At 40.5% G+C, this 72,089-nt stretch overlaps 1 protein-coding gene, 1 long non-coding RNA gene and 1 pseudogene across 3 annotated transcripts; 1 reads left to right on the plus strand and 2 right to left on the minus strand.

Moving 5' to 3' along the window:
* Window positions 1-22,983: 22,983 nt before the first annotated feature.
* Window positions 22,984-33,297, minus strand: LOC118549254 (glyceraldehyde-3-phosphate dehydrogenase pseudogene; annotated as a pseudogene). The gene is made up of 2 exons (XR_013444257.1): window positions 28,760-33,297; window positions 22,984-27,612 (listed from the first exon to the last, which is right to left on the minus strand). The product of XR_013444257.1 is annotated as a glyceraldehyde-3-phosphate dehydrogenase pseudogene (transcript).
* Window positions 33,298-33,435: 138 nt separating this feature from the next.
* UQCRFS1 (ubiquinol-cytochrome c reductase, Rieske iron-sulfur polypeptide 1) lies at window positions 33,436-38,910 on the minus strand. Its single transcript, XM_036113518.2, has 2 exons — window positions 38,628-38,910; window positions 33,436-34,256 (listed from the first exon to the last, which is right to left on the minus strand). The coding sequence occupies exons 1-2, from the start codon at window positions 38,839-38,841 to the stop codon at window positions 33,646-33,648; spliced, it is 825 nt and encodes a 274-aa protein (XP_035969411.2). The 5' UTR covers window positions 38,842-38,910; the 3' UTR covers window positions 33,436-33,645.
* Window positions 38,911-39,037: 127 nt separating this feature from the next.
* Window positions 39,038-46,048, plus strand: LOC118549255 (uncharacterized). Its single transcript, XR_004924008.2, has 3 exons — window positions 39,038-39,151; window positions 40,237-40,410; window positions 45,706-46,048. It is a non-coding gene; the product is annotated as an uncharacterized LOC118549255 (long non-coding RNA).
* Window positions 46,049-72,089: the final 26,041 nt, after the last annotated feature.

The raw sequence follows: 72,089 nt of genomic DNA on the forward strand, positions 1-72,089 counted from the left end.
TACCTATTCTTCTGAAACTGTTCCAAAAAATAGAAATGGAAGGAAAAGTTCCAAACTCATTTTATGAGGCCACCATTACCTTGATCCCAAAATCAAACAAAGACCCCATCAAAAAGGAGAATTACAGACCAATATCCCTGATAAGCATGGATGCAAGAATTCTCACCAAAATACTAGCCAATAGGATCCAACAGTACATTAAAAGGATTATTCACCACGACCAAGTGGGATTTATCCCTGGGCTGCAAGGTTGATTCAACATCCGCAAATCAATGAATGTGATATAATACATCAATAAAAGAAAGAACAAGAACCATATGATCCTCTCAATAGATGCAGAAAAAGCATTTGACAAAGTACAGCATTATTTCTTGATCAACTCTCTTCAGAGTATAGGGTTAGAGGGTACATACCTCAATACCATAAAAGCCATCTATGAAATACCCACAGCGAATATCATTCTCAATGGGGAAAAACTGAGAGCTTTCCCCCTAAGGTCAGGAACACGGCAGGGATATCCATTATCACCACTGCTATTCAACATAATACTAGAAGTCCTAGCCACAGCAATCAGACAGCCAAAAATAAATAAATAAATAAATAAATAAATAAGGGATCTGAATCGGCAAAGAAGAAGTCAAACTCTCATTCTTTGCAGATGATAGGATACTTTATGTGGAAAACCCAAAAGACTCCACCCCAAAACTGCTAGAACTCATACAGGAATTCAGTAAAGTGGCAGGATATAAAATCAATGCACAGAAATCAGTGGCATTTCTATACACCAACAACAAGACAGAAGAAAGAGAAATTAAGGAGTCCATCCCATTTACAATTGCACCCGAAACCATAAGATACCTAGGACTAAATCTAACCAAGAGGCAAAGAATCTGTACTCAGAAAACTATAAAGTACTCATGAAAGAAACTGAGGAAGACACAAAGAAATGGAAAAACAGTCCATGCTCATGGACTGGAAGAAAATTATTGTGAAGATGTCAATGCTACCTAGAACAATCTACACATTCAATGCAATCCCTATCCAAATACCATCCAATTTTTTCAAAGAAATGGAACAAATAATCCTAAAATTTGTACGGAACCAGAAAAGACCCCAGATAGCCAGAGGAATGTTGAAAAAGAAAAGCAAACCTGGCGGCATCACAATTCCGGACTTCCAGCTCTACTACAAAGCTGTCATCATCAAGACAGTATGGTACTGGCACAAAAACAGGCACATAGATCAATGGAACAGAATAGAAAGCCCAGAAATGGACCCTCAACTCTATGGTCAACTCATCTTTGACAAAGCAGGAAAGAATGTCCAATGGAAAAAAGACAGTCTCTTCAACAAATGGTGTTGGGAAAATTGGACAGCCACATGCAGAAGAATGAAACTGGACCATTTCCTTACACCACACACAAAAATAGAGTCAAAATGGTTGAAAGACCTCAATGTGAGACAGGAGTCCATCAAAATCCTAAAGGAGAACACAGGCAGCAACCTCTTCGGCCTCAGCTGCAGCAACCTCTCCTAGAAACATCACCAAAGGCAAGGGAAGCAAGGGCAAAAATGAACTATTGGGACTTCATCAAGATAAAAAGCTTTTGTACAGCAAAGGTAACAGTCAATAAAGCCAAGGGACAAATGACAGTATGGGAGAAGATATTTGCAAATGACATATCAGATAAAGGGCTAATATCCAAAATCTATAAAGAACTTATCAAACTGAACACCCAAACAACAAATAATCCCATCAAGAAATGGGCAGAAGACATGAACAGACATTTTTCTGAAGAAGACATCCAAATGGGCAACAGACACATGAAAAAGTGCTCAACATCACTCGGCATCAGGGAAATCCAAATCAAAACCTCAATGAGATACCACCTCACACAAGTCAGAAAGGCTGAAAATTAACAAGTCAGGAAATGACAGATGTTGGCGAGGTTGCGAAAAATGGGAACAATCCTACACTGTTGGTGGGAATGCAAGCTGGTGCAGCCACTCTGGAAAACAGTATGGAGGTTCCTCAAAAAGTTGAAAATAGAGCTACTGTATGACCCAGCAATTGCACTACTGGGTATTTACCCCAAAGATACAAATGTAGGGATCCGAAGGGGTATGTGCACCCCAGTGTTTATAGCAGTAATGTCCACAATAGCCAAACTTGGAAAGAGCCTAGATGTCCATCAACAGATGAATGATAAAGAAGATGCAGTATATATACACAATGGAATATTATGCAGCCACCAAAACCCCTGAAATCTTGCCATTTGCAACAACGTGAATGGAACTAGAGGGTATTATGCTAAGCGAAATAAGTCATTCAGAGAAAGACATGAATCATATGATCTCACTGATATGAGGAATTCTTAATCTCAGGAAACAAAATGAGGGTTGCTGGAGTGGTGGGGAGTGGGAGGGATGGGGTGGCTGGGTGATAGACATTGGGGAGGGTATTTGCTATGGTGAGCACTGTGAATTGTGTAAGACTGTTGAATCACAGACCTGTACCTCTGTAACAAATAATACATGACATGTTAAAAAAAAAAAAAAAAGAAGATAGTAGTAAGGGAAAAATGAAGGGGTGGGGAATCGGAGGGAGAGACGAACCATGAGAGACTATGGATTCTGAGAAACAAACTGAAGGTTCTAGAGGGTAAGGTGGTGGGGGCATGGGTTAGCCTGGTGATGGGTATTAAACAGGGCACGTTTTGAATGGAGGACTGGGTGTTATACGCAAACAATGAATCATGGAACACTTCATCAAAAACTAATGATGTAATGTATGGTGATTAACATAACAATAAAATAATAAAATAAATAAATAAAATCTTATAAAAAAACTCAAAAGATAAGTGTTGGCAAGAATGTGCAGAAAAAGAACCTTGTGCACTGTTTGTGGGAATGTAAATTGGTTCAGCCATTATGGAAAATATTATGAAGTTCCTTAAAAAATTAAAAATAAAACCACCATGTGATTCAGCAATCCCACTCTGATATATATCCAAAAGGGATAAATTACTGTCTCAAAGAGATATCTGTATGCCCCAGTTCAGAATTGCAGCATGATTCAAATAGCCAATATATGGAAAAAACATATTACATGTGACTTGTTTTTGTCTAATGATGAATGATGGATAAAAAAATGTATTATATACACATATATTATATTTTATAATTGAATATCATTCAGTCTTTAAAATGAATGCTATCCTACCATTTGTGATATAGTGGATGGACCTGGAGCATATTACGCTGAGTGAAAATAACCCGATAAACAAAAGCAAATATTGCATGATCTCATTTAAATGTGGAATCTAAAAAAATTAAAGTTATAAAAGCAGAGAATAGAATGGTGGTTGCCAACGACTGGGGAGTAGGGGGAATGGGGAGATGTTGATCAAAAGGTGCAGAGTTTCAGTCATGAGAGATGAATGCATTCTGGAGATCTAATGTACAGCATGGTGACTGTAGCTAATAATACTATATCGTATACTTGAAACTTGCTAACAGAGTAGATGTTAAGTGTTCTCATCACAAAAAAAAAAAAAAGGCAACTATGTAAAATGATAGATATGTTAGTTAGCTTGATTGTGGTAATCATTTCAGGATATACACATATATCAAAACATCACACTGTAATCCTAAATATATACAATTTGTAATTGTTGATTATACCTCAATAAAGCTGGGGAAAAAATGCTAGTGGGCACTATGAGTCTGTATGGGAGAGGTCCAGTTTGCAGTATTTTCTTGTCTTATTAACACAGAAAGTCATTTGGGGACCATCTCTTCAGATGGCACTTCACCAAATACCCTACAAGAAACACAGTCATAGATCATTATAATACAGGATCCTAGTGCACCAATTACAGAAGAGGCTCAGAGGGGGGGAAAGCTGACTGTAGAGTGACTTTGGAGAAGAGTTCTTACCAAAAGGGTGTCCAAATGGGGTGTGGAAAAATATGATTTGAAGCAAGAAGTGAAAAGTATCCAGACACATGTAACAACTTGCACAAAAGCTTGAAGATGTGAACCACTGTTGTGGTGCTAGAGAAATGCCAGTTATTCTATATTATATATATAATTATATAATTATATATATATTAAGTATATATTAAGTATAAAGTCTTAGAGGTAAGGGAGATGAAACTAAACAGGCCAGCAGAGGACAGATCAGAAAGAACCTTACATCAGATAGGGGGTTTGAGTTTAATTGTTGCTTTGTTGCATTGACTTCCTTAATAGTTAATCAGATTCATTCATCTATTCTTCTTTTTAAGATTTATCTACCTATCATCTATCTATCATCTATCTATCGTCTGTCTATCATCTATCTATCTATCTATCTATCTATCTATCTATCTATCTATCTATCTATCTATCATCATCTACCTATTTATTTATTTATAGAGCATGAGCAGGAGAGGGGCAAAGGGAGAGAGAGAGAGAATCTCAAGCAGACTCCCCACTGAGCATGGAGCCCAACCCAGGGCTGATCTCAGGACTCTGAGATCATGACCTGAGCTGAAACCAAGAGTCATGTGTTTAACCAACTGTACCACCCAGGCTCCCCTCATTCATGAATTTATCCGTTTACTCAACCTATATTTAGTGAGCATCTGCAAGGTGCCCAGCTCCAGAGAAGGGAGGAGTTGGGGATAATTTGGGGGAGGCTAGAGACTGGTCACTGGCAGGAAGCTCCCTGTCTAACAAGAATGCAGAGCCATCTGCAAGCTCTACAGAGCCACACAGCTCCTTTGAAGCCTAGCCTGATCTACCAACATCCCTGCCATGTCAGTTTTGCTCCTGCTGTCCTTGGGTGGGAGGGAAATGACCCAGCATCTTCAATCATTCTTGAGTCTGGGATGGCCAGATGAGGCCACCATAGTGTGTCACATCAGCTAGAACAAAATTAATGAAATGGATCATTGTCACTGAGGGGATGACCTATTGAAATAATTGAAAGGAGACTTGCCTGAGAGAAAAGAGGCCTGGGAAGGCAGAAGAGAAAACAAAGCTTGAAGATAAATAGTACTGGTAGCAACAACCTTTAATGACCTCAGTCCAGCAATGTGGAGATGACAAGGAATTCACAGCAAAAAAATCTAGTGATTTATGGAGCACATGGGAGGAGGGTCCAAGTTGATGGCAGAAATGCTAATCATAAACCAAGGCAGATTATCTATCAAGGCAGGTTGCTATCTTTAAAAAACAAATGTTGGCAAAGGGTGATTGGCAGCAAGCAAAAGGGCTCCTTCCAGTCTCTGAGGTGAGTGCCAACAGACTCCTCTCAACTGTTAATCATGGCATCTCCATTAGATCCCTAATGAGCCTTTGGGTCAGACAACTGAGGATGGCAGGACCAAAGTAAGAGGAGAAGCCCCTATAAGGTTAATCAGCACATGGAGCCAAAATGGTGATTGTGTGATAGCAGGCAGCCACCAGGTTTATTTCTGTTAATTCTGCAATCTCCAGAGGGAAGAGCACAATGAATTCTGGTTTCTTTCTGCCTTCACATCTGTGCTTGTGAAATGAGAGGCTAGGCCCTCACTTCACCTCACTCTCCACTCATCTAGCTCACCTCCATTCCTCCCATACCAGCAGAGCACATGTTCACTCTGAGAAGAAGAAAAATTCAGATAATGCAGCTCACTGAGCCTTACTAGGAGTTCACAGTCAGGTTTTGCCCAGCTAGATTGCTGGTCAGAACTAACAGTTTGTAGTCCAAAGAGTGATAGGTTTCTTATACTACTAGTTTTGCTCATGTGATGTCTCAGACTAGAATTAACTCTCTCAGCCGATTTGTATAAAGGCTGTTCCTGTCACCTACACTTGACCTATGATCCTACCTGGACGTGAAAGAACAAGGCTCTGATCTTGAATGAGAGCATCTCCTCTCCACCTGTCACCAAAAGATGGCCTTGGCAGTCACTTGGGAAATGTCTCTTTGGACTTGGGAGCAATGACCTCCAATAGCATTTTGGAATCTCACCCATCAATAACTAGAGGAAATTCTGTATTGTTTTTCCTCATAAGCAAATTATTGGTGGCTTTGGAATAGTATAACAGGGTTAAAATTGTAGTTTGGCCACAACTGTCTGAGTGTCCCTGGGCAAGTTAATCTCCAAGACCCAGTTTTCTGATTTACACAATATGGCTGTAGCTGGAGCTGTTCCTGTTCTAGTGCTCTGTGGTCAACAAAACTCATATACCTCCTTCTCTATCCTGTCTCTCTCTGTTTAACATTTTTGTTCCAGCATCCAATTAATAACTGGCCATCACATATTGACTCCAAAGAGATAACATATTTGGAAGATAGGTACTGTTGACCTTATCTGGCAAGGCTTTACAACAATCCCCACATAGACTGAAGGTCTTGCCCCCTCCCCAGGTCACTGGAATAAAATGTGGTCACTCACACATAATACACTGGGCTTTGTGTGTGGCAGGCATAGTGGACCATGGCCTAGGCAGTCCCTTTGATGGTTGGCTAAACCACTTAGGGTTTGGGTAGTTTTCCTTTGCAGGACAGCTGGGGTAGATCATGGATTCCAAACCTTCCCACACAGATTTCATTCCAAAACATTTGCTTTCCAAGCAAGGCCTTAACATTCAAGATGACCACCCTCAGCTCAAAGTTGGCTCTCAGCCTGGATTTTGTCTCTCTCATTGTAAGTTTTCTGAAATCCATAGCAATTATTCTCAAAAAACCTGAAGTTGTTCATTCTTCTTTCCACTGAAGTACTGTGGTTATAAAAAGGTTTTAGAATTGGCAGCACTGTGATACACCAACTCCTGATAGCCAAACTAAGTCACCTGCTAGGTTTGATCAGAGGAATATTGCCGCCCCAATCCCCAGGCCCCTGAGGATCTAGAAGGCTCTTCACAGCATTCTTGTATCCTTCTGTTGTAACCCACTTTCTCTCTTGGAAATCTCCCCTCAATAACCCAGGCCTAAGCCAATCTGTATATCCTATTTTTGGTCACAGAAATTTGCTCAGCAGTGAGCATACCACCCAAATGGAGCCAGTGTGATATAATGGCCCTGTATAGGTAAATACAATGATATTTTGTTTAATAAAGGACAATAGTTACTTCTTCCTACCTTTAGAGTATCTCCTTAAAAACATAATAGGTAGGCCAGATCTTATAGTCATAAGCTAAATAAACCCAGTCTCTAGACTATAGTACAATGTCACAGGCCTTCTGACTCTACAAACTATAAACACATACCTCCATAATTGACTCAGAAGTCTCCCATAAAGTGTACAGAACGCTATCACAAGGTACATCCATTTGTCTCTCAAGGAGATTTTTAAAAAGTGTTCATTTTTCTTATTTCCACTTTACTATGTAAACTGTGAAATTCTGCCCAGATGTGTAGTCTTGTACTACCTAAATGCATGTAAGCTCATGCATACTCAAGGAAAAAATCAGGTTTAATCAAAACAGTATGGTCCTGGCACAAAAACAGACACATATATGAATAGAACAGAATAGAAAGCCCAGGAATAAACATATACTTATATGGTCAGTTAATCTATGACAAAGGAGGCAAGAATATACAATGAGGAAAAGACCATCTCTTCAATGAATTGTGCTAGGAAAGCTGGACAGCTACATGCAAAAGAATGAAACTGGACCACTTTCTTAACCGTACACAAAAATAAATTAAAAATGGATTAATGACCTAAATGTGAGACCTCAAACCATAAAACTCCTAGAAGAAAACATAGGCAGTAATTTCTTTGACATCAGCCATATAATAGTTTTCTAGATATGTCTCCTGAGGCAAGGGAAACAAAAGCAAAAATTCAACTATTGGGACTACACCAAAATAAAAAGCTTTTGCACAGTGAATGAAACCATCAACAAAACAAAAATGCAACCTACCAAATGAGAGAAGATATTTTTAAATAATATATTTAATGAGTTAATATTCAAAATATATAACAAACTTATACAACTGAACTCCAAAAAAATGAATAATCCAATTAAAAAATAGGCAGAAGACCTGAATAGACATTTTTCCAAAGAAGACATACAGATGTCCAACAGGCACATGTAAAGATGCTCAGATAATTGTTATGGAAATGCAAATCAAAACCACAATGAGATATCTATCTCCTTACACCTGTCAGAATGGCTAAAATCACGACACAAGAGAAAAGTGTTAGCGAGGATGTGGGGAAAAGGGAATCCTTGTGCACTGTTGGTGGGAATGCAAATTGGTGTGGCCACTGAAGAAAACAGTATGGAGATTCCTCAAAAATTTTAAAGGAGTATTACCATATAATCCAGTAATTCCACTACTAGGTATTTACCCAAAGAAAACAAAAACATTTATTTGAAAAGATATATGCACTCCAATATTTATTGCAGCATTATTTACAATAGCCAAGATATGAAAGCAACCCAAATTTCCATCAATAGATGAATAGATAAGGAAGATGTGGTATATATACACAATGGAATATTAGCCACAAAAAGGAATGAAATCTTACTATTTGCAACAACATGTATACCTAGACGGTATAATGCTAAGTGAAATAAGTCAGTTAGAGAAAGACAAATACCATATGATTTCATTCATTGTGGAATTTAAGAAACAAAACAAATGAATAAAGAAAAAAAAAGACAAACCAAAAATAGACTCTTTAAAAAAAATTTTTTTTATTAACATATAATGTATTATTTGTTTCAGGGGTACAGGTATGTGGTTCATCAGTCTTACACAATTCACAGTGCTCACCATAGTACATACTCTCCCCAATGTCCATCACCCAGCCACCCCATCCCTCCCACCTCCCTCCACTCCAGCAACCCTCAGTTTGTTTCCTAAGATTAAGAGTCTCTTATGGTTTGTCTCCCTCTCTGGTTTCATCTTGTTTCATTTTTTCCCTCCCTTCCCCTATGATCTTCTGTCTTGTTTCTCAAATTCTTCGTATCAGTGAGATCATATGATACTTATCTTTCTCGGATTGCCTTATTTCACTTAGCATAATACCCTCTAGTTCCATCCACGTCATTGCAAATGGCAAGATTTTGGGGTTTTTTTCTGTTTTTTTGGGGTTTTTTTGATGGCTGCATAATATTCCATTGTGTATGTATACACCGCATCTTCTTTATCCATTCATCTGTTGATGGACATCTAGGCTCTTTCCAAGTTTGGCTATTATGGACATTGCTGCTATAAACCTCGGGGTGCACATACCCCTTCGGATCACTACATTTGTATCTTTTGGGTAAGTACCCAGTAGTGCAATTTCTGGGTCATACAGTAGCTCTATTTTCAACTTTTTGAGGAAACTCCATACTGTTTTCCAGAGTGGCTGCACCACCTTGCATTCCCACCAACAGTGTAGGAGGGTTCCCCTTTTTCTGCATCCTCGCCAACATCTGTCGTTTCCTGACTTGTTAATTTTAGCCATTCTGACTGGTGTGAGGTGATATCTCATTGAGGTTTTGATTTGGATTTCCCTGATGCTGAGCGATGTTGAGCACTTTTTCATGTGTCTGTTGGCCACAAAAATAGCAGACTCTTAAACACAGGGAACAAACTGGTGGTTGCTGGAGGGGAGTTGGGTGGAGGAATAGGTGAAACAGATAAAGGGGATTAAGAGTACACTTACCCTGATGAGCACTGAATAATTTATAGAATTGTTGAATCATTCTATTGTACACCTGAAAATAATATACACCATGTTAAATTATACTTTAATAAAAAAGGGAAAAAAAAGACTAAACGAGGTTTGTTTTCTCTTCTCTATTGGCAGAGAGTGGGGAGGGGGTTCTTTCTGTTAGAAGGATTTTTAAATTCCCCAATAGTCCTTTTGCTGGAAGTACTGGCACAAAGACTCTCACTCCTCTCCAGATTTGACTCTGGAAGCATGAGCTGCAGCCATTTCCACACCCTGAGGGGAGAAGCTGCCTGAGAATGAGCCAGCACCTAGGAACCAGAGCCAAGAATCTGGGAGGAAAAGGTAGGATCATGATTTCACCTGAATCCCTGGGTCCAGCCATGTCTGACAGTCCCTGAATTTTGCTATTTTGTAAACCAAAATGTTCACTTTTTCCTTAAGTAAATTTGGTACAGTTTTCTATCTCTTGCTAGAGAAAGCATCCTAGCTAATATAATGCCCAATTATAAGCATTTTAAGTGTTTTTCCAAATCTTGAAATATAGCTGTGTTATAATAAACACCCGAGTCTCTGAGTAAGGAGGGCTATCAAGGCAAAACATTCACCTCCTCCTTAAATACCTTATACGATGCTTACAGCCAGTGTGGGGTCTTGTTACCTGTAACACAGCTCTCTCCATCCTCATGCAGCCCTATCTACCCATAATCCCTTCCTTGTGTCTCCTCCATCTTCCCCCATCAAGCCAAACATTGGACCACAGATAACACATGCATGCTTCTTTTCCTCAAGGGCTCTCTAAATCAAAGTCAGATCTCATGTTTCTTTAAATCAATATGCTCTTCTCCAGGCTAAATTTCATTATTTATGCACCTGGTAGACAATCATTCTTTATTTAAAACCAAATCAATAAATGAGTAGTGCCTCATTTAATGAAGGCTAATGAAATCTAGTTTTGCCTTATTGTGGTGCTGATGGTCTCAGCATCCTACAAGTGGCATCCTACAGGTACATCAGACCTGTAGCCTAGGTTTGTGGTAGGCAATTACCTGAAACACCAGATTCAAGGATGGAGCAGAAGACTTTGGAAGATTGTGCTTTGTTTAGGAGGCTAGAAGTCACTGGTCTCTGTCATAGTCCAAGGCACAGAGAAGCTCCTGGGGGCCTGTTAATGAACAAAAGATGCACCAGGGACTGTGCAGAAGTAGAGCAGCTTGGGTCCAGGTTCTCTGTGCCTCTTCCCATTAAGGAAAAAGAAAAATCAAAAAGGTTTTTTTTTTTTTTTTTTAAGATTTTATTTATTTGTGAGAGAGACAATGAGAGACAGAGAGCATGAGAGGGAGGAGGGTCAGAGGGAGAAGCAGACTCCCTGCTGAGCAGGGAGCCTGATGTGGGACTCGATCCCGGGACTCCAGGATCATGACCTGAGCCGAAGGCAGTCGCTTAACCAACTGAGCCACCCAGGCGCCCAAAAAGGTTTTTAATTAATGAAGAACACAAGCTTCAGAGTCAGGCTGTCTTACTGTTTGAGCTTGAGCAAGAACTTAATCTCTCTATATCCCCTTCCTCATCAGGGGAAATTACCACCTGCTTCAGGTATATGGATATTTAAGCCCTTAGACCATTATCTGGCACACCATGTTGGAAAAAAAATACTAGTATTAGTTGTTACAATAATATAATTTATTACTATGATTACTTCTGGCTTCTTGTGGCTTCTGGCCCAGCAAGTGCCCCTCTCAGGGCATGAGTTTAATGGCTCACCCTTGGAAGAAGAAGAAAACACTGCCAACAATTCCAAATGACATGTCTGATAATGTTCTTGAGGTTGTGTTTTATTTCTTTTTCCTCCAAAGTTGTGTGACAATCTTATTATACAAAACCAGTTATTACAAAGGAAAGCAGAAGTGCAGCCATTCACAAAACAAAGGCAAACAAGCAGCCAGCCCCCAAATTTTCATTCATTGGATTGAAGGTTCTCATAACAGGCTTCTTTACTTTGGAGTACACCTGTGTAGGTGCCCAGTAAATGTTCTACCCAGAATGGTAGAAACTCTTAATTAGTAGCTAGCTGGGACGTGAGGCATTTGGACCACAGGAATAGTTCTGGCTCTTCCTGCCTAGGGGTCCACAAATCTTGAGCTAATTCTGGAGTGGGGTCAAGAACACTAATATCAAGCCTTTCCTAACTTGGGAAATCCAAAGGAGATCAGGAATACCCGAAAGTGAGGTCAGAACTCAGGACATCATCTAGGTCAGAGAAAGACAGAGGCCTCGAGGAAACTGTCGAATGCTATACCCCTGTGACCCATTAAAGGGCACTAAGTGACAGTAGTCCTGTAAGAGTCCTCATTCACAGATCTTGCCATTTGCAACGACGTGGATGGAACTGGAGGGTATTATGCTGAGCGAAATAAGTCAAAAAGAGAAAGACATGTATCATATGACCTCACTGATATGAGGAATTCTTAATCTCAGGAAACAAACAGGGTTGCTGGAGTGGGGGGTGGGGTGGGAGGGATGGGGTGACTGGGTGATAGACACTGGGGAGGGTATGTGCTCTGGTAAGCGCTGTGAGTTGGGCAAGACTGCTGAATCTCAGATCTGTACCTCTGAAACAAATAATGCAATATATATTAAGAAAAAAAAAAAAGAAGAAGATAGCAGGAGGGGAAGAATGAAGGGGGGGAAATCAGAGGGGGAGACGAACCATGAGAGACGATGGACTCTGAAAAACAAATTGAGGGTTCTAGAGGGGAGGGGGGTGGGAGGATGGGTTAGCCTGATGATGGGTATTAAAGAGGGCACATTCTGCATGGAGCACTGGGTGTTATGCACAAACAGTGAATCATGGAAAACTACATCTAAAACTAATGATGTAATGTATGGTGATTAACATAACAATAAAAAATTAAAAAAAAAAAGAGTCCTCATTCACGTAGAGTGTCTTCTCTGAGGTTGTCCCAAGGTGGGAGGGGTGGTGGAAAGAGCAGAGTCCCAGTTCAACTGCTAATTAACCATGAGACCCTGGGCAAATCACAGCATAGCTTCCTGGACTTAAGCCTATTGATGGAGAATTGTTTGTATTCTGTGGTGTCCAGTTTGCAATCACTGTCAAGAAAGACTCTGTGAACATGTAGCACCTGTCTGTACTGGAGGAGAAATCTCTTAGCAGCAAAAGACTCCAAAGTCACCTCTAACAGAGTTAACCCAAGTTTTTGGTTTCTCTGTTGGGTCCTCAGAGCATTCCACCACAACAACTTAGGCCTATGAATGGACAGGTGAAAACTAGTATCTGAAGAAGACTACATCATTTTGTGGGTTCCTTTACTTTGAAGTGGTCAAAATAGCCTAGAAAACTTAAGCAGAATTATTGATAGTTCTGTTTTGAGAAGTGTCACCAAAAGTGAGATTTCTGGGACTAAAAAAGAGCTTTCCAATGCCAATTGATAGACTGTTGGGTATAATGTCATAACTGTTGCTAGAGTGGTCATTAAAATAACATAATTATGCTAAATAGTTTGTAAAAAAGAGAGAGAGAGAGAAAGAGAGAGAGAGGTGGAACACACTTGTGACATGAACTAGTGGGTAATTGTGCTGAGATAATTTATGCCAATAACTCCTTGCAAGCCAAGTCAAATTAGTGTCTGCTAAGGGTCTTGCCCATAAGCTAATTTGACAGCTAGCTAAAAAAGAAGTGATAGGACAGAAGAGTGTCCAGACTAAATATAAGAGGGCGAGGGAACAAAATACAAAATGGCAATCAGCCATATTACATCCCCGTTTCACATGAGGTCTGGCTAAAGACAAATTTTGAAACTTTTAGAACCTGAATCTGGCCCTGTGGTTTTCTAGAACCAAACATGGGCATTTTCTGCTGGTCACCTCAAGTTAATTCCTTTAAAATTATATGCATCAAAAACTAATGATGTATGGTGACTAACAAAACATAATAAAAAAAATTATATGCCTTAAAGGTACCACAAGGGCTGATGAGTTGAGTACGCCTGTGATAATTTATGCAGGCTGTTTTGCGCACAGCTTTAGTATATCAAGAATATTCTTATGCTAAATTACTTTGTACAGAGGATATAATTTGTATTAAGAAAAGCACATAGATTCATTTGTGTGAAAAAAATGCTTAGAAAAAACAGTATTTAAATAAAATGCAGTCTAATATATAAGAATGCAGGTAATATATAAGAATGTTTTGACTGCCTTTTTCCCATAAAGACTTTTATTGTCAATAAAAGAATATATTAGATCTTAAATGATCTTCCTGTTTCACCCTCAAGTCAACCAAAGATCAATTTCCCAGTTTCTTCTCCATGAATTCAATAAATGAAAGGAAACTGCCCAGAGGTAGTACCCACAATCTGCATCTATAGCATTTACTGTTAGGATTTTTCATCTGCTTAGTAATCCACCCTCTTTATTGCTTCCCCTTCCTCCCCTAGAAAGCATTAACTCCTGGGCAGAGCTGTTCAGCTTCCTCATCTCAATATGCTAGGAAAGCCACACTCCATTTCTTACTGATGTTGCATCTTATTCACTTACTCAGCTCAGCAGTGAGCTATCTTTTCTAGAAACAACCATTTCATTCAAGTAAAGTAAATGGTGAGGGCAAGTGACAAATATACCCTTTCCTTAAATAATATGATCTATACTGGCCTTTGCACTGAGTATCAACCACTCCTGGAATTCAGAAGCAATGCAGTGGCTAGAAAAACGGCACTTGTCTTTGGCCCTCTGTCTCCTCATTCCCGTACACTATAATCTTCCCTGTGTCCATCAAACAACCTGAAATCCTTTTCTTATAACCCCAAAGTGACTTCTGGCCTTTTGAAAGGTCAGAGCCTAAAACCCTGATGCAAGAGAGAGTCCCCACTGACCAATGGATGGAATTGTGTGTCCAGGTGTTTTGAATTGGATATACTGGCACTGACTAGAGGCAAAAAGTGTCCTGGAGATTGCTCTATTTTGTTTTTTTGTGCACCTATTCCTCAATTATATGGCCACTCTAGACTGAACCGAACACATAAAAGTCAGAAATAGAGCTCTACTTATTAAGGAGGGCACGTGTTGTGATGAGCACTGGGTGTTATACGCAACTAATGAATCATTGAACACTACATCAAAAACTAATGATGTACTATATGTTGGCTAACTGAACATAATAATAAAAAAAATAGAGCTCTAAATTCATTGAGTTTCTTGATCTAATTCTTTCCTGTAAACATAGGCCCTTAGGCCAGAGATTCACAAATTTAGCCCTGCATTAGAAGTGGTTGGGGGCTTTAAAATATCCCAATCCCAAGTTGCTTCTTTATCACTTATTATTTTTTAATGAATCAAAACAAAGTGTTTTTAGCATATATAAATATGCATATATATATAATGCCAATATTTTGAAAATGATTCAAAATGTCTATGTCTATTTTACATTAACTGCATTTTTTTTCATTTTACCTTTTGGCTTTCTGATCTTTTCACCGATTTCTCCCATCTCCCCACCCCCACCTCTGGCAACCACCAATCTGTTCTCTGTATCTATGAGTCCCTTTTGTTTTTGTTTTTGTTTTGTTTTAGATTCCAAATATAACAGAGATCATACAGTATTTGTCTTTGTCTGACTTATTTCACATAGCACAATGCCCTTGAGGTCCATCCATGATGTCACACGGCAAGATTTCATTCCTGTGTACAGTTGTGTACAATTTCTATATCCATTCATCCATTGACGGACCCTTGGTTTGTTTCTAGAACTTGGCTATTGTAAATAATGCCACAAGAAACATGAGGGTGCATATATCTTTTTTAATTGGTGTTTTCCTTTTCTTCAGGTACATACCCAGAAGTGGATGGATCATATGGTACTTCTATTTTAAATTTTTTGAGGACACTCCATACTGTTTTCCAACATGGCTACACCATTTACATTCCCACAACAATGCACAAGAGTTCCTTTTCCTCCACATCCTTGCCAACTCTTGTTATTTCTTGTCTTTTGGTAATAGCCATTCTAACAGCAGTGAGGTGATATCACATTGTGGTTTTGCTTTGCATTTTTCTTATGATTAATGTTGTTGAGCATCTTTTCATGTAGCTGTTGGCTATCTGTATGTCTTCTTTGGGAAAATGTCTATTGAGAGCTTGTGCCCATTTTTAATTGAATTATTTGTTTGGCTATTGAGTTGTATGAGTTCTTTATATATTTTAGTTATTAGCCCCTCATCAAATATACAATTTGTAAATATTTTCTCCCATTCAGTAAGTTGCCTTTTCATTTTGCTATGGTCTCCTTTGCTGTGCAGATTTTCCATCTCCCATTCACTCATTTTTGCTTCTGTTGCTTTTACTTTGGTTTCAAATTCAAAAAATCATCTCCAAGACTGATACTGAGTTGCTGACTGCCTATGAAGAGTTTTATTGTTCAGGTCTTTAGTTCAAGTCTTTAACCCATTTTTTTTTTATTAGCTTCAGAGGTAGAATTTAGTGATTCATCAGTTACATGTAACTCCCAGCACTCATTACATCATTAATGCCCATCATTATTGCCCATGGCCCAATTATCCCTTCCCCCCACCAACCTCCCCTCCAGCCACCCTCAGTTTGTTTCCTAGAGTTCAGTGTCTCTTATGCTTTGTCTCCCTCTCAATTTTCATCTTATTTTATTTTTCCTTCTCTTCCCCTATGTTCATCTGTTTTGTTTCTTAAATTCTATATATGAGTGAAATCATATGGTACTTATCTTTCTCTGACTGACTTGTTTCACTTAGCATAATACCCTCTAGTTTCATCCATGTTGTTGCAAATGGCAAGATTTCATCCTTTTTGATGGCTGAGTAATAACTCATTGTGTGTGTGTGTGTGTGTGTAGATATAGATATAGATGATATAGATATAGATATAGATATAGATATAGATATGTATATACACACCACATCTTCTTTATCCATTCATCTGTCAATGAACATCTGGGCTCTTTCCATATATTGGCTATTGTGGATATTGCTGCTATAAACTTTGGGGTGCATGTGCCCCTTTGAATCACTGTATTTGTATCCTTTGGACAAATACCTAGTAGTGCAATTGCTGGGTTGTAGGGTAGCTCTATTTTTAACTTTTTGAGGAACCTCTATCCTGTTTTCCAGAGTGGCTGCACCAGTTTGCATTCCCACCAACAGTGTAAGAGGGTTTCCCTTTCTCCACATCCTTGCCAACATCTGTGGTTTCCTGTCTAGTTCATTTTAGCCATTCTGACCCATGTGAGATGATATCTCATTGGGATTTTGATTTGTATTTCTCTGATGCTGAGTGATATTGAGCATTTTTTTGTGTGTCTGTTGGCCATTTCTATGTCTTTTTTGGAGAAATGTCTGTTCATGTCTTCTGACCATTCCTTGACTGGATTTTTGTTTTTTGAGTGTTGAGTTTGATAAGTTCTTTATAGATGTTAGATACTAGCCCTGTATCTGATAAGACATTTGCAAATATCTTCTTCCATTCTGTAGGTTGCCTTTGGTTTTGTCGACTGTTTCCTTTGCTGTGCAAAAGCTTTTTATCTTGATGAAGTCCCAATGGTTCATTTTTGCCTTTGTTTCCTTTGGCTTTGGAGATGCATCTAACAAGAACTTGCTGCAGCCAAGGTCACAGAGGTTGCTGCCTGTGTTTTCCTCTAGGATTTTGATGGGTTCCTGTCTCACACTGAGGTCTTTCATCCATTTTGAGTTTATTTTTGTGTATAAGAAAGTGGTCCAGTTTCATTCTTCTGCATGTGGCTGTCCAGTTTTTCCAACACCATTTGTTGAAGAGACTGCCTTTTTTTTTCCCCCATTGGATATTCTTTCCTGATTTGTCAAAGATTAGTTGACCATAGAGTTGAGGCTCCACTTCGGGGTTCTCTATGCTGTTCCATTGATCTATGTGTCCGTTTTTGTGCCAGTACCATACTGTCCTGATGATTACAGCTTTGTAATACAGCTTGAAGTCAGGAATTGTGATGCCTCCAGCTTTGGTTTTCTTCTTCAACATTCCTTTGGCTATTCAGGGTCTTTTCTGGTTCCATACAAATTTGAGGATTGTTTGTTCCAGCTCTATGAAATATGCTGATGGTATTTTGATAGGGATTGTTTTGAATGTGTAGATTGCTTTGGTCTTTAATCCAGTCTGAGTTCATTTCTGTGTATGGTGTAAGATATTGATCGAGTTTCATTTTTTTGCATATGGCTGTCCAGTTTCCTCAATACCATTTATTAAAAGAGACTGTCCTTTCCCCATTGTATATTCTTGGCTCCTTTGTCATAAATTAATTGACCATATATGCATGGGTTTATTTCTGAAATCTCTTTTCACTTCCATTGATTTATATGTCTACTTTTATGCCAATACCATAGTATTTTAACTACTATAGCTTTGTAATTTAGTTTGAAATCAGGGAGCATGATAGCACCAACTTTGTTCTGTCTCGAGATTGCTGTGATATTGGATATCTTTTTGTGGTACCATACAAATTTTAGAATTATTTATTTATACTAGTTCTGTGTAAAATGCCATTGGAAATCCAATAGGGATTTCACTGAATCTGTATATTGCTTTGGGTAGTATGGACATTTTAACAGTATTGATTCTTCTAACCCATGAACATGGAATATCTTTCCATTTGTTTGTGTCTTCTTTACTTTCTTTCATTAATGTCTCATAGTTTGCTATATATAGGTTTTTCACCTCACTGGTTACATTTATTTCTGGGTATTTTATTCTTTTTGATGCATAGTAAATGGAATTGTTTTCTTCCCTGATAGTTTGTTATTAGTGTATAGAAACACAACAGACTTTTGTACATTAATTTTATATCCTGTAACTTTACTGAATTTATTAGTTCTAAGAGTGTTTTGATGGAATCTTTGGGCTTTTCTATAAATAATAGCATGTCATCTGCAAATAGTGACAGTTTTACTTCTTTCTTTCTAACTTGGATGCCTTTTATTTCTTTTTCTTGACCAATTGCTCTGGCTGGGACTTCCAAATACTTTCAACATTGAATAGAAGTGGCAAGAATGGACATCCTTGTCTCGTTCCAGATCAGATCTTTGAGAAAAGGCTTTCAGCTTTTAACTATGGAGTATGGTGTTAGCTGTAGGCTTGCCATATATGGTCTTAAATACGTCAAGGTACATTTCCTCTACACCCACTTTGTTGACAATTTTTATCATAGATGGATATTGAATTTTGTCAAATGCTTTTTCTGTATCTATTGAGATAAATCATGATTTTTATCTTTCATTTTGTTAATGTGGTGTATCATGTTGACTGCTTTGTGAATGTTGGAACATCTTTGCATCCCTGAAATAAATCCCACTTGATCATGGTGTATTATCCTTTTAATGTATTGTTGAATTTGGCTTGTTAAGATTTTGTTGAGGATTTTTGCATCTATATTTATCAGGAATATTTTCGTTTCTTGTGGCGTCCTTGTCTGGTTTTGGTAGGAGGGTAACGCTGGCCTCATAAAATGAGTTTGGAAGAGTTCCCTCCTCTTCTAATTTTTGGAAGAGTTTGAGAAAGATTGGTACTTTTTTTTTTTTTTTTTTTTTGAATGTTTGATAGAACTCACCAATGAAGCCATCTGATCTTGGGCTTTTGTTTGTTGGGAGGTATTTAATTACTAATTCCTTAGTAGTAATTTTTCTGTTCAGATTTTATATTTCATTATAATTCAGACTTGGTAGGTAGGTTGTATGTTTCTACGAATTTATCCATTTCTTCTAGGTTGTTCAATTTGTTTTCTTCAGTTGTTCATAGTAGTCTCTTATGATCCTTTGTAGTTCTATAGTGTCAGATGGAATGTTTCCTCTTTCATTTCTGGTTTTATTTATTTGAATTTCCTCTCCCTCTCCCTCTCTTGGTGGCTTCCATACCATTTAAATCAGTTTAAAAACCATTAATGCCTGGAGGTAAGCCCAGGCAGTTTTTAAAGCTCAGCAGGTGATTCTAGTGGCTACCAAGTTTGAAAGATTGGTCTGGGGCTATAGTTCTCAGTTGTGGCTGCATATTGTAATCGCCCAGAGATCATTTAAAAATTCTGACTCACAGGAGAACCTGAAACCAATCAAGTCATAATCTCTGGGAGTGGGTTGGGAATCAGTGGTTTTTGAAGCTCCCAGATGAGTCTAATGAGCACAAATTTGAGAACCACTTCCCTAGGCAAATCCCTTCATGAAAAAGATAGAGAAAACCTCATGGTGATGCTCCTCAATTGCTAACTTTAGGAAAATACCTTTCCTACCTATTGGCAAATGTCCATTCTTATAAAGTCCACTGAACTTAAATCTTCCCTAATAATTCTTTTTTTAAGCCTTATTGAGGAGTAATTGATAAATATAATTGTATATATTTAAGGCACACAACATGATGATTTGATATACATATACATTGCCAAATTATTACTAAGATCAAGATAATTAACACATCCATCACCTCACATAGTCAACATAGTTAGCTCTTTTGTGTGGTGAGAGTGATTAAGATCTATTCCCAGTAAATTTTAAGTATACAATATCTTATTAACTACAGTCACTGTGCTGTGCATAAGATTCTCAGAACTTGTTCTTATAACTGAAAATATGTACACTTCAGCCTACATCACCCCATTTCCTCCTTACCCCAGTATCAGGTAACCACTGTTCTACTCTCTATTTCTCTATGAAATTGGCTTTTTTTTTTTTTTTTTTAAGATTCCACATATAAGTAATACCATACGGTATTTGTTGTCTTTTTCTATCTGGCTTATTTTACTTAGCATAATGCACTCCAGATTCATTCGTGTTGACACAGATGGCAGGATATTCTTTTCTATGGCTGAATAATATTCCATCACATACATATACCACATTTTATTTATCCATTCACCTGTCGATGAACACTTAGGTTGTTTCCATATCTTAGCTATTGTGAATAATGTTGCAATAAACATGAAAGTGCAGATATCTCTTTAAGATACTGATTTCAGTTCCTTCAGATACATAACCAGGAGTGGGATTGTTGGATAATATGTAGTTCAATTTTTAGGAACTAAAATTTTTAGGAACTTTGAGGGACTACCATACTGTTTTCCATAACAGCTGTACCAATTTACATTTCCACCAACAGATACAAGGATTTCCTATTTTCCACATCCTTGCCATCACTTGCTATCTCTTATCTTTTCAATAACAGATATCCTAACAGGTGTGAAATGATATCTTATTGTGGTTTGATTCCCATCTCTCTGAAAATGAGTGATGTTGAGCACCTTTTCATACATCTATTGGCCATTTGTTTGTCTTCTTTGGAAAAATATCTATTCAGGCCCTTTGCCCATTTTAAAATTGGATTATTTGCTTTTTTGCTATCAAGCTGTATAATTATTATTTAACATCATCCACTCTCACTTTCTGGGGTAGATAACCCCTCATCCAGGTTGCTCAGCTTCTCTCTATGGCTCTGAAATTCCTCCAATCTTTCTTGGATTATTTCTTGGCAAACATGCAGAGACAACACAAACAGATACACACATAACTTAGAGAGAATGTTACACTCTGATGAAGACACTTGTTTTTGTCCACCTTGAAAGCATGAGGTGAATATCTGAGACCAATGGACAGGAAGGATACATGCCTAATATATATATCCTTACATGGACAGGATGTGGAGAAGGGAGGGAAAGAAAATAATTGTGAAGGGGGCTTCCACTAGATATGTAATATTTTATTTTTAAAAATCTGAAGCAAAATTTAATGAAATGCTAGCATTTGTTAAATCTGAATGGTGGGTTCATGAGGGTTTATTCACATTTTTGTGTTTAAAATATTTTATTAAAATTTAGGGATCATCATCATGTTTTTAAAAAGGTGTTACAGCATTATACACAGAAAATATTATCTACACACTAGTTATTAGACAAAAGAGGCAAATTTGCTATTTCAATCAACAGGTTTGACATTTGTTTTGTTTTTAGTGAGGAAAGTGGTTCTAGATCTGCACTGTCCACATGTGGCTATTTAAATCAAAACTAAAATAAAATTTGAAATTCAATTCTTCAGATACACTAGTCACATTTCAAGTGCTGAATAATCACATGTGGCTAGTGGCTTCAGTTTTGGACAGCACAGTACAGATTATAGAACATTTCCTACATTGCAGAAAGTTCTATTAGACAGTTCTGGTCTAGATAATAATATATAATTATATGGCAAAATGCAAATGACTTTTCTGCAATGAACCTCCATCCTTCTTCCCTTCATATTTGAATAAACTAAAGCAATCTATGATTTAGGATGGACCTGCAAATGAGTGATGCAAATAAATAAGTGGTAAATCTATTGTTTTTAATCTTCCTAGAAAACAAAGTTCAAAAATTACTCTACCCATATATCGAGAACTGTACTTTTATATGGCTTTTGTGTATAAGTTTATGTCTAATGGCTAGTAGGCAAAAAATTGACAACTGACAAATATTAATCAATGTCTAATATTAATTAATAGAAGGGACAAACTGATATTCCAAGTGAGGTAATAAGTCAGGAAAAATGTCTGCCCAGAGAGTCAGGACAGTATAATTTCAAGTTTTTCAAATTACAAAGCAAAACAGGTTTGTTTTAGCAGGTAAAATAATACTAAAAACTGTAAAGAAAAAACCTAATCATCATGCTCCCCTCAACTCTACACTTATGACCCCTTCTAACAGCATGGAAGTGCTTATCTATACCTTCCTCTTTACTCATGCAAACATATCAAAGCAACAGTATACATATAGAGGATGTTTTTTTTTTTACCAAAGGGAGCCATATTATACATTTTACTTCGTAATTTTCTTTTTTTTCACTTAGCAATATGTCACAGACATCCTTATATGTCTGCAGGTATTTGTATAAACTCATTTTTCCTCAATCTCTTTCTGCATATACACAGATGCGTATACACATATATTCATACATGTATATATGTATACATATATATACATATGTATGTGGGTGCACATATATAATTTTGCAAAATGAGCTATCATTCGTGCTGGGCAGGGGCAGGCAGCTAGTAGTATTTTCTTGCTTTTTCCTTGTTAACTTGTTTCTGTGCACCCCCCCACCCCCACTTCTCCCAGACTTTTTTCTCCCCATATCCACCTCAATCCCAGATAATTCATGTTAACAGAACCTGGTATTCGTCCACATTTTTTCCACACTCATAAAACACATTCAAAAACTTTTATACATTCTTTTGTTTTTTTGTCATTGTCATTTTGTTTCTAGTTTGGGCCCACTATAAATTCACCCAAACAAATATTCTTATACCTTCATTTTTCAATAGTTGTGTTTTTATTTCTTTGGGGAGTGTCTCAGAAGAATGGGTATGTGTATTTTTGGTTTTGGAAAGCAGTCTGGAGAAATATATTAAAACTATCTCCTGTTTCTGCCAGCAATGTGTAAGTACCCCTTTCTCACACATATTCAACAGCAAAGGATGTTTCTCCTTAAAGTTTTGCCCATCTGATGGATGTAAAGTGATATCTCATTACCATTGTGCTTAATCTGACAACTAAGATATTTAATACCTTCTCATTTATTAGTCTCTCACATTTATTTTTTTTCTGTATGTGCTTATACATTTCTTTTTCCTACTTTTTTTCTGGAGTTTTGTCCCTTTTTTTGTCAGTTTACAAAATCTCTATAGATATTGCCTAATTCTTTCATTTTCATTGCTTTTTGGGGTTTTTTACAAATCTATTGTCATTTGATTTGGCTAATATCTTTTGTTATTCAAGATTCTATTTTGGGGGGTGCCTGGGTGGCTCAGTCCTTAAGCATCTGCCTTTGGCTCAGGTCATGATCCCAGGGTCCTGGGATCCAGCCCTGCATCACATTGGGCTCCCTGCTCAGCAGGAAGCCTGCTTCTCCCTCTCACACTCCCCCTGCTTATGTTTCCTCTCTCGCTGTCTCCCTGTCAAATAAATAAAAATAAAATCTAAAAAAAAAAAAAGATTTTGTTTTTGTATACAAACAGGCCTCTATTTTCTGATATAGATCCTGTCATGATTAAGGTCTTCTCCATCCTCAGATTATATAGTTTGAGATTTTCTTAAAATTTGTCTTACATGCATCTTTAATCTCCCTAGAATTTGTTTTTATGCATAATGAGAGCCAGGATTCAACTCTGTTTTCTTCCAGAGGGATAGTAGGTTTTGCCAGCACCGTTTATTAAACAACCCATTCTTTTCACCACTGAATTGATTCCTGCTTTTCTTATATTAAATTCTCATATACCCTAAGATCTAGTTCTTGATAGTCTATTTTGTTCCACTAACATGTCTGTTCCCATGCCAATGCCATATAAATCTAACTACAGTGATTTTATAGTGGGTTCTTGCTTCTAAAGCCAACTTCCATTCTTCTTTTTCATACTTTTCTTGGCTCTTCTTGGATATTTTTTATTCTATATAAATTTCATGCCCATTTTATCCTAAATAAAACAAGGTAAATATACAATCAAACAAAAACCACTATAGAGATCCTAAATACATGCTAATTTGGAAAAAATTTTTTTGATGAAACTAAGTTATGCCATTAAGAATATGTTCTTTCCATTTGCTTAGATCTTGATTTAGACTTTTTTCATAGATCCTGTACTTATTTTTCATAAAGTCCTGTTGCTGCAGTCAAATTAATTGCCATACCAGGAAATAAGCTTGACAAAGCAGTCACTGAGGGCATTACAAGTCCCCGCATCAAAGGTGCAAGAGTGGATGTCACTGTAAAAGTCGCAGGAGACAACCTGGTCCCATTGTAGCCTAGGATGCCCTTAGGGGTTCTTCTGATGCCTGCTTCAACACCTTCTTGATGTCATATTTGACAGCTTTTTCTAGATGGTAGGTCAGATCCTTAACCAACACATTGGAGGTGGGGACATGAAAGGCCATGCCATAGCTTCCCATTCAGCTCAGGGATGACCTTGTCTACAGCCTTGGCAGCACCAGGAGAAACAGGAATGATATTCTAGGTAGCCCCTCAGCCATTATGCCACAGCTTCCCAGAGGAGCCATCTGCAGTATTCTGGGTGGCAGTGATGGCATGGACTGTGCTCATGAGTCCATCCACAATGCCAAAGTTGTCAAGGATGACCTTGGTTGGGGCGGGGCAGGGGGGTTGGAAACTGTTGGCAGTTCAGGAGGCATTGATGGCAATCTTAAGGGAGTTGTCATACTTACGGTTCATGCTCATCATAAACTTGGGGGCATTAACAGAAGGGGCAGAAATGATTACCTTTCTGGCTCTGCCCTTCATGTTAGCCCCAGCCTTTTCCAAAGTAATGAAGACACCAGTAGACTCTACAACATATTCAGCACTGGGATCTCACCCCTGGAAGATGGACATAGGCTTTTCCTTGATAAGCTTCCCATTCTCAGCCTTAACTGTGCTTTTGAGCTTGTCATGGGTGGAATTATACTGGAACTTGTAGACCATGCAGTTGAGATCAACAAAGGGGTTATTGTTAGCAACAATATCCATTTTGCCAGAATTAAAAGCAGCCTTGGTAACCAGGTATCCAATGACAGCCAAATCCATTCATTCCAACCTTCACCATCATATCTCAAGGATGATGCAAGTGTCTATCCAACAGGGAGGAGCAGAGAGCCTTGATTTCTTTTACTAGCATTTTATTTAGAAATTTTTATTTATTCAGTAAATGAGAATGATGTGCTATTTTTTGTATATTTAATGTCTAGTTTTAATATTAATTTTATGTTGAATTCATAAAATGAATTGTAGAGCTTCCATATCCCACCTTACCCTACATCCCCATGGTATAGAATTTTGCTAATCCAAAGAATGCTTCATGGGCTAGCAGCATGGACATCAATTGGACGTCAAGCTCATTTCCTGGAACTTGTTAGAAATGCAAAATCTCAGGCCATAACCCAGGCCTATGGAATTAGGATATGCATCATAAACAAGATCCCCAGGTGAATTGTATGCATAGTAAGATTGGAGATTTGATCTAGAATAGCTTAAGCAGGAATGGAATTATCTTCTCTTTAAAGTGTCATATAGAACTCAGATATGAAGCCAACCAGTCATGTTAACTTTTTATACTTAATTGGATCTACGCTAATTGGTATATTTAAGGTTTCTACTTCTTGAGTAAATTTTGGCATTTTATATTTTGTTAATAAATCATCTGTATCCCCTGAGCTTTACAACTTTGCTGCATAGAGTTGCATTCTTATATTACTTTATTACTATTTAGTATCTTCCATCAAGTGATAATGGCTCATTCTCTTCTCATCTTATATATTTTTGCCTTGTGTTGTTTCTTTTTATCAAGCTTACAAAAGCTGTATCTATTTTCTTGTTCTTTTCAGAGAACTAGCTTTTGGATTCAATTAGTAATAATCCTTTAGTTAAAACCTGGCAGGGGAAGAGGGTCCTACAATGTGAACCATTACTGTGGATGAGTTCAGCTTTGCTATTAGCATCAAACCCATGTCCACATGCAAATCTGAATTTCCAGGGACTAAAGCATCATGAGAATACAGGATTAATACCTATCTTCAACTGCTGAATCACAGTCTGGATAGGAACATACCTCCACCTTGAAATTGCCTTTCTGCATACCTAATCATATTCTAAATGTCATATATGGTCTCACTGGTATAGTTCACTAAATAACGTTTTGAGCATTTGTATTTTGCTTTACAGTTTATAATGCCTTTCATACCCTTTATCTCATTTGAAATTTATGTTTAAAAGGTTCTAATAGATAATCTTGACTAAGGGGAATACAATCCCTTAGTCCCTTACAATTTTCATATACTGAGATCAGCTGGGGCCCTCAGAATGCTCTGTTTCTCTAAAGGGCCAAACAGGGGCCACAGAAGAGTTTGTATTGTGGTGAGAGCTAAGAAAGCAAGTATTCACTCAGATAAAGGAAGAGGCATTAGTTGAAATTTTAACCATGAATAGATAAAAGAAAATGGCAAATTTCAGATAATCATCTTAAACCAGACAATTATGTGAAATGCATTAGCTTTTCTTCAATTAAGGAGTCAAGGTTTTGTTTGCCCTTTTAAAACTGTATGAAAAACTATTACTTATGGACTCTCATTTCTTACCTTTGCAAATATTCTAATCAGAGGATTTCAGCAGCTAGATGACTGTAAGCTTTTGCACTCAAATTGGCCCAAGTTTAGTACAATAGCTGCGAAGTATAAAGTGTAGTTTCTTGAATTTGGGATTTTTAGTTCACTGATATACCAATCTTATGTTGATCATTATGGAGGACTTATTACAAAGATACTGCTGAAGCCCTTCACAAAATTTTAAATCTTGTACCACTGACCAGAGATCTAAGATCTATAATAATCTTTTTATAAGAATTCGCATAGGCAAATACTTGAACAGTCTTTCTGTGTAGTGTATTTAGGTGTCCTTTAAGTACCTACAGTAGAAACCATTTTAACCTCCTATTCCTGGCAGTACTATGCTTAGGACATTTTTAACTTCCAATAAGTAGTGCTGAGTATTGAAAAAGAGAAAATAATCCTCCATCATTCCTACCTCAGAGAAAAATTGATCAATTCACCTACTTGATAATATTTTTCCCCTCTAAGCAAAATGTTCCCTTCCTAAATTCTAGGGTAGAAAGTGAATAAGAGAGATGAAATGGTGTAAGTAATGACCTGATGTCCATTGCATTTTAATGCTGGAAATAAAATACTGAAGGACGAACCTTTTGACATTGAAATCTTACTCGGGGAGAAGAATGTTCATTATGAACAAATGGAAAAAAGTAAAATAATCCATTTTTTAAAAAAAGATTTTGAATTATTTATACCTTTTGAATTCCTTTGAATTTTTTCTTCTGGGAGGAGTGTAAACTTAAATCCAAAATATCCTGTAATACTAGTTCATTTCTCCTCTGACCTGAAGTCCTAGAAAAATAAGATACACAGACATTACATGATTGTTCAATTTTTAAAGATGTTGTACAAAGTATCTGGAAATCTTTTCTTTCAAACAATGCCTCTCAGAAATTCAACCCCCTCCCCCCACCCCCCTCCCCATTCAGCACTCAATACCATGGCTAAGGACTTGCCAGGTCCCCAGCCCCCCTCAGTCTAGTGGTGGGGAGACAGACCAGGAGAGTGAACTTCAAAATAGAGGAAAACATAGATATCTAAATGGATATGCCCTGATTTTGGGGAAACTTGCTAGAAAAGTGAATGTAATTCAAGTGCAGAATACCACACCTAAAGAATCTTGAAGCAGGGCACCTGGGTGGCTGTTGGCTTAGTGTCTGGCTCTTAATTTCAGTTCAGGTCATAATCTCAGGGTCCTGAGATAGAGCCCCACACTGAGCTCTACAATCAGCAGGGAGTCTGCTTGAGATTCTCTTTCCCTCTCTCTCTGCCCCTCCCCACAGTGCTCACGCTCTCAAATAAATAAATCTTAAAAAAAAAAAAATCTTGAAGGTCAGGCTGAGGACAAACCAGATAAAACAAAAGAAAGGAAGGGGAACAAGGCAGAGGGGACAGTGTGGGAAGAGACTGAGAGAAAACAAGAAGGCAGGTAACATCCAAGTTCTGTTACTGGAGCAAAGGCTTTACTGATGGGATGCAGGTAGAGGTTCCCGTTCAGTTTTGAAGTCATCTTTTGACCTACATTAATGCATTAATTCCTAAAGAAATCCTGAGGCAGTGTCTTTTTCATATAAGGGAGAGGTACAAAGAGATTAAGTGATTTATGTCAGATCACATGTCTAGGAAATGACAGAGCCAGGATTAGAACCCAAGAACCAAGCCCATACTCTTTACCTCTACACCACTTGGCAACCCATATGGAGGATGGGTTTTAAGGGGAGAAGACTGGAGGAAAGAAAAAAGACCTTGCTGCAATAGACCAGGCAAGAATTGACAAGGCCTCAATTAATGCATATGCATATATGTATTATATACATTTATGTATACAGACACACACAGGTATATACACATAAATACATATACAGGATTGTGATCGGGACTATACATGCTGCACTCAGAGTCCTTGGGTTAAACTAAAATTTTGGTTCCACCAACTTACCAGCTATATGATTATGGACAAGGCACTCCATGGGTCTCAATTTCTCTACCTGTAAACTAAGAATAGCAACATTACCCAGCTGACAGGATTTTTTGAGGATTGAATGAGATCGTACACAAAAGTACACTTAGTCTATGGACTAGGAGTTGGTGCTCAAAGTTTGCCCCTATTAGAATGTTACAAATTGCAGAGACAGTAATGGACCTGTTCTTTAAGTAGGTACAATTAGCAGGGTTTGGGGATTTAGAACCAGGGGAAGGGGTAATGGAAAAGGAGGCAGAGGAGACTAGAGGTTCTTACTGCCAGGTAGATTACTGGGTAGATGGGAAGGTCACCAACTGCAATGAAGAAGATGGCTTATGGGAAACAGAGATGACTTCCTTTCCTTTTGGACAGTTTAAGGTGTTAATGGAACGTCTGTGTACAGATGCCCAGTTTAAGTGGCTGAACATGACTGTGAAGTTCAGGGAAGTAATCTAGGGGAATCATTAGCAATAGGTGATAATGCAAGTGTATTAGAACAGTGGGCCAGGAATATCACTCTGAAAAATATGCACATTTATTTTGGGTCAATATACAAAAGGCAGTATTTATTTATTTTTAAATTTTATTTATTTATTTGACAGAGACACAGCGAGAGAGGGAACACAAGCAGGGGGAGTGGGAGAGGGAGAAGCAGGCTTCCCGTGGAGCAGGGAGCCCGACGCGGGGCTCGATCCCAGGACCCTGGGATCATGACCCGAGCTGAAGGCAGACGCTTAACGACTGAGTCACCCAGGCGCCCCAAGGCAGTATTTAAATGACATGAAAATACAGAAAATGCCATTTCAGCACAATGAGAATGAAGAGTGACTTCTGACAAATAGTACATTCCCACTGTTCAGAAAACAGGGCACTAATAGCACATTCTGATCCTAAACCATATATATCAAATAAGGACAAATGCCCTCTGCACACTTAGATTGAGTCAAACAGATTTTATGAAGATATGCTCAGAAAGACAAAAGTAAATGTGACCTTAACAAACAATGCTAGGGTTTTTGGAAAGGTCATTTTCTATAACCACTCTGTTTAACGCATAATAAAAAGGGAATCTCAAGATTGTCCCAATCTTTACTCCCAGTAAAAAAGTACATGCTAATCATCTTATGTCAGGATGCCAACTGGTCAAATTTATTTCCTTACATTTCCCCCTAATATCTAGGATTTTGTTCCACTGAGATAATCAAACCTAAGTCTGCTCTAACCATTTAGCATAGTATCAATTAATTTTACTTGTCTTGGTCACTTGTGGAACAAAGCCTTCTTTTAAAAACTAAATGGGATATTTAAGTTTAACATCATTAGTCAAAATATCACAGAAGACATAAGCAGCCCACCAAATCCAATTCCAGCACAGAACACCTGTGATACATCTAGGAACGTGCAAACTTCCTGTTTTTGGCCTTCCCAGGCAGGGAGTCACAGTGCAGTTGTTTGGCATTTCAAACATGAAAAGATGAAGGTAGCACTTCAGCGTGGGAGGGGGTAATAATGGGGTATGGGCATTTCTCTTCAGGAAAGTGGTGCTGCTACTGGGTATTTACCCCAAAGATACAAATGTAGGGATCCGAAGGGGTACGTGCACCCCGATGTTTATAGCAGCAATGTCCACAATAGCCAAACTATGGAAAGAGCCAAGATGTCCATCGACAGATGAATGGATAAAGATGTAGTGTATATATATATATATATATATATATATACAATGGAATATTATGCAGCCATCAAAAGGAATGAAAGCTTGCCATTTGCAACAACGTGGACGGAACTAGAGGGTATTATGCTGAGTGAAATAAGTCAATCAGAGAAAGACATGGATCATATGACCTCACTGATATGAGGAATTCTTAATCTCAGGAGACAAACTGAAGGCTGCTGGAGTGGTGGGGGGTGGGAGGGATGGGGTGGCTGGGTGATGGACATTGGGGAGGGTATGTGCTATGGTGAGCGCTGTGAATTGTGTAAGACTGTTGAATCACTGACCTGTACCTCTGAAACAAATAATACATTATATGTTTAGAAAAAAAAAAAAAGACCATAGCAGGAGGGGGAAGAATGAAGGGTGGGGAATCAGAGGGGGAGACGAACCATGACAGACTATGGACTCTGAGAAACAAACTGAGGGTTCTAGAGGGGAGGGGGTGGGGGGATGGGTATTAGGGCACATTCTGCATGGAGCACTGGGTGTTATACACAAACAATGAATCATGGAACACTACCTCAAAAACTAATGATGTAATGTATGGTGATTAACATAACAATAAAAAATTATATTAAAAAAAAAAGGTAAAGTGGTGCTGATGGTTTGGGCAGCAGTTTTTAGTTTGTGGACCTGTGTTCCCCTCACAACTGAGTGTTGTGTTCCCACTCCCCGATCCCTCCATCCCAATACCAGCAGCATCCTCCAGCCATTGTGACAATCAAATAATGGCCACAAACACCCCCCTTGAGTAGGAAGGCTGCCCTGTTTGAACACTACTATTGTAAAAGATTGGTTCAGTTGATTAAAATGCTTTGGATGTGTTTATTGAAGTATCAAATACTGCAAACACATCAAATATTTATCTAAGAAAACTATTTCCATTATTGGGGCAGGGGGGTTGAAGAGGCTCAGAGAATCTTAAAGGCAGAAGGCCTCTTAGAAACCATCCCAAATTTACAGATGGGGGAAAAAAGTGTCCAAAAGAGGTTAAGGAACAGGCCCATGGTTTGATGGCTAGGAAATGGCAAAGCCAGAATTAAAACCCTAAATTCTAGTCCAGTACTTCCACTACGCCATGCTCCCAACTCACTCAATCCACACATGGATATATTAAAAGCTCAGCAGTTTCAGCTATGCCCAAAGGAACAAAATTCCTATAAACTTACACACAGGAAAAATCAAACCCCCCCAAAAAAGTCACTCAGATTTGTTGGGGTCTAAGAATTCATTTAATGCTTTGAGGCCTCTACTCCAGGCTTAATAATTTATCTTAAAATTAAAAATTGGAATTTTTATTTATCATCCCATAAGTTCTTCCAAGTAAGAATTTTATGACTGTAAAAATATTTATGAGCTCCTACATTAGCATATCCTGAGGAAGTGATGAATAGTTCCTGCTGCCATTTTTTAAAAAGAAAGTAGGAACTCAATTCAACTTCAAATTTTGTCAGTTTATAATAAATATATTGGTATAGTTTTAAAAAATAAATTGTGGACAACTGGCACCATAAAAAGGTAGCATAAGAAAGTGTAAAATGATCTTCCTCATAAATATTAGGAAAAAAGGAATCTTACTACAATGATAAAATATCCAACAAATACCTACATTTCATGGCCTCATGATGGGGGGGGGTGGCCATGTTTCATGTGAGATGCTCCAAATATTAATGAATACTACATACCCAATGCGCTTATACACAATGATGTAATTTCACTACTTTTAGTAAACTAGCAATGTTTGGCACCTTTTGTCTTATATTTTTACCCCAAATACCGGAACATAAAATACTATTATGATAAGCCCCATTTAGCACACCTTTCTTTCTAGAATGGTACAGATGAACCAAATATCTGCTCATAAGCATAAAAACTTGGACATTTTCTTTTCTTGGACATCTTCTTTAGCTACCATTTTAAAGACTGGAACCCTGGACGGCCAGTTCCCTTTGGAAGACCTAACCACTTAATCTAGTTTACTTTCTTACAAATGCACATGTGATCAAAGATGGACCCAGTGGTGTATTACTGGCCCATGGCCAAACAGCAAAGATAAGGCAAACTTATCAAAGTAGCTGTTGACTCTCAACGAAGGGCACAGCCCACTCCCAGTTCCCAGGGAGAGTATCAGATCTGTCTTGTTTCACTTGTGTAACTGAAGGTAGAAGGCAGAAAGCAAGAAGAGGGTGTGGATTCTGATGTCTCCCTGTGCCCACCTTCACTTCACGGTGAAAACTGGTGACTGCAAATACAACTGAAATACCTCAAAATGTAATCACTGCAGAAACAAAACCAGCAGGATCATTTTCACACTAACACAGTGTAAGTCAGATACTTTGGCCTCTTGATAGGGTGGATGCAGGAGCAATGGGAACATGAATATCCACACCTGATGAAGAAAATAACAGCAGCACTGCCATTCTGGAAAGCTTTTCTCAGGTAATATCCCACCACTGCCTCTTAAAACTGAAAAATTCTAAATACTAACTTACTCCCATATGTGAAAAATAAAATTTCCTGACCTGTCACATAAGCAGGAAATTGGCTACCTAGAAGTGGGGCTAAACCCTCCGAACTGCTAACACCTCATTTAGGACTCTCCCATAGAGTATATTCAACATCACCACACAGACTTGAGGTGGGGGGGGGGCGCGGAGGGGTGGAGACGGGGCAGGACACACATAGCCAGGACTCACGTGCAAGAGACAAGACGGGAAACCTGGATACTACTATTTCTGCCAATGCCATAAATATCTTCCAGGACTTGGAAATGACCAGTTGTACCTCAGTCTAACCATTAGCACTGTAGAATCTGTGTCCCTGACACAAAGAAGGAAGATGGAGAAAGCTGATTATAGATTTCACAAATATCTTGTACACCGGCCTGTAATTTTTAAATAGAATTAACTATCAAAGAAACTGCACTTTTTAAGTCTTTGAGGTTAACAATGTTTAACAGTGGCTTTATTAGGTGAATGCTTGAAAGCATTCAACATTAAATTCAATTTACTTCACATTAATGTTTGCAAATACATTATTAGCAATTCTTAAATATTTCAAATCAACTTAAGTATAGAAGGCTTGCTTATAAGTCTTCTGAGGTGACAAGAAGACCAAAAGGAGCCTAGAACTTGAGTCCAGGTCTCTAACCAACAATCACCATGTCCTCACCGGTGAACTCATATGAGGGAACTTCAAGGTTGAGAGGGGCAGGCCCCTTCCTGATCCTGCCAGAAGCATCATAGTGTGACCCATGGCAAGGGCAGTAATAACCACCAAAATCTCCTGCATTTGCAATGGGTACACAACCAAGATGAGTGCAAACACCTATGAGGATAACCCATTCAGGTTTCTTTACTCGATCTAAATCATGCTGTGGGTCCCTCAACTGGGACATTTCAACTGCAGCCTCCTGCTCAATTTCCTTCTTGGTTCTATGGCGCACAAACAGTGGTTTTCCTCTCCATTTGAAAGCCATGTTCTTGCCTTCTGGAATATCGGATAGCTTGATTTCGATTTTCGACATGGCCAACACATCAGCAGAAGCACTCATGCTGGAAACAAACTGGGAGACGACATTCTTGGCAGCATATGCAACACCTATACTAGTCGTTGCAGTTATCAAATAGGAGAAAGCTTTTCTAGCCTCACTGCTCTCTTTTGAAGACTTCGTAGCATCTAACACCTCGGTGCGTCGATAGTCAGAGAAGTCAGGCACTCTGATGTCTGTGTGGGAATAACGAATGGAAGCTGGGACTGCAAAATAAACAAAGTTAAAAAACACAATTAGATGAGTACCGTGAAAGGGACATACATCAGGAAATAACCTTTGTGAATTCATAAGCAAAAATCAAGTTATAAAAATGTGAAATATGGCACTCATTGATCTCAGAAATTGTCAAGTTGGCAGTGCCAGCATATAAAATACTGAAAAAGAACTGAGGTCAATCACTACCTATCATACTGGTAAGAAATCACAAGATTATATGTGTAAACTGAGTTTCTCATGATTGAACACTACTGATTCAGAATTCTTAACAATTTAGTGCATCAAATCTAAAAAGTTAAACAGTACTGTAAACAGCAATATTTTAAAATCCCTGAAAATTCAACCTGCCAAGACATACAATTATGGTAACTACCTCTCGCATTCTCTGGATTACGAGGGACCCTAAAACTCCTCAAGTCTACCCAATAAGTTGATTTGTGACCATCTTATTAAACCAAATGTCTAACTTTACATTCCTATCTACCTACTTGCTGAAAGAACTGCTAAAAATTCATAAAATACTTATTACAAGATAATAAACATTCTGTGAGCTGTCAGCTTAACTTTAGTTGCAGAAAATTTAGAGATTTCTATTTTATACTCTGGAGCATAAATTAGTATTACTTTAACTTCAAGTAAAGCCACTAATGGACAGAAAAGAACATCTTTACCAAAATATGCAACCATCAAATGAAATCTCCAAAAGAACCAATTATTTCAATTTAGTACAGGATAAAAGAGCAAAATTTTCATATATCCCACTTTTCAGTCAAGGGCAATAAATTCTATAAGCGTAAAGGCATTATCTTTCTTTTTCACTGGTGTGGGTCTCTCAACTGAAACACTACTACTGCAGGCCAATTAAATAGGCCAGATCTTTGTGTCAAATGAATGTTAAATAAACAAATAATTACTATTTATGTAGTATGTTGGACGTACGTAGTTTTGTTAAGATTTTATTTCTTTGAGTGAGCAAGAGAGAGAGAGAAAGAGGCAAGAGAGAGCATGTGCAAGCAGGGGGAGGGGGAGAGGGAGAAACAGACTCCCCACTGAGCAGGGAGCCCAAGGGAGGCTCCATGCCAGGGTCCTGGGATCATCACCTGAGCTGAAGGCAGATGCTTAACTGAGTAACCCAGGCACCCCAGTTTTGTTAAAAAAAACCAAACATATTATGTCTTTTGTCCCATACCATTTTGAAATATCTGACAAAAAAATGAACTTACTGGCATCACTTTTAAGTATGTTTCAGGAAGCAAATCTCTTTGCAAATTGTATATGCATTTTAGGAAATTTGCCACAAGGTTTCCTTTTTAGAAAAGGGACACTAAAAATTCCTCACTGAGAAAATGTGTTGTTTCTAAAAGAAATATGTACTTATAAAATGCATTTTCATATAAGTCATATAATTCTACTTGGTCTACTAGGCTGTCTCATCCTAATATACTTCTTGAACAGTTAAACATTACAATAAAGACTATATCAACTACTTTCACGTGGTTCTCAAGGTCAATAACAATGGAAGCCCTAAGTCCAATTCACCCTTGAACAACATGGGATTCTGAGGCACCAACCCCACATGTGATCAAAATTCTGTTATCTTCTGACTCCCTCAAAACAGCCTACTGTTGCCTGGAAGCCTTACCAGTCAATTAACACATATTTTGTATGTTATATATACATGTATCATATATTGCATTCTTATAATAAAATAAGCTAGGGAAAAGAAAATGTTATTAAGAAAATCATAGAGTACATATGCAGTACTGTACCATATTTATATATATATAAAAATCCACACAGAAGTGGACCTACGCAGTTCAAACCCATGCTGTTCAAGGGCCAACTATATTCATAAAGAATGGTAACCTATCAACATCATTCTATGTACTTTTCTGACTGACCCAACATTTTTTGGAGGGGATCAGGACATGGGTAGTGACTACCTGAGATTCACAACTATGGCAGAGTGACATTGCATTATATACTACTCTACCTCTCCCTAATGCTAACCTGTCAGTGTAGACTGGGGTTTGGGATCAAGTATGAATTACTTTCCTTTAGTACTGTCTGGAATTACAAAGGAAAGATGTGTATCATACTTAAAAGATGGAAGGAACCTAAGTTCATCCTTTACATTAAAAACAGTATCTACAACCCCTGACCATGTTAACAGCATACAAGGAAACGTATAGGAACATTAAATAGAATGGTTTTGACGTTCTCTTCCGGAGATTTGGTGGTCCAAGAAATCCAGTTGTCTACTCCCCTTTTATCTAGCAGGTTACACTTTATATCATACTACACCACCATGAACACTTTGGGAAATTAAACTGCCATATTGTGACAGTCATTCTCTAAGTAAGTTACATTAACTCTTATTAGGTGTGACTTTAGCAGCAAAAATGCTAGCTAGATCTAAACTCGAGCAGAATCAGATACTTCTAGAAACAGAAAACGTAAGGGATTATAACAAAACAGGTTTTTGTTTTTTAAGGTGAACTCTGATGTGCCCTGGAAATCTTCCTTACCTCAAGGATCTTCTCCTGATCGAATCCTCCCCTCTCACACCCTCAGTACTATCTTTCCGCAAACCACCTAGACAGGAGATTTTAATGTGAACTGAAGCTACAAGCTGAAGACATGATCACAGAAAAAGTTTGCCTTATGGTTCTGTATTATTTACCAGTTCTTGGAAAAGTCAGGTAAGCCTCTAATTTTTAGAAAAAACCCTTTAGCCATTAGACAAATTCCAAAGATCCTTTTTGCCTTTGCTGTTGAAATTTTCTCCTCCCTTATTGTTTCTCACCTCCAGGTCCAAAGAATAGGCTTAGGGTGGGCCAGTGTACTCTGTTCATGCCCTGAACAATGTCTCCAAAACCCACCGGTGCCCCCTTACCAAAAAAAAAAAAAAAAAAAATCACCATTTTATTCATCCACAAATATTCTGAACTGTATGCAAAATCTGAGGTTGTAGGAAATAGAAAAATAAAGGAGATTTTTCTCTATGCCCTCAAGCACAAGGTCAGAGGAGTCACCAGGAAACACAATAGTGGAAAGTGTTATGTACTATAAAGCATAAAGGAATCAGCAAATAAAAGATTTTATTGACCTGATCCTGAACAGAGATTGACCTGGTAAGACTTGGAAATATGGAAAATTGAGCGGATTATTTTACAGTAGAGAACAGACTGAATAGAGGAAGAATAAAGAATGGGGGCAACTTAGTTTGTAGGGCAAGCATTACTTGTCCTACTTGCCAAATCAACTGTCAGTGGGGCCAGGAAGGTAACACAAGAAGTAGGTCTGGTGAGGACTGTGATGAACTGGAAGAGCGCTTGCTCCAACTAAGAGGGCAGCCAGTGCACAGCACACTAGACTTTCCCCATGTAGAAACTAGAGTTCAGTGTTGCCAGATTCCAACATTTTAAGACACACAAGACATCTTCCTTTTAAAACTATGCAGGTTGGGCAGACTACAGGCACACCGGCCTACAGGCTGCCACCTCAGGATTTCCAATCCGGAGCCTGAAAAAAGAAATGGAACACAAGCCACAAAAGATAGAGGAGGATTCGGTGAGAGTTGATGGCTAACTCAGTCTTTCAAATCAACCTCTGCCTGTTGCTCTTCTTGAGGAATAAACTGATTACAGTGTGAAAATAACGGCCCACCAAATGAAAACGCTAATACTCTACACCATTAACGACCTTGGGGCCTGTGTTAGTGTGTTGTTGTTGTTGGGAGGGGGCGTGAAAGAGAAGGGCACTAAAGGGATCAGGTGGTGGGAAACGGGACAACGTCCCAAATCTTAACAGCAGTTCCTATTTTTTGAGCATGTATAAAGTGCCCCAAAATGTGCTAATGGCTTTATGTAAATTTTTCCATCTGAAACTCACGACATTACCTACGAAACTGGTATAATCATTCACCCATTTCACTGGTAAGGCAACACGTTTACAAATCTGCCCAAAGTCAAACGACCTGTAAGCAACAAAATCTGTCAGACTTTGCTGAAACGGTCGGCCGTCAGAGTTCTTGAATTTATCCTGTGAAGTACAAAATGTGGCCTGTGGTTTACCCAGACTGGTCGCCAACGGAAACAATCCCTCAGAGGCACGGAAGGCCAGGGCCGGAGGTCACCTGCGATCGCTCACCCCGGCTGCGTCCGTGCACAGGTGAGAGCGGAGGCCCGGGGGTGCAGATGATTGCCCAAGGTCGACCCAGCCCGGAAACTTAATCCCCCAAGCAGGGCTCCGCTCCACTTCCCCGCCCTCCTCGGGTGTGCCCTGGGTCCAGAGCCAGAGGGAGCGAGAAAAAGGGGTCCCCTCAGCCCCCGGTCGCTCCCCTCAGCCCGGCTCACCATTGAGGCCCACGGAGGCGGCCAAAGGCCGGCTCGCGGCCTGGCCCCTCAGCGACTCCCGGCACAAGAAGGGCCGCTTCACGTCCAGCACTGGAGGCTCCGGGGTGGCGGGCACCGAGGCCTGCACCAGGGGCCGCAGCGCGCCCGCCACTCCGCGGGACGTGGCCGATAGTACGGGCGCGAAGGGGCCCGAACGGGAGGCCACCGACAACATGGCGACTGCTTCTCCAAACGCCGAGCCGGTCACAGGGACGACCTTCCGCCCGCGGCGCAGGCGCGAGGAGGCGCAGGAGGCGCGCCCCGTGACGTCAGCGCGCCGGCCCAAGTGGGGCCCGAGCCTGAAGAGGCGCTGCGTCAGAGGCAGGGCTACGAGCATACGCTGAGGGCGGAGCCAGGCGGGGAGGAGGGTGTGCCTCCCTATCCGTCCGCCCCGCGCGCCTTTTGGTCCTGGGATCTAACCGGAAGAAAGTGGGCAAAGGAGGTCCTCCGGGAGTGTCCCGTGGATCGACTTTGCGTCCCTCAGGGTAAAAACTATCTGTAGGAACCTAGGGATAAGAATAAGTTATCACAGTAGATTAAATAAGGGTAATAATAATTCTTAACATATGTTAGGGCATATACATATATATTAGGTTATATGTGCTTGTAAAACCTAGAACAGAGCCAAGCATATAGTGACCATTATGTGTGTACTATAATGTTTATTATTAGCACTATCGAACTAAAGAATAAAATAAATAAATTTTTAAAAAGCCAGGGACTTAGGGGCAAAGCTTAATAATAATGACAATGGTAATGGCTTATGTGTATTAAGCATTTACTGTGTATTAGATTTTGTGCATAATCTTCATTCTTTCATTTATAGTCAAGGTCCCTGTGAAGTAACAGCTATTTTACTGGTGAGGAAACCGATGTTTAGAGGGATTATTGTCCAGTACAGGATAGCCAGCAAGGGGTGAAAGGGGTTAGTCTGTCTTCTGAGTCTGTGCTCTTGACCATCACCAGTTTCCCTAAGTGAGATTTCAGGAGATGCAGGGATGAGTCCCTAAATCACTTTCTATCACATGGTGAGAAAGTTATTTCTTTCTTACTTGTCTTTCAATCCTTCTGATTTTACACCAATGAGAAAGTCCTAGTTTGGTGCTAATATGTTGTTAATTCCTCTCTAACATTTGCCAGCCTCCCCTTAAGAGAATAGGCCTTGACTTGAAAGCCCTTGGGCAGTTGAATCAGTGGGTAGAGGATTTAATAATATTGTTTCTTTTCATGGTATTTATTTTGTCTTGATATTGATTTTCCAATGACTATAGTGAAATAAAGTTTGTTTTACATTTTTTTAGGTCAAAGTGAGTTAATTTAAATATTAAGTAAATGAAGTTTCTCTGTGCTGTGTGTGCGTGGGCTCTGGGACCTTGGCAAGTTTCCTGACCCCTCTATGCTTTGGTTTCCTCACCTGTAAAATGGGGTTGCTAGTGATGCCACCTGGAAGGAGTAAATGTACTAATATGTGTAACGTACCGACAAGGGGCACCACACGCTAAGCACCAGGTTTGTTGGTATTGTTTTTATCCTTCAATTCCTGCTGCCACATTTATGTTCCTCTCTCTAGGTCCACAGCACACTGACCACTTCCTGGACTCTGCTCAGGGTCTAAGTCTTGGCCATCGTTATTGCCCCAGGGACTCTGTTGTACTCTCAACACTGGAATTGTCCTCCTCAGTGGCTGCCCCACTTGGCTACCCATAGGTCTGGGCCTGGGCTCACCCCAGCAACAACCCTGATGGTAAGAATGGACACTTCCAGAGCAGCTACCACACACCATACACAGTTTGAGTGCTTTACATAGAATAGCACACTTAATGTCACTACAGCCCTTTGAGGTAGGTAAGAGTAAGTGAGGATGGAAAGAAGGAAGGAAGGAAGGAACCTTTGTAAGGTCCTCACAACCTTACCGTGGGGTAAGCAAAGTAGAACTTGCTTGCCCAGAGTGTCCAGACTCTGTGTTTAATTCCAGTTCTGCCACTCACAAGCTATAATCCTAAAATGAGTTATATATAACCTCTGCATGTGTGTCAGCTTTTCTTCCGTAAAATGAAGATAATAACAGTATTTATCGCCAAAGGGTTATTTTAGGGATCAATTGGACTAATATATTAAAGTGCAAAGAATCATGCCTGGCACACAGTGAGTGCTCTGTAAATGTCCATAACAATAAAAATAACTCTTGCCATTTTATAGAGGAAGAAATAGATACAAAGGTGACAAATGACCTACCCAAAGACACATCGTTTTCTTCAGCCTTATTGAGATATAATTGACATGCAACATGTGTAAGTTTAAGGTGTACAATATGTTGACTTGATACACTTATACTACAACTTGATTACCATCATAGTATTAGCTAACACCTAAATCACACCACAGAATTATCATTCCTTTTTTGCGGTGAGAACACTTACGATCTAGTTTCTTGGCAATTTTCAGACATATAATACACTATAATAACTATAATCACCATGCTGTACCTCAGATCCCCAGAACTTATTCATCTTCTAACTGGAAGTTTATACCCTTTGACTGACATCTCCCCATCTCCCACAACCCCCAGCCCCTAGTAACCACCACTCTACTCTCTGTTTCTTTGAGTTCCACTTCTTTAGATTCAGCATATACATGAGATCATACAATATTTGTCTTTCTCTATCTGAATTATTTCACTGATCATAATGCCTTCAGGGTTCGTCCATGTTGTCCTAAATAGCAAGATTTCCTTCTTTCTCATGGCTGAATAATACCATATCTTCTTTATCCATTCATCCATTGACAGACATTTAAGTTGTTTCCATATCTTGGCTATTGTGAATAATGCTGCAATGAACATGGGAGTGCCCATATCTCTTTGAGATCCTGTTTTCATTTCCTTTCGATATATACTCAGAACTAGGATTGCTGGATCATATGGTAGTTCTGTTTTTAATTTATCAAGGAACTTCCATGCTATTTTCCATAGTGGCTGTACCAAGTTACATTCCCACCAACAGTGCACAAGGGTTCTCTTTTCTCCAATCTTCACCAGCATTTGTCACACCTGATCTTTTTGATAATAACCATTCTAACAGGTGTGAAATGATATCTCATTGTGGTTTTAATTTGCATTTTCCTGATTATTAATGATGTTGAGCACATTTTCGTGTGCCTGTTGCCATTTGTGTGTCTTCTTTGGGAAAATGTCTATTCAGATCCTCTGCCCATTTTTTACCAGATTGTTTATTTTGTTGCTGTTGAGTTGCATGAGCTCTTTATATATTTTGACCATTAATCTCTTATCAGATATATGATTTACAAGTATCTTCTCCCATTCTAATGGTTGCCTTTTCATTTTGTTAATGGTTTCCTTTGCTGTGCAGAAGATTTTTAGTTTGACATACTCTCACCTAATAATTCTGCTTTGGTTGCTTGTGCTTTTGGTGTCATATCCAAAAAATTATTGCCAAGACCAGTGTCAGGGAGATTTTCCCCTATGTTTTACAGTTTCTGTTCCAATGTTTAAGGCTTTCACCCATTTTGCTTTAATTTTTGTGAGTGATGTAAGATAGGGGTCCAGTTTTGTTCTTCCCCATGTGGTCATCCTGCTTTCCCAACACCATATATTGAAGACACTATCCTTTCCTTTCAGTATTTTTGATTCCCTTGCCAAATATTATTTGGCCATGTATGTGAGGGTTTATTTCTGGGCTCTCAATTGTGTTTCAATCTTCTTAAATTTGCTAAGACTTGTTTTATGACTTTTCATATGATCTAAGCTGGAGAATGTTCCATATGCAAGATGCATGCATTGTTTCTCTTAATGGTGTCCCATAGTCCTATGGCTTCCTTCTTTCCTTTATTCTTTTAATTTTTTGCTCCTCTGATTGGAGAATCTCAATTGATCTGTCTTCTAGCTCATTGATTCCTTCTTCTGCTTGGTCAAGTCTGTTGTTGAAGCTTTCTATTCAGTTTTTCAGTTCAGTCATTTTGTTCTTCAGTTCCAAAATTTCTGTTTGGTTCTCTTTCATGTTTTCTATCTCTTTGTTCTTCTCATTTTGTCCTTATATTGTTTTCTTGTATCATTAACTTGTTTATCTGTGTTCTCTTGTAGCTCTCTAGGCATCTATGGAATAATGATTTTGAATTACTTGTTGCACAGCTCCTGGATCTCCAGGTCCTCGGGGCCAGTTCCTGGAGGCTGACCATATTGCTTTGGTGGAGTTGTGTTTCCCTGATTCTTGCTTGTCCGTGTTGCCTTGCATCAGTGTCTGTGCATTTGAAGAAGCAGTCACCTTTTCCAGACTTTGTGGACTGACTTCAGGAAAGGAAGACTTATCTGTGGATAGGGGCACATGTTGTGACCCTGTGTCTAGTGATGCAGGACACCAAGTTTGGAGGCATGTGGCTGCATCGGGTTTGTGGGGGTTGCATGTTGTCTCTTTGGCTCAGGGGTTCAAAAGCAACAACTTTGTGATCCTTCTGCAAGGGCTGCTGGGACCCTTAGAAGTGCCGCCAAGTTCAGTGGTCAGGCACCGTGGCAGACACTGGTGGTGCCGGAGTCGGTAGTGTGCACACACTGGTCTGTGGTGGCCAGCCACAGGTGCCTGTATAGTGGCAGGGGCCAGGTGCAGACACAAACACAGTGGTGAGAGTCAAGACAGGTAGCAAGGGCCAGGGCCAATTATGGGCTCACTGGCAGCTGGTGGGGTCCAGGCTGTTGGCACACTCTCCTGTGGCTTCAGTCTCCCCCCAAGCATGAGCACTGCAGAGAAGATAGTGGTGGGCATCAGGGCAGTCGCACGAAGGCACAGCTGGAGGGGAGAGCCCCAAGCACACACGTGGTGGTAGGCGGCCAGCCACAGGGGTCTAGCCTGGCATCTTGCCCTTGTGCAGCCTCAGAGGCCCGAGCTAGCTGCCCCTAGTATAGTTCCTAAGCTCCAGTGGGGATGGGGGGGGCAGCTGGCAGCATCAAATATGATACCTGTGGGGCAAAGGCTGGTGAAATCTGCAGGAATTCCACAGCAGCTGTAGTGGCCATTTATTTCTTCAGTGGAGAAATCTGCTGTGGTTCTCTGCAGAGCAGGTCATTGTGAAGCCCAGCGCTCCTGCTGCATGGTTGATTCGGGTAGCCCCTATTTTTCTTCCCTGTCCCTAGCTGTCTCCATACATCTCTACTTTGCCATTCTAAGTGCAGTGAAACTGAAGCAGGACCTCCGTGCAGTGCCCCTGAAAGGCTGGGGAAGCCAGTGGTTTTCCCTGCACTTCCTTTCCTGGCATGGAGAACTCTTCCTAGCTGGGACATTTTCTCTTGGCACTGAACAATGCCAGCTTGGGGGAAGGGTTGACTTAAGTAATATGAAGCTTGCTTTCTTCTCTTCTTGTGCACTTCTTCTCAGGTTTTTTGTTCACTATGTTGCTAAAGTTTCTTAAGTGGACCCCAGAGTTCTTCCAGAGCTGTATTTGTTTGAGATCACTGTCTAATTGTTGACCTTGTGGGGGAGACAGAGATGAAGTCTCTTGTGTTGCCATTTTGATGATATCACTTCCTCAAAGACAGGACATCAATAAGTAAAGGAGCCCATTTGTTCTGGGTTCCAGTCCAGAGTTATAGCAGGGAAGAGGGTAATCTGTGGCTGAATATCTGTCCTCTCATGGGAGATGGAGGCTGGAATCCAGGAGTGGCAGGCACATTGGAAGTTGGACCTATGTAGATCATTCTGGTTTCTACTTGCTAGTTTTTTGTTTTGTCTTAACTAAACAGGCTGTTAGCTTTCATGCTTCAGCTTCTCTTTCCTTGAATGCTACATCTTGATGGGCTGTAGAGGGAAACAACCTCTGGTTTGCATACCAGCTCTGCTCCTTACAGCTGTGTGACTTTAGGCAGTGGTGAGCTTCAGAGTCCTCATCTGTAAAATGGGGATAAAAATGAAATTGCTGTAAGAATAAAATAAGTACTTAGTCTTTGGTACATAACAAGAGCCTAATAAATGTTATTTTTGTCAATCAGAGGGTGAGGGATAAAGGGTGATGGTTGGGGCGGGGGGGAGATAGCCATGGACCTGGGAATGTAAATATTTGGTAAACTTGTCAGTTCCCAAGAACTCTGAAGAGCAAAGTGTATGAAAGAACAAGGATGGAGGAGGCATGAGAAAAAGCCTGCCTTTTAGCAAATGAATGGCTTGTTCAAATCAGAGGTCACAGGTCATAGACTGGAGCTCTACTCTCTTCTCCTACTCAGTCCTGCCCAAGACCTCTTGATATTGTAACAGAACCAATGTGAGTTCCCTCCTTGTGGAGTCAGAAACTGCATCAGGTGGAGTTGTCCCACAAAGAAAACTTTTATTTGCAGCAAATAAGGAGATCGTAGGGAATGGCTTCCAAAGTCGTGACTCCCTGAGAAAGGGTGGATGGGTTCCTTTTGTCTAGGGTTAGGGTGAATATTTAGACAGGAAAGTCTTGTTATCCTGTATAGAGGTGGGTGTAAGGTCAGACATGCACCTGAAGGAAACGTGTCTATACATACGTGCTATGTTATATAAATGAGGCTGAGGCTCCTCTTTGGGCAGAAATTTTAGTATTATAATGAGGTAAAGGTAATTATAGGTCATTCCAGGGGTCACTCCATGGTCCGTCTGGACAGGCAGGTTTAGCTCAAAGGGGCTGGGTGGTCTGGGCCTGAGTGAGGTCTTGTCAGGGCAGTGGCCTTCATCTGGGGGGGTGGTTTGGGGTTTCATTGGCCTGAGTCAAGGAAAGCCAGAAAGAAGAGCTTCAGGAAAATTGTAAGACAAAGGTTAGTGAGTACAAGCAGGTGGGCTGTATAAGCCAGGGCTTGGTCTAGCTGGTGACAGTATGACATACTCAGTAATTTAAACCTCAAATATAATTTTAATAATTTCTATTAAATAATATTTAATAACTTAAATGTCAAATAATATTTAATAATTTACATAATGATGTAAAATAGCATTTACAAATTCTGAGTATTCCAGCATACACTTTGTAATAGACAGAATAATGCCCTCCCTAAAGATGTGTGTGTCCAAATCCCCAGGACCTGGGAATATGTTACCTTACATGGCAAAAGGACTTTACAGATGTGAATAAGGATCTTGAGATGGAGAGATTATCCTGGATCATCTGGGTGGGCCCATTGTAATGACAGGGTCCTTATCAGAGAGTAGCAGGAGATCAGAGGGAGAAGATGTTGTGCTGTTGACTTTGAAGAAGGAAGAATGGTACCTGGAGCCATGGAGTTGGGGCAGCTTCTGGAAGCTGGGAAAAGCAAGGAAACAGATTATCTCCTAGAGCCTCCAGAAGTAACAGAGCCCTGCAGACCCATCTTAGACTTCTGTCCTCCAGAATTATAAAACAATAAATTTGTGTTGTTTTAAGCCACTAAATTTGTGGTAATTTGTCACAGCAGCAATAAGAAACTAACACACACACACACACACACACACTCACACACACGTACACATTTGTCTTTTCTCTAAAAACTGGAAGATCTAACCACATTAGTCCTAGATCCTAATGAGGTAAATGCTTGCTGATCTGGGTTCTCCCTCATCCTGTCTACTTCACTGAGTTACATTACCTGCCTATCCGCTGAGGCCTCTGAGTGTGGGACCTCAGGTTTATGCAATTCCAGAAACAAACCTGATCTGTTGCCAAAAGTAGTAGAATGTCAGGAAAACAAGGGACTCTCGGGGGAAATCGGAGGGGGAGACGAACCATGAGAGACGATGGACTCTGAAAAACAAACTGAGGGTTCTAGAGGGGAGGGGGTGGGAGGATGGGTTAGCCTGGTGATGGGTATTAAAGAGGGCATGTTCTGCATGGAGCACTGGGTGTTATACACAAACAATGAATCATGGAACACTACATCTAAAACTAATGATGGAATGTATGGTGATTAACATAACAATAAAAAAATAAAAACAAAAAAACCCCAAGGGACTCTCCCAGTCCCAAGTCTGAATTGTATTTTGAGATACTTCTTATTCCCTATAGTCTTGATACATCCATCTGGGCAATGGGCTATGTGTGTGTGGAGCCAGGGAGGGGAGTGTGTTCTAAGAAGACTGTGCTTGTATTCCCCAGAGATCGTCTTCAGGACGTATTTATAACACAGCAGTTCTGCCTATGATCCTGGATAATGTGCAGAGCCAGTGAGCCGCCTATGGCCTGCCTCAGGAGACACGCCTCAGCCACTTTGATCTCACCTTGTGCCTAAATGGAAAGGCAATCAGCCTCCCGCTGAAGGGCCCCCACGTCTGTCTCCTGTTTCCACGCCATTACCCCAGGAGATGCCTGGCTTCCCATTTCCAGTTCCAGTTGCTGTGACAGTTTCAGCCTCTCCCCTCAGCCCACGTCCCTCGCTTGAGCAGCGAGATGTGAAGACTGACAGCCACTTGAGAACTGCACAGACTGTCCCCAATTTAAGCCATTTAAAATGCATTTCTGTTCCATAAAATCCGTTTCCATGATTCTGTGTCCCTACCTCTTTGAAAGATGGTAACCCTAGGGAGGAGAAGAAATTAGCTAGGGAGGAGAAGTTCAGACGTGCTAATATTTTAATCGCTCGTTCCTTTAACACATTAGTCACATTCATTAAGTATGATTAATTTGCAGGCTTTGTTGAAAACCGTATCAGTTTTCCTATCAGCCACACATCCATCTTTTGCCAAGCAAGCTGCTGCAGTAACACCAAAAACTCCCCTCCGCCTTTTTACACCCTGTTGTATTTTGTGCCCCCCGAAAAATTTATAGAGTTAATTAAACTCATGTATATAGAATACTTGCTAAGAACCCAGGCCCCTGGGTGAGGCTGACGCTTGCTGCCTGAGTCACTTGGGGAAGTTACTGAACCCCTCTGAGCCTATTTCCTCATCTGAGAATGGAGATAAGAATACCTATCTCAGAGGTTTGTTGTCAAGATGAAATAAAGTTTGGGAATTGCTCAGTAAGTTAATATTATTATAATTAAGGACTCTTGGGGTATCATGCATTCATTTAAAAGATCTTTACCCAGTGACTTCTATATGCCAGGTAATGCTGTGTGCCCCCTGCCAGCAATACAGCAGTGAACAGAATAAATAAACGTGTCTGGCCTCAGGACCTTACATTCTAGGTGGGGAAGATAGACAACAAACATATATACCAGATGGCCATTTGTTCTATGGAGAAGAGAGAGCAGGACGAGAGGAAGGGAGTGCCAGGATGGTGGGAGAGGGTTGAAATCACCTAGTTCAACCATGTTGAGGGAAATATGTACCTCGGAAAAAATACGATTCATGTATCCATCCACTGAATGGATGTTGAGAAGCTACGAGATACCAGACTCTGGCTGGAGCTGGGGACTCAGGTGCCAACCTGGAGAGGCTTATGGTTTCAGGGGGACAGCCATGCTGTGTGCCCAGTTGTGTGACACTCAATGAGAAGACACCAACAGATGTACAAAACAAGGCCAAGTGCTAAAAGAGCAAAGGCTCCACGGAAGAGCATGATCAAACAGGAGGACCCAGGGGATGGTGCCCTTGGTGAGGGGGACGTGAGCCTAGCCATGAAGATGCAGGCAGAGGAAGCAGGTAGAAAAGCAGGTGTAGCAGGTGCTGCAAGGTCCTTCCTGTATCCCCTCCCTGGACCTCCAGGTGCCAGCCCCTGAATCTCTCTGTCTGAAAACTCTTTTGCCCACACTGCAGGCTAGGAATGCCGAGAGTAATGAGGCCGCCCCACCCCCAGCAGCCCTCCAACAATGGCTGACAGCTTCTTCACTGCCTTCCTTTGGATGGGAAACTCGACTGTGTGTTCTACACTAGCCTCCAGGGTTCGCGTGTGATATTCAGCTCCAGTTGCCCATGGTGGTAACTGGTTTGATAACATTACAGGCTGCCTTCCCTTCCTTGCCTCACATCCTCCCTCCCAGATAAACATCATCTCTCAACTGTTGTCTCAGGGTCTGCTTCTAGGAGAAGGGGAGCAGGCAGAAGGGACCTCACATCCCCAGAGGCTTGAAGGCAGCAATGGAGGCGAGTAGTTTCAAGTGGGCAGAGTAGAAGCTATGTGGGAGAGAAGAGGCTCCTGGAGGTGGAGAGTGAGGCCTTTATTTGTTTTCTATTGTGTAGCAAATATCACAAGCTTAGCTTTTCAAAACAGTGTTCATCTATTATCTCAGTTCTGTGGGTCGGTAGTCCAGGCCTGGCTCATTTGTGTCCTCTGCTCAGAGTCTCACCCCGTTGTATTCAAGGTGTCAGCCAGGGCTATGTGATCTCACCTGAGGCCCAGAATCCTTTTCCAAGCTCACTGGGTACTGGCAGAACCTAGTTCCTTGTGGTTGGGCAGAGGCCTTTGACATCTAGAGGCCACCACAGTTCCCTGCCACACTGCCCTCTCCACAATGTGGCAGCTGTTCCTTGAAGACCAGCAGGAGAATCTCCATCTTTGGATCTCTCTGACCTCTTCCACCCCCAACCTCTAGACTTTCTTTGACAAGGGCTCACCTGATTAGGTCAGGCCCACCCACCATCAAGAGGAAGAGAGCATACAGGGGGTATACACCAGGGGTGGGAATCTTGGGGCCATCTTAGAGTTCAGCCTACCACAGTGCCCCATGGTGAAGAGCCTTGCATACAGCATGCAGCAGCATGGGATGGGGCTGTCCCATTTTTTACCTGCTTGCCTTGGGCTCCACAACTCCACAAGAGCTCAATATGGAAGGTGAGCAAATGTGTTCTCACATGGGAGCACTGTGTCTTCCATGTGTCATGTGGCATGTTAGGGTTTCCTCCCCACTCCCTGCAGAGTGGGAAGAATCCTGGGAGAGATGGTTCTAGGATAAGCTGTTTTCATGGAGAATTATACATTTTCTGGAGGGAAGATAGTAGTCAGAGAGGTGGGGGGTAAGTGAAGGGATAAGCTGAAAATTTTGGTAGCCCGTAGAGGACAAAGAAGGTGTTAGAGTGTTTCCCTCCTCCCCAGCTTCCCCTCCCTCTGCCCCCGGGTATCAGAGCTCTGTATCTTCTGAAGTTCTGGACCCACTCAGCTTGGACTCAACTCAAAACCTCTGTGGAAACTTTGCCCAATACTCAGGAGAATCTGAGATCCAGACTACTACCTGGATCCCATGTTTGCCGAACAAGAGCCAACAGAGGCCCCTTCATCTTGGAGAGGACTAGGCTCCTTGACACTCCAAGACATCCCTGAGGCCTTGAATGAGAAGCAAGAAGGAGGCTCAGGCCCATCCAGGGCCACTGCAGGATCTGCATGCAGAATTACTAGGTCATTGTTTCCCTTTCATAACAATGCTCAGAAAACATTAAGGGAAGTTAAATCAAACTCCAGTTGTCCAGCATTGTCACTGGAATAATAAATTCATAGGTTAAATAAGAAATTTTACTTGTATTTATTTAAAAATTGATGGACACAAGGAAGCCGATTGTGAAGTGCTTGGTGTTTAATTTTTATTTTGAGGTAATCATGAAGGTAGTATCCATTTGTAAGTCCAACGGCCCTTTCATCCCTAAATCTTGAGAGCACTTTCCCAAGCATACCAGGAATAAATTAAGTTGCAAAACCTCTATAAAAAGATTAAAGTTGAAACATAATTTGGGGGGCACCTGGGTGGCTCAGTCGTTAAGCGTCTGCCTTCGGCTCAGGTCATGATCCCAGGGTCCTGGGATTGAGCCCCGCATCGGGCTCCCTGCTCCGCAGGAAGCCTGCTTCTCCCTCTCCCACTCCCCCTGCTTGTGTTCCCTCCCTCGCTGTCTCTCTCTCTCTCTCTCTCTCTCTCTCTGTCAAATAAATAAATAAAATCTTTAAAAAAACAACAATTTTGAAGAACCATTTGAGTTTGTCCATTTACCTGCTTTGTAAGTACCCTTGCCTATTTTTCTTATAAATCTTTTTCACAAAAGAAGGGACTTTGTGTGAACCACACAACAGAATGAAATGGTAAACTTCCAACATCTTAAGAAAAGCCGAAGTTGAATTAAACCCGCCTTCTGTGTCTAGGTGATGGTAATTAAATCGGATCTCCCATAACGAGGTGTGCTGATTAATAAATTATTTGATTACCAAGTATAAGTATACCTGCAATCAATACAATTGCCTAAAAGCTCTGAATTAGAAATTGTGCAATAAAATATAACTGAAAGGTATTAAGAATTGGTAGTTTTAATTACAAGAAATGATTAATTGATCATTCGGATGGTATTGATCTACAACTTATTTAATTCTTTGCAATTTGATTTGTCAAATTTGAATCCAAATAACTGATGATTTGTCCTATTAATGTAGAGCTGGGAGGGATGGGGCAATGAAAGATGAAAGCCTAGAACCACGGACCCAGTGGCTCTGCACAAAGGCCTGAGTTATTAACAAATAATGGCCCGGCCTTTGTTGGTGCTAACCTGCAGCACCCTGCGCCCTCCCACACATGCCCCTCTGGGTCTAGGTCCAGTGCAAGCTCCATGTTCCCCAGGGACGGCCTGGAAGGCTCAGGCAGACCTGGGGAAATGCCCGCCTCTGCATCTCATTCCATGTCTCCTGGCCTCAGCTTTCTCATGGCAAAAGGGGGATAGTAAGAGTGTGTGCCTTCCGGGAAGGAGGGGCGAGGGCTCACTCAGTCTCGGGCAGTGCAGACAGTATGCTGATTAGTATTTTAGCACTATGATTATCACCAGTCTCCCTCCTCTGGATTGCTGAAGGATGTATTGCTGATGCCCTCATTAGGTTCCAAGCCACCGCCCTACATTCTGCCTCCACTAAATAAACTCCTTAGGGCGGGGATAGAGCTTCACACTAGAGTTTCCCCCACTGAAGTATTGCTCTGTCCACAGCTGCAGCAGAAAGACCGAATTTCTTCTATTCAATCTGTAATGGCATGTTATGCACACAGATGGGGCGCAAGAAATTTGTGCTGGTGGAAGCAAAGTCAGCAAATGCTTATGTGTCCTCTGTGCTCCAGGGACAGAGAAGTACAGGCAGAGATTACCCTGACTGGAGACAGAGCCTGACGCCTGGGGAGGAGGGAACCTGGACATGCAGTGTGTATGTGTGTGTGTGGGTGGGTGGGTGCGTGTGACAGGGAAGAAAAGGAGGGCAAGGGAGAACAGGTGGGTGCGAGAGAGGAGAAGGCAGGCCTGAGGACAGTGCCACTGATGGGGTAGAGTAGGGTGGGAAGCAAACATGCCTGGCAGTCTAGCACTGGGCAGATGTCTCCTTGGAGGGAGTCACTGGTTCTCCCATCAGCTCAGGCAGTGAGAGGCATTCCCCTGGCTTGGCCTGGAAAAGATAGGCACTCTCAGTAGACCTCTTCCCGCGAGCAGGATGTGAACTTCTGAAAGTTCTGGAGGTCAAGTCTCACCTTCCCCTGTACCCAGGCCCCAGCTGGGGCTCTCCACCCTTTTTCCCTGTAACTTTGTCTCAAAGGCTAGATACCCTGCCTGACATGAACTACTTCCCAGAACTTCTGTGGAAAGAAAAGCTAGGTCATAAAAGAACCTGGCCTGCCTTGCTGTTGACAACTGTAGACAGGGGCCACAAGAACTCTGAAGCTTCAGTCAAGGCAGATGCAGCTGGAGAGAGCAGATCTGGCCTGGAGCTCTGGCCACCTGGGGAGTGGGGACAGCTCTCTTGCTCTTCTGGGAGGCCTGACCAGGGACCCTCACATCCTCTGGGGATGGAGCTCTGCAACTGCATGCATAACCCAAAGACTTTGACCCACCACGCCACTTACAGGAATGTGTCCAAAATAAACCATGAGACAAGTGCGTGAAAATGAATGTGCAAAGATGCTCACTGTAGTATTATTTACAACAGTAAACAATTATCCCCAGACTTAATGCAGAATTGGTTAGATTAGGGTACATTCATAAAATGGCTTTTCCATCATTTGAAGTTACATTGTAGATCTATGTTTAATGACATGGTAAGTGACATTCAATGTGTTAAGTGAAAAAAGCAGCTTATAAATCAGGGTGTACATGATCAGGTTTTTGTTAAATGTGTTTGTGTGTGTCTATAAATACCTATTTTGCAAACGAAAAAGTTCTAGTGAAATGCACATCAAATATCATCTTTGAATAGTAGAATTATTTTTACATTTTATATATTTTGTATTGAATTTAAATATTTCTTACTGTCTCTTTTATATTTTTCTATATTATCTGACTTTTTTACATTGAGTTTATATTATTATTATTACAATTCAAACGTAAATTAAGAAAACCTACTTTGGGAAATGGTAAAAAGCAAAGATCACTTGCTTCTTTTTTTTTTTTTTTTTTAATTTCAGGGGTAGAATATACTGACTCATCAGTTGCATATAACACCCAGTGCTCATTACATCAAGTGCCTTCCTTAATGTCCATCACCCAATTACCCCATCCCCCCCCCCACCTCCCCTCCAGCAACCCTGTTTGTTTCCTAGAATTCAGTTTCTCTTATGGTTTGCCTCCCTCTCAATTTTCATCTTATTTTATTTTTCCTTCCCTTCCCCTCTGTTTATCTGTTTTGTTTCTTAAATCCCACAAATGAGTGAAACCATATGGTATTTGTCTTTTTCTGACTGACTTATTTTGCTTAGGATAATACACTCTAGTTCCATCCAGGTCATTGCAAATGGCAAAATTTCATCGTTTTTGATGGCTGAGTAATATTCCATTATCGATCTATCTATCATCTATCTATCTATCTATCTATCTATCTATCTATCTATCTAATCACATTTTCTTTATCCATTCATCTGTTGATGGATGTCTGGGCTCCTTCCATAGTTTGGCTATTGTGGACATTGCTACTATAAACACTGGTGTGCCCCTTCAGATCACTACATTGTATCCTTGGGGTAAACACTTAGTAGTGCAATTGCTGGGTCATAGGGTAGCTCTATTCTGAACTTTTTGAGGAACCTCCATACTGTTTTCCAGAGTGGCTGCACCAGTTTGCATTCCCACAAACAGAATGTCACTTGCTTCTATTTCAACAACTGCATGAGGAAGATAGGATAGGAAGGAATCCTATGGATAAGGGCCTAGGGTACTGAGGAAAGTGACTTAAAATTCTAGCCAGGCTCTTCACCTGCCCTTCTAGGCCCTGCCCCTTCCAGACCACTGCCTCACCTGCTCTGAGTGCTCCAGTTTTCCTGGGTACCTTGTTGTCCTCTTACATGCCAAACTCACTTCAAACTCAGGGCCTTTGCATCAGCTATCCCTCTGCCTGGTACACACCACTGCCCTGGTCTTCACACAGCTGGATCCCTTTTGTCATGTTCTCAAGGTAAATGCCACTGCCCCTTAAAGCCTGCAATTAATACCCAGTTTAAACTGGTCTCCTCACCTCCACACCCATCACTATCAATCTCACATCCTTTTATTTCTTTGTTATACTCCTCATCACCATCTGAAATGATGATACTTCTTTCCCTACTCATTTATAGTCTCTTTTGTTCACTACTGTGGGTAGCCAGTGATGTCTGCTGCAGCCAGATTAGGACTTTGAAGAACCCAAATATGGACTCCCCCATGGAATCCAAAATGAAACAATACTATATTTTAATATAAGGAACTCCAGGGCTTTCTCAGTTTTCCCGTATCTTCTCTGCTCACCACTGTGACCCATAACATGTGCTTGTCACGCTGTATGTGTTCGGTGAATAAACTTTGAATGAATGAATAGGCAAATGAATGCATGTCTACCAAGCCTTGGGGAAGGAAAGGGGTGGCAGAAAAGGGTACCTCAGAGAGGAAAGGGTCTCAGACTACTGGGCAGGTAAAAACAATAGCAGGTGTGTGGCAGTAACCAGAAACCCCCAGCTCCAAACTGGGCTAAGAGTCACCCCCAAGTGGACTCCCAGAGCAGCCAGGTCAGAGAGCTACCATCACTGTCAATGGCCTGGTTCACCTAGGTACTGAAAGCCATTTTCCACACTGGAGAAATTTTAAGTTGTTAATTTATTATATAATGAAGCTATTTTTAAACACAGGGAAGAAAAAGTAATCCTTTCCCAATTGATACTGTAACACTAACTTAGAACACTGTGAATTTATTCTTTATAACCAAGTTATGAATTGTGGAAAATAAGAGTTTCAAATGGAAATGTTGACATCATAATCTTATATATAGCAGCATGAATAACCAACCATAACCATTATTATTTTGTCTTCTATTAATGTTTGCTTTTTTGAAAGTTCAACTTGCTCAACGTGTTCATCTTTAAACGTGAGTTAGAGGTAATTTGCATGAACACAAATAATGAAGTATCAATTCAGTGGCATTATGAATTAATTAGCTGCAACCCACCATAATGAATTGGGAAAATGCAACTGTGCTTTCCATCTCTTTTATTTATAGCTCATTCTTGCTATGTTACACCTTTTCAGATATTAAGTGCTGAACATGCTTGCTCTTAAAAATGTTAATTATCCAAGACAGGTTTATGGTACCTTATCTAAAGACCACATATTCTACTTCTTTGGCATCTTGGATTTATATATTTACAAACAGTGGAAAGTTAATCAGTCCAATTTCCTTCCCTTCCACACCCCAGCCAGTATTCTTCTCCTCTTGTGTTCTGCCAGTATCACATGGGTCTATGTTAGCAGCTCTCTGTTTCTGACTCTGGCAAATTACTATCCACAGCTTGGAGCACCCAACTCTCCCTGCCTTGACTGTGAATTAATATAGAATGATCCAGGTAAGTGAGGCAGGACAAGTCCAGCCCAAACCCTGACACATCTGGAGCAGAGCATGGGTTTTGGGTTTATTTGGTCCAGAAGATGTTGAGAAATTGAACTGTTGGCCAATATTTAAAAATTTGGAGGTTTCACACACACACACACGGACACACACAGACACACACACACACACACACACACACACACAGAGGTATCTGGTCTATCTTGAGAAATCATAAGGCCAGATAGGATTAGACACATTCCAGGGTGGCAACAACAAGGAGCTTCATGGAGGCCCCTCCTGGGACAGGGCCTGAACGCTAGGGCTTCCCCATCATCCCCACCAGTCTCTGCTGTCCTTATAGAGGTTGAGTGCTGACTGTCTTTTATCACCTTATACTGGACCTATTTGAAACTCCCTGGCTCCTGCAACAGGGATATTTTATGAGAAAGCAGAGCTGCATCTGCACCTCCATGGAACCAGAAAGTGAATCTCAGTACTGTAAAGTCCAGGGAGGCAGGCGTCCAGAGAGTAACCCAATCACCCAGACAGTGCACCAGGTAAACAATAAAGAAAAAGGGCATTTCAGAGCATGGTAAGCGCTACTGGAAAATAAACAGGGAAATGAGATGCAGAAGGGCTGGTGGTGGGAATGAGGTCTGCTCTCACCGACTGATCAGTGAGGGTTTAGCTATGATGGTGGCATGTGAGCAGAGACCAGATGAGGTAGCACAGGAAGAACTGGAGTAGACATTCAAGATATATCAAGGCCAATATCAAAGGCCAATAATAAAATCAGCGTATTATAGGCTCTATAAGAAGGCCAGGGTGATGGGCTTTAGTGAACTAGCATGAGATAAGAACAGTATAGTGAGCAGGGGCCTGAATAGTCAGGCAGCTCATTGTCAGCCTAAATTTCCCCAAGAGCAGAGTCTAAACAGAGATCCACGTGCAGGTATTTGATTTGGGAATATTATCCCAAGGGAGCTGGAAAGAGGGAGAGGGAAGTGAAACATGGAAAGAAGAAAAATGAATATGAAGATACATTATCAAGTGGGTCTGTTGTGGGGATAAAGAGCCTTATCAAATGTGCTTCAGAACTGTCAATGTAGAAGATAAAAGAAGAAGGCATTTACTCATTGGCTTCCAACCCCCATAGGTGAAGTGTGGCCCCCTAGGCATTAACTTCTTGGAGATTCTGGGCTTAATGTGCATAATTGTCAAACTATTTCTGGGTGTCTAACACCTCAGAGCTAGAGAAATCCTGGGGCAGAAACAAGAGATGTAGCTGGGTGACATGCTGTCAGATCGTATCCATGCAATGCTGGTAAGAGCCAGTATGAAACTTCTTTATCAAAGATGCAACAAAAGGTGGGGCCACAAGTGCTAAAACAGTGGGGAAACAGTGCTAAAACAGGTGCAATACAGTAACAGGATGATGGAGACCCCTTCATCTTCCCAATACCAAATCCACAATCTTCCTTTATCTGTACTTATACTCTGCCTTCTCTCCTGTTAATAACATTGACATATCCCTGTGCCTTCAAAGGGTCCTATTCCTTACCTCCTCTTTCCTGCATCATCAGATTCTCCCTCTATCTCTGGCCATAATACCCTGATACAAACATGCTCTAACTGCCATCTTTTTAAAAACCTTCCTTGAGGATAACCTAGAGAAAATGCACAAATTTTTAGGAACATACAACCTACCAAGTCTGAATCATGAAGAAATAGAAAATCTGAACTGACCAATAATGAGTAAAGAGATTTCAGTAATCAGAAACCTCCCAATACAGAAATCCCAGGACAAGATGATTTCACTGGAGAATTATACCAAACATTTAAAAATTTTTTAAAAGATTTTATTTTTTGACAGAGAGAGAGAGAGAGAGGGAATACAAGCAGGGGCAGTGGGAGAGGGAGAAGCAGGCTTCCCGCTGAGCAGGGAGCCTGATGTGGGGCTCGATCCCAGGACCCTGGGATCATGACCTGAGCCAAAGGCAGACACTTGACTGAGCCACCCAGGCACCCCTACCAAACATTTAAAGAGTAAGTAATGTCTATCCTTATCAAACTTCTGAAAAAAACTGAAGAGGAAGAAAAACTCTCAAACGCATTTATGAGGCCAACATTACCTTGATACCTAAGCCGGATAAGAACACTACAAGAGGAGGAGTAGGCGACCTAAATATCATCTGGTCCCAGGAATTCAGCTGGATAGGGATCAAACCATTCTGAACACCTACGAACTCAACAGGAGATCGAAGAAAAGAATAGCAGCAACTCTCTGAACAGAAAAGCGACCACTTTCTGCAAGGTAGGACGTGCAGAGAAATGAATCCGAGGCGATATTCGGGAGGATAGACGGCAGGGGAGGGGCCTCCGTCGGCTGCTTCTGGCAACTGATAGAGCCGTGGAGCACAAAATCGGAACTTTTAGAAGTCGGCTCCGCTGAGGGACGTCGCTCCGGTGGCTAAGCTGGGGGTGGAACCCTCGTGGGACAGTGTGGTCTCAGGACCCTCGGGGTCACAGAAAGACCGGGGGTGCCTGAGTGTGGCAGAGCTCCCAGGTATCGGAGCCGGGAAGCCGGCTGCAGAGACGGAGCCGAGGAGCAGGCTCTCAGCTCGGGGTTGCCATAAACCGTGATCCGCGGCACAGTCGGGCCACTGCTCCTCCAGCAGGGACCCAACAAGCGGCAGATCCGGGGAGACTCCCCTTCCTCCCCCGGGAGGAGTGGTGCGGGAGCGCACCGCGGGGATCTGCTGGGTTTGGAGACTCCACACGGGGTCGGGTGCCAGAGATAGAAACGCTTGGTCACAGGCCGGGTGAGCACAGAGTGCGGCCGGAGACCGGCGAGACGGGAGTGACTGACTGCTTTTCTCTGGGGGTGCACTGAGGAGCGGGGCCCCAAGTTCTCGGTTCCTGCGGGGCGGAGATTGGGAGGCCACCATGTTCACTCTCGGCCTCCAAAGCTGTACGGAAAGCTTGCAGGGAACAAAAGCTCCGGAGAGCAAACCCGAGCAGATTACTTAGCCCAGACCAGCAAGGGCGGGGCAATTCCGCCTCCGGCAAAGACATTTGGGAACCACGGCAACAGGCCCCTCCCCCAGAAGATCAGCGAGAACAGCCAGCCAAGACCAAGTTTACCGATCAGTGAGAATGGCAGAACCCCAGCGCTAGGGGAATACTGCACATAGAATTCATGGCTTTTTTCCCATGATTCTTTAGTCTTTCAAAGTTAATTTTTAATTTTTTTTAACTTTTTTTTTTGAATTTTTCTTTTTCCCCTTTTCAACCAACATCTTATCAATCCCTTTTTTAAAACTCTTTTTTCTTTTTCATTTTCAGAGTCATATTCTATCCCTTCATTGTAGTTAACCTTATTTTTGGTATATATATAAGTTGTTCTCTCTTTAAAATTTTGGGATACAGTTTCTTCTAACAGACCAAAATATACCCTAAATCTCTAGTATTTGGCTTTGTTCTAGTCTCCTACCTGATCACATTCTCTCCCCCCCCCCTTTTTTTTGTTCTTTTAAAATTTCTCTTCTTTCTTTTTTCAACCAACTTCTTATCTTATCAATTCCTTTTATAAAATCTTTTATAATATTCATCTTTACAATCATAATATATCCCTTCATCGTATTTACCCTTATTTTTGTACATATATAAGTTTTTCTTTCTTTAAAATTTTGGGAGGCGGTTTCTTCTAACAGACCAAAATACACCCAAAATCTAGTGTGTGGCACTGATCTATTCACCAGCCTGATCATATTTGATCATATTCTTTTTTTTTCTTTTTCTTTTTTTTCTTTTTTCTTTCTTTCCCTTTCTTTCCCCCATTTCAGGTCTCTTCTGATTCGTTTAGTGTATATTGTTCTGGGGTTGTTGTTACCCTGTTAGCATTTGTTTCTCTCATTCATCTGTTCTCCTCTGGACAAAATGACAAGATGGTAAAAATCACCTCAAAAAAAAGAACAAGAGGCAGTACCGACTGCCAGGGACCTAATGAATATGGACATTAGTAAGATGTCAGAACTACAGTTCAGAATGATGATTATAAAGATACTAGCTGGGCTTGAAAAAAGCATGGAAGACACTAGAGAAACCCTTTCTAGAGAAATAAAAGAACTAAAATCTAACCAAGTCGAAATCAAAAAGGCTATTAATGAGGTACAATAAAAAATGGAGGCTCTAACTGCTAGGATAAATGAGGCAGAAGAGAGAATTCGTGATATAGAAGACCAAATGATGGAAAATAAGCTGAGAAAAAGAAAGATAAACAACTACTGGATCATGAGGGCAGACTTTGAGAGATAAGTAATACCATAAGAAGAAAGAATATTAGAATAATTGGGATCCCAGAAGAAGAAAGAAAGAGAGGGGCAGAAGGTATATTGGGGCAAATTATAGCAGAGATTTCCCTAATTTGGGGAAGGAAACAGGCATCAAAATCCAGGAGGCACAGAGAACACCCCTCAAAATCAATAAAAATAGGTCAACACCCGGACATCTAATAGTAATACTTACAAGTCTCAGAGACAAAGAGAAAATCCTGAAAGGAGCTTGGGACAAGAGGTCTGTAACCTACAACGGTAGAAACATTAGATTGGCAGCAGACCTACCACAGAGACCTGGCAGGCCAGAAAGGACTGCCATGATATATTCAGAGCACTAAATGAGAAAAATATGCAGCCAAGAATACTCTATCCAGCTAGGCTGTCATTAAAAAAAGAAGGAGAGATAAAAAGCTTCCAGGACAAACAAAAACTAAAGGAATTTGCAAACACGAAACCAGCCCTACAAGAAAAATTGAAAGGTGTCCTCTAAGCAAAGAGAGAGCCTAAAAGCAACATAGACCAGAAAGGAACACAGACAATATACAGTAACAGTCACCTTACAGGCAATACAATTGCACTAAATTCATATCTTTCATTAGTTACCCTGAATGTAAATGGGCTAAATGCCCCAATCAAAAGACATAGGGTATCAGATTGGATAAAAAAAATAAGACCGATCGATATGCTGCCTGCAAGAGACTCAATTTAGACCTAAACACACCTGCAGATTGAAAGTGAGGGGGTGGAAAACCATTTACCATGCTAATGGACATCAAAAGAAAGCTGGGGCGGCAATCCTTATATCAGACAAATTAGATTTTAAACCAAAGACTATAATAAGAGATGAGGAAGGACACTATATCCTACTTAAAGGGTCTATCCAACAAGAAGATCTAACAATTGTAAGTATCTGTGCTCCGAACATGGGAGCAGCCAATTATATAAGCCAGTTAATAACAAAATCAAAGAAACACATTGACAACAATACAATAATAGTAGGGGACTTTAATACCCCCCTCACTGAAATGGACAGATCATCTAAGCAGAAGATCTACAAGAACATAAAGGCTTTAAATGATACACTGGACCGGATGGACTTCACAGATATATTCAGAACATTCCATCCCAAAGCAACAGAACACACATTCTTCTCTAGTGCCCATGGAACATTCTCCAGAATAGATCACATCCTAGGTCACAAATCAGGTCTCAACAGGTACCAAAAGCCTCCTACAAAAGAATGAATGGGTCAACCAGGAAATTAAAGAAGAATTTAAAAAATTCATGGAAACAAATGAAAATGAAAGGACAACTGTTCAAAATCTTTGGGATGCAGCAAAGGTGGTCCTAAGAGGGAAGTATATGGCAATACAAGCCTTTCTCAAGAAACAAGAAAGGTCTCAAATACACCACCTAACCCTACACCTAAAGGAGCTGGAGAAAGAACAGCAAATAAAGCCTAAACCCAGCAGGAGAAGAGAAATAATAAAGATCAGAGCAGAAATCAATGAAATAGAAACCAAAAGAACAGTAGAACAGATCAATGAAACTAGAAGCTGGTTCTTTGAAAGAATTAATAAGACTGATAAACCCCTGGCCAGACTTATCAAAAAGAAAAGAGAAAAGACCCAAATAAATAAAATCATGAATGAAAGAGGAGAGATCACAACCAACACCAAAGAAATACAATTATAACAACATATTATGAGCAACTCTATGTCAGCAAATTAGATAATCTGGAAGAAATGGATGCATCCCTAGAGACATATAAACTACCAGAACTGAACCAGGAAGAAATAGAAAACCTGAACAGACCTATAACCACTAAGGAAATTGAAGCAGTAATCAAAAATCTCCCAGCAAACAAGAGCCCAAGGCCAGATGGCTTCCTAGGGGAATTCTACCAAACATTTAAAGAATTAATACCTATTCTTCTGAAACTGTTCCAAAACATAGAAATGGAAGGAAAAGTTCCAAACTCATTTTATGTGGCCAGCATTACCTTGATCCCAAAATCAGACAAAGACCCCATCAAAAAGAATTACAGACCAATATCCCTGATGAGGATGGATGCAAAAATTCTCACCAAAATACTAGCCAATAGGATCCAACAGGACATTAAGAGGATTATTCACCATGACCAAGTGGGATTTATTCCTGGGCTGCAAGGTTGATTCAACATCTGCAAATCAATCAACGTGATACAATACATTAATAAAAGAAAGAACAAGAAACATGTGATCCTCTCAATAGATGCAGAAAAAGCATTTGACAAAGTACACCATCCTTTCTTGATTAAAACTCTTCAGAGTGTAGGGACAGAGGGTACATATCTCAATATCATAAAAGCCATCTATGAAAAACCCACAGCGAATATCATTCTCAATGGTGAAAATCTGAAAGCTTTCCCCCTAAGATCAGGAACGCGGCAGGGATGTCCACTATCACCACTGCTATTCAACATAGTATTGGAAGTCCTAGCCACAGCAATCAGACAACAAAAAGAAATAAGAGGCATCCGAATCAACAAAGAAGAAGTCAAACTCTCCCTCTTTGCAGATGATATGATATTTTATGTGGAAAACCCCAAAGACTCCACCCCAAAACTGCTAGAACTCATACAGGAATTCAGTAAATTGGCAGGATATAAAATCAATGCACAGAAATCAGTTGCATTTCTATACACCAATAACAAGACAGAGGAAAAAGAAATTAAGGAGTCAATCCCATTTACAATTGCACCCAAAACCATAAGATACCTAGGAATAAATCTAACCAAAGAGACGAAGAATCTGTACTCAGAAAACTATAAAATACTCATGAAAGAAATTGAGGAAGACACAAAGAAATGGAAAAGGGTCTATGCAACAAGAAGATCTAACAATTGTAAATATCTATGCCCCTATCATGGGAGCTTTCCATGCTCCATGGATTGGAGCATGGAAACATTCCTTGTTCATGAATTGGAAGAACAAATATTGTGAAGATGTCAATGTTACTTAGAGCAATTTAGACATTCAATGCAATCCCTATCAAAATACCATCCACTTTTTTCAAAGAAATGGAACAAATCATCCTAAAATTTGTATGGAACGAGAAAAGACCCCGAATAGCCAGAGGAATGTTGAAAAAGAAAAGCAAAGCTGGCGGCATCACAATTCCGGACTTCCAGCTCTATTACAAAGCTGTCATCATCAAGACAGTATAGTACTGGCACAAAAACAGACACATAGATCAATGGAACAGAAGAGAGAGCCCAGAAATGGACCCTCAACTCTATGGTCAACTAATCTTTGACAAAGCAGGAAAGAATGTCCAGTGGAAAAAAGATAGTCTCTTCAAAAAATGGTGTTGGGAAAATTGGACAGCCACATGCAGAAGAATGAAACGGGACCATTTCCTTACACCACACACAAAAATAGACTCAAATGGATGAAAGACCTAAATGTGAGACAGGAGTCCATCAAAATCCTAGAGAACACAGGCAGCAACCCCTTGCCTCAGTTGTAGCAACCTCTTCCTAGAAACATCACCAAAGGCAAGGGAAGCAAGGGCAAAAATGAACTATTGGGACTTGATCAAGATAAAAAGTTTTTGCACAGCAAAGGAAACAGTCAACAAAACTAAAAGACAACCAACAGAATGGGATAAGATATTTGCAAATGACATATCAGATAAAGGGCTAGTATCCAAAATCTATAAAGAACTTACTAAACTCAACACCCAAAGAACAAATGATCCAATCAAGAAATGGGCAGAAGACATGAACAGACATTTTTCTGAAGAAGACATCCAAATGGGCAACAGACACATGAAAAAGTGCTCAACATCGCTCGGCATCAGGGAAATCCAAATCAAAACCTCCATGAGATATCACCTCACACCAGTCAGAATGGCTAAAATTAACAAGTCAGGAAATGACAGATGTTGGTGAGGATGTGGAGAAAGGGGAACCCTCCTACACTGTTGATAGGAATGCAAAGTGGTGCAGCCACTCTGGAAAACAGTATGGAGTTTCCTCAAAAAGTTGAAAATAGAGCTACCGTATGACCCAGAAATTGCACTACTGGGTACTTACCCAAAAGATACAAATGTAGTGATCCGAAGGGGTACGTGCACCCCAATGTTTATAGCAGCAGTGTCCACAATAGCCAAAGTACGGAAAGACCCAAGATGTCCATCAACGTATGAATGGATAAAGAAGATGTGGTATATATAGACATGGAATATTATGCAGGCATTAAAAAAAACGAAATCTTGCCATTTGCAATGATGTGGATGGAACTAGAAGGTATTATGGTAAGCGAAATAAGTCAATCAGAGAAAGACATGTATCATATGATTTCACTGATATGAGGAATTCTTAATCTCAGGAAACAAACTGAGGGTTGCTGGAATGGTTGGGGGTGGGAGGGATGGGGTGGCTGGATGATAGACATTGGGGAGGGTATGTGCTATGGTGAGCGCTGTGAATTGGGTAAGACTGATGAATCACAGACCTGTACCTCTGAAACAAATAATACATTGTATGTTTAAAAAAAGAGAGAGAGAGAGAAAAAAACACTACAAGAAATGAAAGCCATAGACCAATACCCCTGATAAATATAGATTTTTTTTTTCAAAAAATACCAGCAAATTGAATTCAACAGCACATTGAAAATATCATACACCACATTATCTCTGAGATGCAAGGATAGATCAACATATGGAAACCAATAAATGTGATACACCTTATTAATAGATTTAAAGATAAAAATTCATATGATCATCTCAATAAATGAAGAAAAGGCATTTGACAAAATTCAACATCCTTCATCATAAAAACTCTCAACATATTGTGTATGGAAGGAACATACCTCAACCTAATAAAGGCCATATACAACAAGCCTACATCTAACATCCTACCTAATAGTGAAAACATTTTTCTAAGATCAGGAATAAGACAAGGAAGTCCCACTCATTACTCCAGCTCAACACAGTACTTCAAGTCCTAACCAGAGCAATTAGGCAAGAAAAAGAAATTAAAAAGCATACAAATTGTAAAGGAAGAAGCAAAATTGTCTCTGTTTGCAGATAAGATCTCATATAAAGTTTCCATCAAAAAATTGTTAGAACTAATCAGCAAATTCAGTAAAGTTGCAGGATACCAAATCAACATATAAAAATCAGTTGTGTTTCTATACACTAGCAATGAACTATCTGAAAAAAATAATAAAGAAAATGATTTTATTAACAACAGCATAAAAAATAAAACATTTAAGAATAAATTTAACCAAGGAAGTGAAAGGTCTTTACACTGGAAAAATACAAGCCTTTGATGAAAGAAATTGAAGAAGACACAAATAAATGGAAAGATCCTGCCTTCATGGATCAGAAGTATTAATATTGTTAAAATGTCCATACTACCCAAATTCATCTGTAGGTTCAATGCAATCCCTATCAAAATCCCAATGGCATTTTTCACAGAAATAGAACAAAGTATTCTAAAATTCATATGGTAGCACAGATGATGCTTAATAGCCAAGGAATTCCTGAGTAAAAATTCCTGGAGGCATTACACTTCTTGATTTCAAACTATGTTACAAAGCTATAGAAATAAAAGAATATGATACTGGCATAAAATAAACACGTAAACTAATGGAATAGATTCCAGTGCTCACAAGTAAATCCACACATATACAGCCAACTAACATTTGACAAAAAAGCCAAGAATATTCAATAAGGAAAGGATAGTTTTTTCAAGAAAAGAGAAAACTATATATTCACACACACAAGGATGAAATTGGACCTTTATTTTACACCACTCACAAAAATTAACACAAAATGGATTGAAAATTTAAACATAAAACCTGAAACCATAAAAGTCCTAGAAGAAAACATAGGAAAAACTCCTTGACATTGACCTTGGCAGTGGTTTTTTGGATATGATATAAAGGGCAAAGAAAAAAAAAAAAGCAAAAGCAAAAATAGACAAGTAGGACTATATCAAACTAAAAAGCTTCTGCACACAAAAGAAACAAACAACAAAATGAAAAAGTAACTTACAGAATGGGAGAATATATTCGCAAACCATTAGAATCAATAAGACATCCCAAAATATATATGGGATTCATATAACTCATTAGCAAATAATAACAACAAATAATCCAATTAAAAAATGGGCAGAGGATCTAAATAGATATTTTTCTGAAGAAGATATCCAAATGGCCAACAGGTACCTGAAAAAGTATTCAACATCTAATCATCAGAGAAATACAAATCAAAAAGTAATATCACCTCACACTTATTAGGATATCTATTATCAAAGAGATAAGAGATAACAAATGTCGGCAAGGATGTGCAGAAAAAAGAATTCTTGTACATTATTGGTGGGAATGTAAATTGGTACAGCCATTATAAAAAACCCAAATTATAAAAATAGAACTACCATATGCTCCAGCAATCTTACTTCTGGGAACATATCTGAAGGAAGCAAAATCAGTAAACTTAGAGATATCTGCACTCCCATGTTCATTACCAAGATATGGAAACAACCTAAGTGTCTGTAGCTCCCTCTCCCTTCCATTCATACTCTTGAGAGCAAGCATGGCTATCCATACCCACAGGCAATGACCTTGGTGAATGGGCACAACTTGTCAGAGTCAATAACTGTGAAATTAGTAACTGTGTCCCTTGTATTTTATGTTGGCTCTTCCTCCTTCATCTTTGAATAACTTCATATTTGTTTTTTATTTTTTTTAAAGATTTTTATTTATTTATTTGACAGAGAGAGAGACAGCGAGAGAGGGAACACAAGCATGGGGAATGGGAGAGGGAGAAGCAGGTTTCCCGCGGAGCAGGGAGCCTGATGTGGGGCTCCATCCCAGGGCCATCCCTGGGATCATGACCTGAGCCGAAGGCAGATGCTTAACTGACTGAGCCACCCAGGCGCTCCATGAATAACTTCATATTTAATATACATGGGAAATTCATAGACTTTGTAACTGGAAAACCATAGCTGACACCAAACTTCAATTCATTCATATCCCTGACCTGGGCTAGATGGCCAAATCTACAGCTGCTACCCCAGGGTGTGGAAAGTGCTGAGTAAGGGCCTTGGGCAGAAGATGGCCAGTGAGAATGGAGGCAGAGGTCACGTGACAGGGTGGAGCTGAGGGGCCAGAATAAGACACTAACCTGGTACCACACCCAGAGTAGGTATGGTCTAAGGGGCTCATGAGGGAGAGGGCAGCAAGATCAGCAGTGCTTAGAATATCCTACTAACCTTATCACAGGCGCCCAACTGCATATGGCTCCGTGCAGTTTGCCTGCCCCTGGCCAGAAGGCAGGATCCTGAGGGTAGACCCACTTTGTCTTGTTCTCCGCTGAACCCTCAGCCTGGCATGTAGCAGGTAGGTGTTTGGAGTTGAAAACAACAAATGAGAGAAATCTGAGGGATACCATGGCTCTCTGTGCACTGTGGGCACTGAGACTGCCTGTATGTCTATTAGGTCCTCACCACCTCCTCAGAATGTGAGGTTCTCAGGCCCAGGACAGTCTCACCCTTCTCTGACTCCCAAATTTCAGTGCTGGGCCTGGCCCAGAGTTGGACTATGAATGAAGGAATGACCACTGGGTAAAAGTTCCAGGGGCAGAGATTCTGGTTTACTATTATTCATTATTTTAACATCATCCCTGAGCCCCTATTTGTTCCAAGTTGTGACCTGGACCCTGGACTCTGGGAAGCCCAAAGTCTAACCGGAGAGGGCCTAATATAGCAACACTGATTTCTAGTGCATGCTTCATGGCAGAGAGCTTCTGGACTCCTGTCTTGGCCTCACTGCTCCGGCCAAGTCAGGTTCCTGTGCTGCTTCTCCAGGGCCGACTGCTCTGCTCTGGCCAGCAGTCTTCATGAATCTTTCCCTCTGACTTCTCTCCTGGCTGCTACCCCACAACCCACAAGGGGCCTGGACCAAATTTGTTTTGTGTTTGGCCCTCCGGGTTTCAGCTTTGCATCCTTGTGTTATGTGGTTACTGCTGCCTTTATTGAGATGTGTCACTGGTCAGTCACTCACACCTTCCCTCTGAAGGTTGAGTGGGGCAGCTGAGATCAAGGCTAGGAGAACAGAAGAAGAAGAAGAAGAAGAGGGAGAGGAGGGGGCAGGAGCGGGCCAACAGGCATTCCAACTATTAAGGTAGTGTTTTTCAAACTATAAACGAGGACCCACTATTAGGTCATAAGTTCAGTTCTGTGGATCTCAATCAGCATTTTAAAAAATAAAACAACAGAATAGTAAAGCAAATATGAATGGATCACCACTGTAAATGTATCATTTCATGAACCTTTGTTTTAGTGTTATATATGTGTGCACACATAAGTACTGAGTCTCAGTGTAAAAAGTATTTTGAGATCAGTAATGTTTGGGAAACCCTGTCGAAGTGGCCACCAGCTGCCCACCTATGAAAAGTAGACTAAGTGAAGTTGATGTGATGCGATCCCTTAAAAGTAAGGCAGAGCAGAAGGGAGGCCCCCATGTGAGTGAAGCCAGAGGTAAGGACACAGCTGCCAGAAAGGCCAAGGCCACTCATGTCAAGCAGAGAAAAGGGTAACCAAACCAGAGCAACTACTGACAGAATCTGTCCAGTGTGATGGAAAAAGAGCCCCCATGTGTGGAGCACCTACTGGGTGCCAGGAGCTATGCATCTCTACCCTTGGCAAGTTGCTTTCTAAGGGAGCAGATTCACACCTGTGTTGCTCATCATAGGTGTATCAAGGCCCATCATCCACATGAGTTGAGTGATTCTGGTCCTCACGACAACACTATGAGTCAGATATCGTGATCTTTGCTTCAGGGGGTGAAAAATCAAGTCAAAGAGTAGTTGAATGATCAGCTGAAGGTCACATGACTGGTCAGTGGCAAAGCCAGGATTTGAACCTAGATGAATGTGACACTAGGCCTGGGCCTTCTCTGCCATGACACAGCTCTCGTAACACCAGAAGTGGGGGAAAGCCCTCATACTAATTATAGGAAATAACATTTATAGAACCAATGAAAGGCAAAGGATACTGTGGACACAGCTCTGGGTTGGTTGGGAGAAGAGCAAATAAAAAACCTTCTCCTCTCAAACATTAACTACATGAGGACAGGAGTGTCTGTCTTGTCTACACTGAGTCCCTAGTCTCTAAGACAGTGCCTGGTACATAGTACCTCAATAAGTATCTATTGAATGGATGGATGCATAAGCAGATGGATGCATGTGTGCATGTATGCATGGAGAAAGGCCTATGTTGTAGACCTGGACCTGCCAATAGCTTGCCAACAAGCCACATCCCAAATACTAGCTTCAATTCCATACCTGCAGCCTAAAGGCCCAAGTCAGACTGTGCGTTCTGGGACCTGAATCCTCTCCGATAGATTTGGCAGTTTCCCTAGGTGCCATCAGGAAACTCCAGAGCAATCCTGCTGGATTGGCTCCTTTCTTGCCTTCATTCCCACCCCAGCCCTGGGAAAGCACATGATGCCCAGGGTAGCCCAATCAGGTTCTCTAGGAATTCATGTAAATTATGAGTGTGACTGATCCCACTCTGGGTATTAGCTGCAGTTTTGACTCAACATTAAAAAATAAAACAATGCACAAAGTCTAAGTTGAACTTGGAAACCCTATTTTGAGTTCTTCCAAGGCAGGCAGAGAGTGTAGAGTTTAGATGTACAGGCCCAGTAGCCAGACCTCTTGGGTTTATCTCCCTGCTGGCAGGTGAGACAAAGCCCTTGACAGTCTGAGCTTCCACTACTTTTCTCTAAAACAGGAACAACACCTGCCGCTCCAGGTTGCTGTGAGATGCTCCTCCTGAAGGGAGTGTCATCACTGGAGCTCAGTGATCTAACTGGGAGCAAGAATGCACCATGTCCCTGGGTGGGAGGTCAGTAAAACTGTCTCAGTGGCAGGGGTCCTCAAGTATAAGCTCAGAACCACCCCACCAAGGCTATGCAGGGGATATCCTTCTCTTGGGCTTACAGTGTCCTGGAGCTTTGTGTGATCTGGGACCAGATGGAGTACAGGTGTGTGTGTCATCCCTACTGGGTGGTCAAAAAGCCAGGTGCTGGATAGTAACAATATAAAGGACTGACTTCTATGTGACTTTCAAATCAAAGAAAATAGAGTAAAGCTGGTGTGATCTTGGAGTGTAGGGATGGGAAATTCTCCAGCTAGGTGGTCTCTGCAGGAATTAGCTGCCTTGCCATTCACAAGCATTCACGTAGAGTCTCTTGCAGATCTTTGCCAGGTCAAAGCCCCTGGTTTTTCCTAGTAAGGGCTCTTCATAGACAGATTGTCTAGGAGTCTGCACACCTCACTCCTGCAGTAACCTCCCTCTTCTGTCATTATCTATCATCCTTTTCCATCTTAGGAGAACTTTTCTTCTTCCTTACTTTTCTGAGAGATACTTTATCTTTCTTTCTACTATTGCCTCAAATCCTATTCTCTGCTTTTCCTTTCACAGTGAAACTTGATGCCTCATTATCCCTGGAACCTGAATTATTAGCAATGGAAAACAGACAAACAAACAAACACAACACAACAGTGCTCTAGAAAACAAGGGTAGCTTACATATTGTCCCTCCCAGGAGATCAGAGAACATTTTACATTACAATCACCTAGTCCAACAGGCACTGTCCTACGAGCTACACATATATAACTTCATTTACCTGTATAACAGCTCCTTGAAGTAAGTACTATTATTACCCCCCAGGAAACAGGCACAGAGAGGTTAAATGACTTTCCCAAGATCACAGTCAGTGGGTAAGCTGAAAGGCAAACCCAGGCAGTCTATTTCTAGAATGCTCTCTGCTTTATCCTCCATATTACTGTCTTTCAAACTAAACAAAACATGTTTCTATATTAAAATACCACAAGCATTCACAACACATTGTGTTTCTCTGCAGTGGGTTATTAGTATCTTTGTAGATAGTGACTATGATTCATTCCCTCCCTCATCCCCAGAGTCTGGCTAGATTCTGTCATGGAGTAGAAACTCAGAAAGTGTTGGCTGAGTAAAGGAATGAATGAGTACCTATCCAGACTCTTGGTAGTGGTGCCATAGTGTCCGTTCTGAGCTAAGACAGAGTGCACATGCACATGACCACACACACATCTGATTGGGTCCCAGACAGCACAGCCTCATCCAAGAGGTAGGGTGTTTTTTGTTTTGTTTTGTTTCGGGGGGGTTGTTTTGGTTTTTTTAGTAAGTGTACTCTTTAATCCCACTCCCTATTCCTCCCCATCTCCCCATCTCCCCATCCCCCTCCCCTCTGGTAACCATGCTTGTTCTTTATAGATAAGAGTCTGTTTTTTGGTTTGTCTCTCTCACTCTTTTTTTTCCTTTGTTCATTTGTTTTGTTTCTTAAATTCCACGTATGAGTAAGATCATACAGTATTTGTCTTTCTCGGACTGACTTTTTTTCACTTAGCGTTATAGTCTCTAGCTCTATCCATGTTGTGGCAAATAACAAGATTTCATTTTTATGTCTGAATAATATTCCATTATATATATATACCACATTTTCTTTATCCACTCATCTAATGATGGCCACTTGGGCTGCTTCCACTGTTTGGCTATTATAAATAATGCTGCAATAAACATAGGGGTGCTGGTGTCCCTTTGAATTAGTGTTTTTGTATTTTTGGGGGAAATACCCAGTAGTGCAATTCCTTGATGATAGGTAGTTCTATTTTTAATTTTTTGAGGAGCCTCTATACTGTTCTCTGCAGTGCCTACACCAGTTTGCATTCCCACCAATAACAGTGCGAGAGAGTTCCCCTTTAGCCATTCTTGACAGATACGAGGTGATAACTCATTGTGGTCTTGATTTGCATTTCCCTGATGATGAGTGATGTTGAGCATCTTTTCATGTGTCCGTTGGCCATCTGTATGTCTCCTTTGGAAAAAAATGTCTATTTATGTCTTCTGCCCATTTTTTAACTGGACTATTTGGGATTTTGGGGGGTGTTGAGTTTGAGAAGTTCTTTATAGGTTTTGGATACTAACCCTTTTTTGGATATGCCATTTGCAAGTATCTTCTCCCAGCTAAAAGGTTGCCTTTAGTTTTGTTGATTATTTCTTTCACTATGAAGAAACTTTTCTATTTTGATGTAATCCCAATAGTTTATTTTCACTTTTATTTCCCTTGTCTCAGGGGACATATCTATTAAAATGTTGGTATGGCCAATGTCAGAGACATTACTGCCTGTGCTGTCTTCTAGGATTTTCAGGGTTTCAGATCTCACACTTAGGTCTTTAATCCATTTTGAATTTATTTTTGTGTATTGTGTAAGAAAGTGGTCCAGTTTCATTCTTCTGCATGTGGCTGTCCAGTTTTCCCAACACCATTTGTTGTAGAGATAGTCTTTTTCTTATTGTATATTCACTCCTCCTTTGGTGAAG

This window comes from Halichoerus grypus, chromosome 15 (genome assembly GCF_964656455.1).
Source record: "Halichoerus grypus chromosome 15, mHalGry1.hap1.1, whole genome shotgun sequence".
NCBI lineage: Eukaryota > Metazoa > Chordata > Mammalia > Carnivora > Phocidae > Halichoerus > Halichoerus grypus.

Bases quoted from the DNA above. Each gene is read 5' to 3' on its own strand.
- UQCRFS1 (XM_036113518.2), bottom strand. From the start codon at position 38,841: ATGTTGTCGGTGGCCTCCCGTTCGGGCCCCTTCGCGCCCGTACTATCG. The intron at 34,257-38,627 runs GTGAGCCGGGCT...TTTATTTTGCAG, and splicing joins CGCCTCCGTGGGCCTCAATG to TCCCAGCTTCCATTCGTTAT.